Source organism: Chiloscyllium plagiosum, unplaced genomic scaffold (genome assembly GCF_037043375.1).
Source record: "Chiloscyllium plagiosum isolate Xiang-an unplaced genomic scaffold, Cpla_swu_hap1 HiC_scaffold_16, whole genome shotgun sequence".
NCBI classification, from domain to species: Eukaryota; Metazoa; Chordata; class Chondrichthyes; order Orectolobiformes; family Hemiscylliidae; genus Chiloscyllium; species Chiloscyllium plagiosum.
Genome location: NW_028270154.1, coordinates 2,382,123 through 2,454,211, shown reverse-complemented (window position 1 = coordinate 2,454,211; position 72,089 = coordinate 2,382,123).

Below are 72,089 nucleotides of genomic sequence, written 5' to 3'. Positions count from 1 at the left end.
CTTGTCCTGTAATAGTAGTGTTATTATATAATTGCACAAAACTCTACATAGGACAAACAGGAAGATAGCTAACGGTCCGCATCCATGAGCACCAACTAGCTATGAAACGACACGACCAGCTATCCTTAGTAGCCACACACTCAGATGACAAGCAACATGAGTTCGACTGGCACAACACTACTATTATAGGACAAGCCAAACTCTTGAAGTGTGAAATAACAGACATTACTATTTTATCAACAAGTCACCCTTTATTTTCACACAGAGAGTCCTTGACACTGATCCAGCTCCCTCAGAGCCAGATCTCAGAATGAGCAGAACCTCTGACACTCCTGTTTAAATCTGTCAGCCAGGGCTCCCTAACTGAGAAGCTCAGCAGGTCTGGCATGATTGGTGGAGAGAGAAACAGAGTTAACATTTCGGGTTCAGTGACCCTCCGTCAGAATGGATTACAGCTTGGAAAGTGTTGGTCATAGAGGCATAGAAATGTACAGCATGGAGACAGATCCTTTGGTCCAAACCGTCCATGCCGACCAGATATGCCGACCCAATTTGGTCCCACCTGCCAGCACCCGGCCCATATCCCTCCAAACCCTTCCTATTCATATACCCATTCCAATGCCTCTTAAATGCTGCAATTGTACCAGCCTCCACCACATCCTCTGGCAGCTCATTCCATTCATGTACCACCCTCTGTGTGAAAAGGTTGCCCATTTGACTATTTTATATCTTTCTCCTCTCCTAAACCTATGCCCTCTAGTTTTGGACTCCCTGACCCCAGGGAAAAGACTTTGCCTATTTACCCTATCTATGCCCCTCATAATTTTGTAAACCTCTATAAGGTCACCCCTCAGCCTCCGACGCTCCAATGAAAACAGCCCCAGTCTGTTCAGCCTCTCCCTATAGCTCAAATCCTCCAACCCTGGCAACATCCTTGTAAATCTTTTCTGAACCCTTTCAAGTTTCACAACATCTTTCCAATAGGAAGGAGACCAGAATTACACGCAATATTCCAACAGTGGCCTAACCAATGTCATGGACAGCTGCAACATGACCTCCCAACTCCTGTACTCAGTGCTCTGACCAATAAAGGAAAGCATACCAAACGCCTTCTTCACTATCCTATCTACCTGCAACTCCACTTTCAAGGAGATATGAACCTGCACTCCAAGGTCCCTAGGACCTTACTACTAAGTGTATAAGTCCTGCTAAGATTTGCTTTCCCCAAATGCAGCACCTCACATTTATCTGAATTAAACTCCATCTGCCACTTTCTGGATCAGTGGTGCTGGAAGAGCACAGCAATTCAGGCAGCATCCGAGCCTCGGATGCTGCCTGAATTGCTGTGCTCTTCCAGCACCACTGATGATTTTGCCTGTCCTCGGATGCTGCCTGAATTGCTGTGCTCTTCCAGCACCACTGATCCAGAATCTGGTTTCCAGCATCTGCAGTCATTGTTTTTACCTCCATCTGCCACTTCTCAGCCCATTGGCCCATCTGGTCAAGATCCTGTTGTAATCTGAGGTAACCTTCTTCGCTGTCCACTACACCTCCAATTTCGGTAATATCTGCAAACTTACTAACTGTACCTCTTACGCTCGCATCCAATTGGTAGACATGCTTTAGTAGCCACTGTGAATGGCTTACATTGGGTGTTGTCATTGATGAAGGTGACAGTGGCCGTGTCCATCCTGCACTCCACCATCTCGAGCTGTGTCTTGTCTTGTCAACTCAGTACTCTTACCCTGCCATCTCAGGTTTACATTTATCTCCTCTGTGATGATAATGTAAATGGTGTTTGCCACCATCAGACATAAAACTTTCAGGTGGCTTTGTAGTTACTGATTGTAATCTCAGCAATCGTGCAGTTATACTGAGAATTACCCAAAAGGAAATTGCTTTTTCATCAAAATACATTTGTATGTCTTGTCGTGACACATGGGGGTGAATAAATTTCTCCAAATGTATGCTTTCAGCATTTGTCCGAATTGCGCATTGATTCTGTTGTAGTGTCACATCAATTTATTACTTTCTGAACAATAATCTTCCAATTATTTTCTGAATTTAACTGAGATATGTGGTGTGATTGCATTTTACACTTGCAAAGGGATTTCAAATTTTGTATTTTCTCTTAAACTGTTCCAAACTATTTGTAATGCTTTTCTGTGGGTTGAGAGCAGATGTAGGAGACTCATTGGATAATTGCCAGGGCTCTGAAAGGCCTGACCCAGGGACAAGGTTGCCAGCATTATTTGGCAAAAGTCCAGGAGGATTGACCATACACCTGCCTCATCCCTCTCTGCCTCACCTTTGCTCTCACATGATCAATTACCTGAAGGGCCCACCCTGTAGTTTAGAGTCATTACAATGAAAACAATATCCTCCCAATTGGATTATTCTGGATTTTGTCAACATGCTTTCTTTCCAATGTTTTTATAGTTTAGAAATGAAAGTGTCAAAAGTAAGCAAAAAATTAAATACTTTTGCTGTCATAATGATTTTGAGGTCCCTTTGCAAAATTACCCAGCCTGATATTCAATTGGGGAGAAATTGGAGATATTATAGTCAATGCAATCTATTATCTATCCACCCAGATTGTGACCACAGAAGACTTCATTCAAAAGCTGTCACAGAATGCTTTTCTGTGAAAAATACTTCTCTCTTTGTGAAACTCAATGATATGTGATTTCTCATCCTATCTCAAAGTGAAAACCATGGCTATCTGCTGGCCTCACACATCCACACACATACCATTTTCCTCTTCACTCTTTGCCATTCCTTAGGAGTATTCTTAGGAGTCTCCATATTGGTTTCACTCATAGAGTCATAGAGATGTACAGCTCGGAAATAGACTCTTCGGTCCAACTCGTCCATGCTGACCAGATATCCCAAACCAATCTGGTCCACCTGCCTGCACCTGGCCCATATCCCTCCAAACCCTTCCTATTCATATACCCATCTAGATACCTTTTCAATGTTGCAATTGTACCAGCCTCCACCACTTCCTCTGGCAGCTCATTCCATACATACACCACCCTCTGTGAAAAGGTTGCCCCTCAGGTCTCTTTTATATCTTTCCCATCTCACCCTAAAGCTATGCCCTCTAGTTCTGGACTCCCCAACCCCAGGGAAAAGACTTTGCCTATTTATCCTATCCATGCCCCTCATGATTTTATAAATCTCTATCGGGTCACCCCTCAGCTTCCGACACTCCAGGGAAAACAGCACCAACCTATTCAACCTCTCTCGATAGCTCATGTCCTCCAAACCTGGCAACATCCTTGTAAATCTTTTCTGAACCCTTTCAAGTTTCACAACACCTTTCCGATAGGAAGGAGACCAGAATTGCACACAATATTCCAACAGTGGCCTAACCAGCATCCTGTACAGCCGCAACATGACCTCCCAACTCCTGTACTCAATATTCTGACCAATAAAGGAAAGCATACCAAACGCTTTCTTCACTATCCTATCTATCTGCGACTCTACTTTCAAGGAGCTATGAACCTGCACTCCAAGGTCTCTTTGTTCAGTAACACTCCCTCGGACTTTACCATAAAGTAAATAAGTCCTACTAAGAATAGCTTTCCCAAAATGCAGCACCTCGCATTTATCTGAATTAAACTCCATCTGCCACTTCTCAGCCCATTGGCCCTTCTGATCAAGATCCTGTTGTAATCTGAGGTAACCTTCTTCGCTGTCCACTACTTCTCCAATTTTGGTGTCATCTGCAAACTTACTAACTGTACCTCATATGTTCACATCCAAATCATTTATATAAATGACAAAAAGCAGTGGACCCAGCACCGATCTTGTGGTATTCCACTGGTCACAGGCCTCCAGTCTGAAAAACAACCCTCCACCACTACCTTTGATGGTGTAAACAACCCTAATCCTGATTGAGGTGTCTCCCAGGAGCCGGATCACCTTGAGCCTCCCAGCCTGCCTTGATCCCCTACAATTTGCCTACCAATGTAACAGGTCTACAGCGGATGACATGTTCCTTGTCCCACACTCATCCCTGCAACATTTGGACAACAAGGACTGCTAAATCAGAATCCAGTGTGGGAAAGTGTGAAGCTATACACTTTAGCTGAACAATTAGACACATAGACTGTTTTCTAAATGGGGAAAGGCTTTGGAAATTTGAAGCACAAATGGACTTGGGCATTTTAGTCTTTGATAGTGTTAACACACAGATTGAGTCGACAGTTCGGAAGGCAAATGCAATGTAATATTTAATTTCAAGAGGGCTTGAATAAAAGAGCAGGGTTATAGTGCTGAGGCAGTAGAAGGCTCTGGTCAGACTGCATTTGGAATACTGGAAATAGTTTTGGGCCCTTTAGCGAGAGAAATTGCTGTCCTTATCTGGTGTGGCCTACATGTGACTCCAGATCCATTCTTAACTGCTCTCTGGTCAATTAGGGATGGGCACTAAATGCAGACCAATGAATGAACAAAACAAAATTAGCTCATGTTAATCAGCTGCTTTTGTTTTCATAATCCCGAAGATCTCGATGTTATGTGCTTGACCTACTTTAGGCAAAGAACTGATGAAAAATGGATCAATGGTTTGTTTTGATTTGCCTCTCAAATTTTTACTTTTTGAATTGATGTATTAAATCTGAGGAACTGTCACTCGATCTGAAATGTTAACTTTGATTTCTCTCCACAGATGCTGCCAGACCTGCTGAGCTTTTCCAGCAATTTCCATTTTTGTCTCTGATTTACAATATCCACAGTTCTTTTGTCTTTTATTTTATAAAATCTTCATCAACAGTGGTTTATGGGAAGAGAATCTTGCAGCGTACTCACCCCCACGTGAGGCAACTTAGTTTTGTGCATTTCCTTTCATTATTTGTCCTCACACTCCTACCTCATCAGATACATTCCATAAAAAAAGCTTTCCTATCATCCTACGGTCTTCTGGAATCTAAGGAAAGCTGTGCTGACCTTGGAGATGGTCCAGAGGACATATGCAAAAATGATCCCAGAAATGAAGGGCTCATCATATGAGGAGCAGTTGAGGACTCTGGGTCTGTACTTGATGGGATTTAGAAGGATGAGGGGCAATCTGATTGAAACTTAGAGAATACTGAGAGATCTGGATTGAATGGACTTGGAGAAGATGTTTCCAATAGTAGGAGAAACCAGGACCAGAGAGCACAGCCTCAGAGTGAAGGGATGACTGTTTAGAGCTGTTTCTTTAGCCAGAGGGTGGTGAACTCATTACCATGCAGAATGTGGAGGACAAGTCATTGAGTATATTTTAGACAGAGATAGGTTCTTGATGAGTAAGAGAATCAAGGTTTTGAGGGAGAAGACAGGGGAATAGGGTTGGAAAATATGTCAGCCATGATTGAATGGTGGAAAGAGGTATTGGGCCAAATGGCCTAACTCTGCACTTATGAAACATAAGGTTTTATGGTCTTATTAAGACCTACCTGATGCCATTATAACAGGCTGAAATTTCCAAATATTTCACCAACAAGTTCCTGGTGTTCTGTTTTGTTACTAATGCTTGACAGTCTAATTTAAGAACGCCTAGATCACAACAGCCCATTGACGTTTACATCAGAAATCTGGTATGGACTAGACCTGGATTAAGGATTGTGCTTATCAGAATCACGAGGGGTGATGGTGTCCTTTGTTATCAGAATCTTGACGGGAGGAATAGCAGGAAAATGTGAAACTGGATATTACACCAGCCTCTGCTCCAGGAGAGTGGTACACAGGGGACACAGGAGTGAGCTGGATTCCATCTCCTTTTGCAGATTGAGAAAGTCTGCACCAGGATATCCAGTACCAATGCCTCTGAGCCCAGGAGAACTTACAATGGCCCACTGTGTGCCTGTCAGAGCAATCCATGCCTACGGGGGAAGTTGGACAGAGGAACCGCAAAGATTATGTCCAATCAGCAATTGACTGCTGAACCTGAAGGTGATTAATTTATGATCTTGAGGCAAGTTCTATTTGCTAATCAGTCTGTAAATTGTGTGTTAAATTCAGACATTCAAGCAACAGCATATTTTTAACACTGCATTTGTTTAAAGCCTGTCTCACTTACTCATCAAAATAATCCTCACAATGTCATTATTTGAAGAGGAGTATGCCCTGTCTTCCCACCGTCAAACACGACTTCACTAATTATTAGTTTAAACCTTAGAGGAATTTGCTATGTGCAAATTTGCTGCAATTACTTCAGAAACAGCTCATTGGCTGACACATGCACCAAAAGTACCTGCAGAGGTGATAAAGCACTGATCTCAAGTGTCTGCTGCGTTGGCAATTCCCCAGAAATTGACTTAATCAGTCGAAAAGAATCTGGAATTTCAAGCAGAAATGAAGACCATGCAGATTGAATTTCCACAATCATTTCTTTAAAACCATTGCACTGGAAGCTACAAAGACAGAACACTGAGTAAAGTCATCCCCATGGTTCAGTTTCTCTGCATTATGTCCATTTGATGGCATTAAACCAGACTGCGAAAACTTCAGCATTCTATTTATTGATGCAAAACCACTATTGAGGGTATTTTAAAAGCTTTTAAATATAAAGCATTATTCATTTCAAAGTAACTGGCTGCTGAACACTAACATAGTCATTGTTTTTTTCTATTTTTTAATTCATTTGTTTAAAGTCTGTTCACTCCCAAGTAATAGTCCATGTATAGTCTGGGTTAGAAATGTTTATTTTTGTGATAAAACAGTTTTCAGCTATATTCATAAAACAATGTCAGTTTGCGACTCTTAAATCAATATAAAGAAATTACTCTGAATCTAGACATACTTTGAAGAATAATTATTCTGTAAAGCATTGCTTTATTTCATTGGTTCAAGGAACCTTTTACGTTTGATGAAAGGCAATTGACTTTAATAAAGGGAACACAACCCCATTCTCTCATCAGAGTCAGAGAGATGACTGATGATGGTTAAAGCCGAGGGTAACCACAGGGGTGAGGTTAAGAAGAACAGTCTTTCAAGGTAACCTCAATCAGGCCAGGAATTGTGCCCATGCTGTTAGTATCACATTGCATCACAAACCAGCTGCCCAAGCTGAATGAGGTAACTAAACAAGGAGTAGGAAAATTGACGTTTCAGACATAAGACCTTCATCAGGATTAAGGGCTTTTGCCTGAAACATCGACTGTCCTACTCCTCGGACGCTGCCTGGCCTGCTGTGCTTTTCCAGCAACACTCTCTCAGCTCTGATCTCCAGCATCTGCAGTCCTCACTTTCTCCTACCTGAGGTAAGTAAACCCGATTTAATTAAGGGCAGAAACATGAAGGAAAAAGAAATCATGTTATGAAGCTAATGCAAGAGCAGCATCATTTTGGAACTAGGGTACTTACTGCACCCAAAGGAAAGTCTTATTTATCAATTAGCTCTTTCAATTCATCATTTTTACATGATTCAGTTTTTCTCTTTCTTCCTTTCCACTGATGTTGAACTTGAATATTTGGCCTTCAAAATTCCACTTCAACTTCTGGGTAAATTAGGAAATCAATCGAACCTTGCTGCAGCTGTGTGTTGGCTGTAATGGGTTACCACACGGTTATGCATCTCTGTGCCCCTACCTCCCATCAGCAAAGTGCAGCTGATGCTATGATCTGACCCTTACCACATAGCAACACTCTCTGAACTGCTCTGGCGGGAGGTAAACACATTAAATATTGGCCTCCATAAGGTTACAACAGGCAAGGATAATTAAAATAACACAATGTTTCCGACCTACTGAGGGAAAAACTGCAGAGAATGCTTTGTGCAGGAACTGCTCTCTGCAGACCTTACCTTCGCCTTAAGTGGCTAAACTCTTTTGACCTTTCTATTTCATTACTGTTAGCTCCCTAATGCCTTTCCTCTAACGATAACTGATGCAGTCACTTCAGCCGAGTGGTGCCCCTTGCAACTGGGCTCTCTCTTCTCTCAAAGGCTTTCCAGCCACTCACTCTGTCCGCCTCGGCTCGAGTGCAGATGGCCAAGGGTTTCAGTTCACTATCTGAGGCTGGGGTCAATGGGGGAGCCGTCATATGTTTGCTCAGATGTTGAGTGATGTTCTGTGTCCCTCGGCTCATTGCAATCTCCACTGGCTCCTGGCTGTTTTACACTGCACCTTGGCATCTGGAAATGAGAATTCAAACATGTACTGCATCTCAGCAGCTTCATCTATATAAAAAAATTGGAAAGAAAATTACTGAAACTTGTTTGAAATAACTGCTGATCTGAATTCATGCTGGACTTTCCACCTGGGGTAAAGACAATCTTTGCAAGAGCAGGGCTGTTGAGGTGAATTGGGACTGCTCTTTCAAAGAGTCATGTAGACGTTACAATGGGTAAAACGATCTTATAGATCGAGCTTAATCTGAGCAGGAGAGGGAGAGGGAGTGGGAGTGATTGGAGAGGGTGGAGGTAAAGTGAGGGACAGGAAGAGGATTTGTTGTTTCAGAACCCACTTCCGAGACTGAGTGAGTTTGTACCAGGAGCGACACAGACTGTAGCCTTTATTTTCATGGTTTGTAGTTTTATCAGAATACAGAGAAAGAGAGAGAGAGAGAGAAAGAGCAGGAGGGAAATCCGATTTGCTGAGCAATGGGTAAGGTTGAGAATTGTGTTCCCAGTTTACTGTGTATGGTCGATAAGGTTCATAATGGCAGGAGAACTCAACCCAGTGGAATGTGGGGAATCAGGGACATCTCCGGTCTCCATGGTGACCGTGGACACAGGAAGTATATTCAGCTGCAGCTCCTGATTGCTCACATGGAGCGACTGGAACTTTGGATGGGCTCACTATGGAGCATCCGTGAGGATAAGAATGTTGTGGATAGCACGGTTAGTGAGCTGGTCACACTGACAGAGAAACATTGGGAGACTGCCAGGAAATGGAGTAAGTGTGGTCAGGCAGTGCAGGAGACCCCTGTCGCTATTCCCCACTCAAACAGATAGACCGTGTTGGATAGTATAGGGGGGAATGGCCTCTCAGAGAAAGCAACAGCAGCCAGGTTAGTGGCACCAGCAGGGGAGGGAATAACCCGGGAGAGGATTATTGATTGGGACTCGATTGTAAAGGGGAACTGACAATCTGTGGCACCAAACAAGACTCTTGAATGAGATGTGGCCTCCCTGGTGCCAGGGTCAGGGATGTCTCAGAGAGGCTGCAGGGTATTCCAAAAGGGGAAGATAAACAGTCAGCAGTTATGGTACACGTTGGCACCAATGACATGGGTAAAAATGAAATGAGATGCTGTGATAGGAATTCAAAGAGTTAGAGAGTAGATTATAGAGGAAGATTATAAAGAATATAATCTCTGGATTAATTTTAGTGTCACAAGCTACTGAGTACAGGAAGAGGAAGATAGGTCAGATGAACAGGTGACTGAAGGGATGGTGTTGGCTTGGCAGAGGTGGATTTCGATTTTTGGATCATTGGGACAGTTTCCAGGTTCGGTGGGACCTGTCCAATCTGGATGGGTTGCCCCTGACCTGGAATGGGTCCAATATTCTTGCTGGGAAGTTTGCTCATGCTGCTGGGGAGATTTTAAACTGATTTCACAGGGGGATGGGGCACGGAGTAGGTGTAAAGTCAGGAGCAATATTCAATCAGATACAGAAGGAATACTAGGACAGACCAGTCAGCAGAGAACACGTGGCCAGGATAAGGCATGTGGGAGGATCAGAAATCTAAACTGTATTGATTTTAATGCAAGGAGCTCGACTGGTAAGGTTGATGAACACAGAGCATCGATCAGAATGTAGGAATGTGATATTGTTGCAGTCACTGAGACATGGTGAAGGAAGGACAGGACTGAGAGCTCAACATTCCAGGGAATAGATATTTCAGACGCAATGTGGGGGGAGGGGAAGTAAGAGAGATGGTGAAGTGAAGAAATCGGTGGAAGAGGCCACACCCTATAGCCAGTTTGAGACCAGGCGAAAGTAGATACTGCAGAAGCTGGAGATTAGATGAGAGTGGTGCTGGAAAAGCACAGCAGGTCAGGCAGCATCTGAGGAGCAGGAAAATCAGCGTTTCAGGCAAAAGCCCTTCATCAGTTTGTGACCAGTGCAAGGGAAGTCGCTTCAGTCCCAGAGGACACTCTCTCATCAGAGACACAAGCAGCTAGTAGTGAGTTTAATCTGACAGTCACCAGGCCCAGATGAGGGGTGAGTTGAGAAGGTAGAGCTTTCACAGTGACCTTTAGCTGATGCAGGAACTGTACTGTTGGCATCACTTTATATTGCAAGCCAGCTGTCCAGCCCACTAGGCTACTTGACCCCTTCTCGCAGGACTGTGATAATGACAAGATTTTGTCGGTGTTGTTCAATGGATGCACTTTGTGCATTAGATTGGGAAGACCACCCCTTCCCTTCCTCAAATGGTGCAATAAGGAAAAAGAGCACAAGGAGTAGGAACAGGTGGAGGCCATTCATCGAGCCTGCTCACCATTCAATACCATCATAGCTGACTGGGAACTTCAATCTGACTTTCCCACCACTCCCCTTGCCCCATTGTTTCCTGAGGAAACAAACATCTGCATATCCCATCCTCAGTGAGACTCGATGATAGAGCATCAACAGCCCTTTTCAACAGGATCTTTTTAAATTAACCTGAGCAGACCAGTGACACTCTTTGGTTCCTGTCTCTTCTGAACAAGCAACCTTTTTCTTCCCAATTTCCTGGAGTGGATTTTAAAATGCACTGTCTGCCTGACTCAGAGCATGGGCAGCACGGTGACTCAATGGTCAGCACTGCTGCCTCACAGTGCCAGGGACCTATGTTTGATTCCAGCCTCAGGCAAATGACTGGAGTTTAAACTACACTGTCTGCCTGACTCAGAGGGGGGAGGGTTGAGTATCCCTTCAGTACAGGTGCTTTTCTCATTGCCCACTTTGCAACAAAAGTTCTTTTAAGCAGACGCTGGTTTCTTGTAACAAAGGTCTTCTCACTTCAATGGTTCTTACAGGCTCACAATGAGATGAAAGTGGACAGTTTCAATTCAGTTTAGACTTTTAGAAAATATTACACGGACACTTCAAATTTCACATCATTTGGTGAAGTGTTAGCAATCTCATTCTGAGAAGCCTGAAGGATTTACTTGCAAGTCAGATTCACCAAGAGGAGCAAATAACTCTGTGCTGACTGACATAAGAAATACTGTCACAAAAACAGAAATTATTGGAAAAATTCAACTGATTTGATAGCACCTGTGATGAGAAAACAGAGTTAACATTTCAGGTCCAGTGACCCTTCCTCAGAACTGTAGTTAGTCGTTATGACAAGATGGTAGTCACAAGCTGCAGTTGGGAGGTTGGTGGGTGGAGGGGGGGTGGGTGTTGAGGGTGGGGTAAGGAGTAATCAATAGGTTCAGATGTAGACCAGAGAGAGAGAAAGACAGTTAAGGATGGATATTAGTGAGCCAAGGAGAAAGAAAAAGCTGAGAAAGGGGACTATAAGTAGGTGAGAATGGATTGGCTGTGCTGGAAACAGCCCATGTGGTGAGAGGAGTCGAGGGAGTGGGTGGGAGAGGAGAGGTTCCTGAGGGGGGTGGTAAAGGACATGGAAGAAGATGTTCATGTTGTCAAGTTATTGAGCTCAATGTTCAGTGATAGAGGCTTGAGGGTTCCCAAGTGGAAAATGAGGTGCTGTTCTTCCAGCTTGTGCTGAGCTTCACTGGAGCCCTGCAGTAAGCCTGAGACAGAGACGTTGGCCGTGGAGCAGGGTGCGGTGTTAAAGTGACAGGCAACTGGAAACTCCGGGTCTTTTTTTGTGAACGGAATGTAAATGTTCTACAAAGCCATTGCCCAGTCTGTGTTTGTTTCCCCAGTGTAGAGGAGACCATATTGTGAGCAGCGATTACAGTAGACTGAATTGAATCAAGTGTTGATAAATCGTTGCTTCACCTGAAAGGTAAGTCTGGACCCTTAGATACTGAGAAGGGAGGAAATAAATTGGTAAATAGGCAGGTGTTACACCTTCTGTGTTTGCAGAGGAAGATGCCATGAGGGCACAAGGAAGTGGTGGGAGTGAAAGAGGAGTGGACTAGGATGTCCCAGAGGGAATGGTCCCTGTGGAAGGCTGATGAGGGAGGGGAGGGGAGTATGTGTCTGATGGTGGCATTTTGCTGGAGTTGGAAGAAATGGAGGCTAATGAGCCACTGGACGTGGATACAAGTGTGGCCGGGGCACCCTATTGCTGTTGTAGGAGGGAAGAGAAGGGGTGAGGGCAGAAACATGGGAGATGTTTGATTTTTATTTGGTAAAGACATCAAGGAGAAAATGCAAGAAATGGGGCTTGAGATCCATATAGCCATCATGTGACTGAGTGGTTAATGAGGCCTGAGGTTCTGAAGAATCTGAAGGTAGCTCTCCCTAACATAAGATTCACACCCTTGACTGAGATTGCCCTGCACTGAATGTAACGTAGTCAAACATTTAAAAAAGTGTTGAGGAAGTGGAGAACCCAGAGCTTCAGAATCCTCAGGGAGTGGGACCCCTCTCCTCAGGGAGCAGATCAAGAGAGGGTGAGACTCAGGCTTGCACTGACCTTACAGGAGTGGGATTCAAGCTGTCAGAGACACATTGCCTTGGAGTGACTCAGTAATTGGACTGGGTGTGGCACAAAACCCATTGGAAAACTCAAAATTCATCCAGTTGTTGAGAAGCTACTGCTGGAGAAAGAGTTTAATCAGCTAATAATTTGAAAAACCATATCATTTATAAAGAAAGTGCTGACATGGATTTCAGGAAGGAACACAAGCAAACAAGGAAGAAAGCAAAATCAAGTCAAGATCAAACAAAATAATGAAATAAACTGAAGGAACATAAAGTTAATATGGTGGAGAAAGGTAAATGGTAAGTTTTCAGAGTCAGTTTATTTTAACTTTAAGGGTAACAAGTATTTTTCACAGTTACAGGATGGCAGGTCAGCCTGACCAAGTGGAGTATATATCCTGTGATCTGTGTCCCAGACATACACGTCCGGGGGAAGGGTCACTCACTGCAACAGCCTGAGCTTGGGGATTCAGACCTGGTACAGCAGCTGGAGTTACTGCTGTGTCACTGCAAGGCAGGTTAGTAACACACAGAGACACAGGGATGGATCACTAACTGGTCCGCTAAGAGATCCAAGTAAGGACTGGAGGAGTCCCTCAGTCTATCGTATTCCATTTTGGACACGGATGGATTACAGTTCCTCAAATTGTTCCTCAGGGAAGTAGGACTCCCAAGTCTCTCTATGCTCAGATATCTAAAGCCTTCCTCTGTTTAGAAAATAGTTTATGCCTCTATTCTTCCTACCAAAGTGTATGACATCACATTTTCCCACATTTTATTCAATCTGCTGCTTTGTTGCCCACTCCCCTAGCCTGTCCAAATCCTTCTGCAGCCTCCCTGCTTCCAAAACATAATTTGTCCCTCCAGATATCTTTGTGTCATCTGCAAATTTAACAATAATGTTCTCAGTTACTTTATCCAGATCATTAATGTATAACGTGATTAGTTGTGATCCCAACACAGACCCCTGTGGAACTCCACTAGTCACCAGCTGCAATTCTAAGAAAGGTCGTTTTATCCCCACTCTCGACCTCCTGCCAGTCAGCCAATCCTCTATCCATGCCAGTACCTTGCCCCTAACACCATGGGCTCTTACATTACTTTGCAGCCCCCTGTAAAACACCTTGTCAGAGGCCTTCTGGAAATCTAAATAGATCATGTCCACTCGGTCCCCTTTGTCTAAATTGCTTGTTACTTTCTCAAAGAATTCAAACAGATTTGTCAGTCATGACAAATTTACTTTACTGTGCACTTTCAACTGCATTGTAATCTCATCCTTAATAATAGAATCTATAATCTTTCCAATGACTGAGGTGAGGATAATCAGACTATAATTTCCTGTCTTCTGTCTCCCTCCCTTCTTAAATCAGGGTAACAGCCATTTACCAGCTCTACCTGATTTCAGCTACTCCTCAAAGATCATCATCACTATCTCTAAAATCTCCTCAGCTAATTCTTTCAGAACTCTGCGATGGAATCCATCTGGGCCAGGTGGTTTGTCCACCTTCAGACCTTCCAGCTTCCCCAGTATCTTCTCCTTAGTGGTGGTCACTGCACTCACCTTTGCCCCCTGATTATCTTGAAGTTCTGGTATGTTGCTACCATCTCCTACTATGAAATCTATTCAGTTCCTTTGTCATTTCTTTGTTCCCTCTAACAGTTTCTGCATCCTCATTTCCAGAATCCATCATCCACTTTTGCCACTCTCTTCACAAATCTCTGCAATTATCTTTTATATTATTAGCTGGCTTACCCTCATGTTTCATCTTCTCTCATTTATTGATGCTGTGAAACTTGAAAGGATTCAAAAAAGATTTCCAAGGATGTTTTCATGGTTGGAGGGTTTGAGCTACAGGGAGAGGCTGAACAGGCTGGTGCTCTTACCCTGGAGCGTTGGAGGCTGAGGGGTGACCTTATAGGTTTATAAAATCATGAGGGGCATGGATAGGATAAATAGACAAGGTCTTTTCCCTGGGGTGGGGTAGTCCAGAACGAGAGGGCATAGGTTTAGGGTGAGGGGAAAGATATAAAAATGGACCGAAGCGGTAACTTTTTCACGCAGAGGGTAGTACGTGTATGGAATGCGCTGCCAGGTGGCATGGTGGCTCAGTGGTTAGCACTGCTGCCTCTCAGTGCCAGAGATCCAGATTCAATTCCCGCCTCAGGCAACTGACTGTGTGGAGTTTGCTCATTCTCCCCATGTCTGCGTGGGTTTCCTCCGGGTGCTCTGGTTTCCTCCCACAGTCCAAGATGTGCAGGTCAGGTGAATTGGCCATGCTAAATTGCCCGTAGTGTTAGGTGAAGGGGTAAATGTAGGGGAATGGGCCTGGGTGGGTTGCTCTTCGGAGGGTTGGTGTGGACTTGTTGGGCCGAAGGGCCTGTTTCCACACTGTAAATAAAAAAAAAGGAAGTGCTGGAGGCTGGTACAATTACAGCATTTAAAAGGTCTCTGAATGAGTATATAAAAAGGAAGGGTTTAGAGGGATATGGGCCGGGTGCTGGCAAATGGGACTAGATTAGTTTTGGATATCTGGTCAGCATGGACGAGTTGGACCGAAGTGTCTGTTTCCGTGCGTACATCTCGATGACTTGTATAACCAGGGGATTGGAAAGTTCAGGGGACTGATTTTGATGTGGCTGGTCAATGAACTGTACACAAGTAAATAAAAAATACATAATAGGAGATTTAGAATCTTCTCAGTCAAAGGTACTGACTCCGAGCTGGCTAGCTGGCCACAGCTCATGTCGTGTGCCCACGTAAATAACGAGTGACTTGGTGACAGGATACTCACTTCTGTGTAGTTATTTCAATCATATTGAATGGTATGGTGGGCTTGATGGGATGAATGGTCTCCTTCAGTTTCTCTTCTCCTAAGAGCCCTGTTGTCTTCCTTGAAGGCTCTTTCCCTCCCACACACCCTGAGAAGATCCTGTCTGGGAACTGATCCATGGAGTATTGTCAGAGAAACATTACCATCCTCACAGCTTCAATTACCATGGGCTTTCCCTTCAGCTCTTCTCAAGAGAATGCTGAGCCATGTAAAGAATAAAGCTTTGAATTAAATCAAGTGCAGGCAGCATGATGACTTTTACTGGCACCATCTTTTTGTTTCCAGACTTTTTCAAGTTAAATTTAAATCATCAATCTGTGAGATCACATTCTCTCAACTATTAGTCCAGTCTCTTCACTTCCAGTCCAATTACATAACTATTATCTGACTGTATTCAGTACTGATTGGTGCTAAATTGACAAAATTACTCAGGATGATGAGTGCAGGGGATGAATTATTAATTGCATTGGCAAATTAGATGATAATCTTCTGTAGTCAACTTGAGGGCAGTTGTCAGGGCCGTATGACACTAATTAATCAGCACGAGAGGAACAGGAGCTCTTCCTCCTAATACTAGCAGCTCAGGCTGCGATAAAACAGCAAATTGTGGCTGCTACTAACGTGAAGACAAACCAGAAAGTGCTGGAGTAACTCAGCAAATTCGGGAACATTTGTTAAAATCACTTATCAAGTCATTTCTGTCTCAGGCCTGCTGAAGTGCTCCGGCAAAGCTCAGCACAAGCAGCTGGAACCAAACCTAGGTGCCCGACAGCCTTCAGAACTCAATATTCAGTTTAGAATTTCAATATGTCCTCCATATTGTTACCCACGTCCACACCACTGGGTCCTGCATCGTATGGGTTGGTCCTAGCATTGCCAACCCATTTTCAGTTCTTATTAACACCCTGCTCAGCGTTTATCTCCCTCTCAGCTTATCATCAGCAGTCTCTATGTTTACACCCCCATTTTTTCTTTTTCCCCCTCAACACCATCTCCATGTGTTCTATTCATTACTTCCCCTACCCTACTCTTCATCATTAGCATAAGTACCACCTTTAATCAACCACAAAACCAGAAATTGCTGGGAAATCTCAGCAAGTCAGGCAGCATCTGTGGAAAGAAATCAAAGTTAATGTTTCAGGTTCAGTGACCCCTTTCTCAGAACCCAGTTACATTAACTCTGATTCTCTCCACAGATGCTGCCAGACCTGCTGAGCTTTTCCAGCAATTTCTGTTTTTGTTTCTGATTTACAGCATCCACAATTCTTCCAGTGTTTACAATTTTCGATCAGCTGCATTCCGATCTAGTGAAGTATCATTGAATTTGAAACATTAAATTTTCTCAACACATGCTGTCAGACCTGCTGAGTTTCTCCAGCATTTTTCTGTTTTTGCTTTCACCCAACCTTTGGAAGTTTTCGACAAATGCTGTTGTCCATCACCTCGATGAACACAAAGTTCACCAGAAAAACAAAACGGTGATGGTGGTTGATAAAATTTCAAGCCGCTGAGGGTTTAATGGAACAGGTAAATAGTGCAGTGAGGAAGGCATATGGCGTACTGGCTTTTATTGGTAGAGGAATTGAGTTCCGGAGTCCTGAGGTCATGATGCAGTTGTATAAGACTCTGGTGCGGCCGCATCTGGAATATTGTGTGCAGTTTTGGTCGCCATACTATAGGAAGGATGTGGAGGCACTGGAACGGGTGCAGAGGAGGTTTACCAGGATGTTGCCTGGTATGGAAGGAAGATCGTATGAGGAAAGACTGAGACACTTGGGGCTGTTTTCATTAGAGAAAAGAAGGTTTAGGGGTGACTTGATTGAGGTGTACAAGATGATTAGGGGGTTAGATAGGGTTGACAGTGTGAACCTTTTCCCGCGTATGGAGTCGGGTATTACAAGGGGGCATAGCTTTAAATTAAGGGGGGGTAGATATAGGACTGAAGTTAGGGGTAGGTTCTTCACTCAGCGAGTCGTAAGTTCATGGAATGCCCTGCCAGTAGCAGTGGTGGACTCTCCCTCTTTATGGGCATTTAAGCGGGCATTGGATAGCTATATGGAGGATAGTGGGTTAGTATAGGTTAGGTGGGCTTGGATCGGCGCAACATCGAGGGCCAAAGGGCCTGTACTGCGCTGTATTCTTCTATGTTCTATGTTCTATGTGGAGTGAATGCTGCTGGTCCAGCCATATCCACAGCGACAGGAAAACAGAGTTAAGTTTTTGAGCCTTGTCTTCAGAACTGTTTCCAATTTTAGTGTCCCATATGTCCCACCAACCCTCAATAAAACAAAATAATCATCATCCGAGTCAATCCCAGTCAGTCTGTATTTCAATCTGTATTCAATCTGAATTTGTCCATTTGTTGTGAATGACAAGAAGCACATCACCATTTACTAAAGCGGGAAGCCCCATCCCCTCAAAGCCCCCTCCTGCTCCATTTTATTGTCCCTGTGAATATTAGATAATGCACTTCTTATGACATTCCAATAAAGCAGCATAGCTCCACTTCCAGGCTGCTTCTGTACAGTGAAACAAAACAAATGAAACCACAGAAATAGCAACAAATATGAGTAAACCAGCTGCATCTAAAGGGTGATACCTTCGGTCAGAATAACATGCTTTGACACTACAGTTGTCTAAATCTGTATCACTTCCTTGGGAGATATTACAAAAACAAACAAGTCACAGACAGAAGAAATTGAAGATTGACATTCTTCTGGGGTCTCAATGCGAATGCAACATTTTCTTTTATTCAAACGTAAACATCTCAAATGGAATTTAAACTGGTGGTAAAGGGCTGAAGTCAAAACTAGATTCAAGTGATCCCATGGTAGGAGAAAGGGACAAAGAAAGACTTACCTGAATCAAATGTTTTTCACATCACTGTCCCAAAGCCCTCCCCAATCAATGACGTTTCTTTTAAATCTATTTCAGTGTTGTAAACAGTCCCAGCAGGTTGGAATTTAGTAAATATAAGAACATGATCCAAGAAGAGAGACAAAGAGAAAGAACACAAGGAACAGTAGCCAGTCAGTCTAACACTAGACATCAGCGAGGACTGGAATCTATTATTAAGTCAATGTGGCCATATGCAAAGGAAACAATGTATGAGAAATTGTTTAGGGTTTTTTTAGAGGATGTAACTATTTCAACAGATAAAAAGGGAGACAGTAAAAAAGTATTGAGGAAGGTACCACTGGAAAGGTTAATGTGTAAAATAAGGGCTCATGGGTTTGGGAATGATATCAAAACATGGATGGAGAATTTGTTAACAGTCAGCAGATGGAGAGCAGGGACATGTGGAGCATTTTAAAGACAGCAAGTTGTAACTGGACCAATACTGGGGGCCTCAACTATTTACAATTGATGATAATGATTTAATAATGGCGTCAGGTTTGCTGGCAATGCAAAGCGAGGTGATAATGTAAGCTGGGAGTACACAAAAAAGCTACAAAGAGACAAAACAATTAAATGAATGAATGAGAAGGTAGCAGATGGAGCATAGTGTCAAACTGTGAGGTTATGCATACTCAGAAAATGAGAATAGGAAAAATAGAAAATGTATTTTTCTGAGTTATAGTGTCATTGATTCATAGACTAATACAGCATGGAAACAGGCCGTTTGGCCCAACTGGTCCATGCTGATGAATTGTAAAAGGCAATGGGTCCAGCGGTGTTAATTTTGGGGACTTTGTTAAGCTCCACTCAATCTGATGCTGTCGTACAGTCTTGGGTAAGGAACCAGGAATCCATCTTGAGATTCCATTGGGCTCAATCATATCATCAATGGCTCCAGATAGTCTCAGTCTCAGTCTCAGTCTCAGTCTCAGTCTCAGTCTCAGTAAAGATGTTTAATTAGCCAACGTAACTTGTACTCACCGCCATCATACATTAAACTAATCTTGTTCAGACAAATCCCTCTACTTGTAAAGGAGAAAGTGAGGACTGCAGATGCTGGAGATCAGAGCTGAAAATGTATTGCTGGAAAAGCGCAGCAGGTCAGGCAGCATCCAAGGAACAGGAGAATCGACATTTCGGGCATAAGCCCTTCTTCCTGATTCTCCTGTTCCTTGGATGCTGCCTGACCTGCTGCGCTTTTCCAGCAACACATTTTCACCCCTACTTATAAAGCCTTATTAGTGACTCATGTACCATTAACCATGTAAGTGGTCAGACCTAGTAAAGAAAGGATGATTGGTGGCAGCATTAATCCCGTTCATTAGCTGTTAGTAGTTGGTTTGCCAGTTCACTGAAAGATGCAAAACGTTATGTGTTGATATTCAGTGAGAGTTGTGCAGAGGGATGAGGAACACAGGAAGTTAGTATGAAAACAATTAGACAGTCAACAAAATTTCTGTACAAAACAAAAACATTGCATTGCAATTGTATGGGGCTTTGGTGAGACCAGACTTGGACTATTGTATGCAGCTTTGGTCTCCATATATAAAGAAGGTCATAGTGATGTCAGAGGCAATACAGTAAAAATTCATAGGATTTGTTCTGGGAATGTTAGAGTTTTCCTAAAATGAAACACTGCCTAAATTTGGCACATCCTCTCTGGAGTTTAGAAGAATAAAATATGATCTTTTGGGAATGCACAATGTTCTTTAGCAGTTTCACAGGACATATATCAAAAGATTGTTTAATATAGCTGGGAGCATTTCCAACATAGAGACATAGTCTTAGAATAAAAGGACAATCACTTAAGACTGAGATGAAGTGTACTAATTCTGAGGTATTGTGAGTGCATGGAATTTTTTATTGATGAGAGTTATGAATGGTCCATCATTGAACAAAATCAAAGCTGAAAGATATATTTTTAGATCAGAGATCAGAATCCCTACAGTGTGGAAGCAGAATATTTATCCAATCAAGTCCACACTGCTCATCCAAAGAGCATCCCAACCTGACTCAATCCCTTTACCTTATCCCTGTAACCCTGCATTTCCTGTGACTAACTCAGCTAGCCTGCATATCCCTAGAAAATTTATCATGGCCAATCCACCCGAACCTGCACATCTTTGGACTGTGAGAGGAAACCAGAGCACTCAGAGGAAACCCACACAGACACCGGGTCACTGTGCAAACTGCACACAGACAGTTGCCCAGGGCTGGGATTAAACCCGGGTCCCCAATATTGTGCTAACCACTGAGCCTCTGAGTCACCCTTCATTGTCACACACCTCTGGAGCAGATGGGATTTAAACTCAGGTCTCCTGGAGCAGAAATATGGACATTACTTGTGCATTACAATTGTTCCGAAAATATCAACACCTCGAGGGTGGGTGAAATAGGAAGACTCTGATCTCCGAGAGAATTGGAGTATATTGGGGAGTGGGTAGTAAGAGGAGTTTCATCGAATTAAATGTGAAGCTGTTGAACTGGGATGCAGAGCCAGTACAATCCACTCCTGGTCTGGTTTCTTATTTATACATACAGTGTAGGAAATGGGGAAACAAAACTGCAAACAGCAAACTCCCATAGCCAGCAATATGACAATGTCCAGGTCATCTGTTTCTGCGCTATTGACTGAAGGATAAATATTGAGCACGAAAAGAGATGTTTGCTGACTGCCCCATTTATATTGTCCAAAAAATGACAGAAGATTGATAAAGCAGATTATTTGGTCATCATTGTATTTCTGTTTCTGGTATCTGGTTGTGTGTAAATTATTTTCTCCATTACAACCATAATGACAGGAAGGTGCATTGTTGTATTCTGAGGTGATTCAAGGAAACAGAAAAATGCAGCTGATTTCTTTGTTTCTCATTTCTGTCTCCGCTGTGTGGGCTGGCGGGATGCTCACATTGTAACATTCTTTCTGCAGGAGTTTCTTTGAGGGAGGTTCAAAGCTAGCTCTTCAAAAATGGAAATTTAATGTCTCTTAGAAATGAGAAAAAATTGGTCATAGCATTTAACAACCTGAAGTGTCATCGACTTTTCAATGAGTTGTTGAGAAATCCCTGGCATCTGTCTTGACTGTTTCTACTGCTTGATAATCTTTCTATTCGACTTGAGTTAATTCTGGACATTAGAGTATAACTGTTTTTTTTTCACTTTTTGTCTAGTAGCTTATCCAGTAAACCTTGTAGTTTATTTTATTTACTCAAAGTTGTGGAATCTTGTGGCTTTAATGTTTGAGTAAGTACCTGAGATTTCAAAATTTTTTTTGTTAGCAAAATAAAAGTTACTGTCCTTAAACAGATTGTAATAATCCTGAATAGAGTGGTCAGGAAGAAGACATTTTCATGAGTCAGAAAGACTAGGACTCAAGGGCACAGCCTCAGAGTAAAGAGATGGTCCTTTAGAACTGAGATGAGGAATTTCTCCAGCCAGAGGTTGGTAACTCTGTGGAACTCATTGTCACAGAGGGCTGGGGAGGCCAAGGCATTGAGTGTATTTAAGACAGTGTTAGATAAGCCTTTGATTAATAATGGGATCAAGAAATAAGGGAGAAAGGAGGCGAAAGTTGAGAAGCATATCAGCCATGATCGAATTCGGAAGTAGACTCGATTGGAAAATTTCTATTTCTATTCCAGTAAATTGAGTTTGGGAATTCATTTGGGATGATAACAAACAGAGTAGTAAGGATAACCTCTGTGCCTTTTTCCCTGAAACCACCACGAGTCGTGTACCATCAGATTGTGTAACCAACAGTTGATCTTTGTCATAATTAGAATGAGGTCAGCCAAGTTGACTTTATAGAGTAGGAGTGCCCTGATTGGGGTGTTAATCTGGCCAATCAGGGAGCCCCAGCTGACAAATAAGAACAGGAGTGTCAGAGGTTCTGTTCACTTTGAGAGTTGGCTCTGAGAGAGATGGATTCTCCAAGAGTAAATAAAGGGTGACTTGGTGATGGGATACCGGCCTCTGTGGAATGATTGCAATCTTCAATAAGATCCTGATTCAAGTTAAACTTTGAGAGCTGGATGGTGTGACGTATTTTAGGATAAGGAGAGGCAGATTTCAAACAGAGATGAGAAGGAATTACTTTTCTTAAAGGATTGTGAATCTGTGGAATACACTCCCCCAGAGTGAGCTGGGTGCAGAATAAATTTGAGGAGGAGATTTTAAATTAAAGGGTTATGGGAAGTGAGTGGAAGGTGGAGTTGAGGCCAAGATGAGATCAGCCATGATCTTATTAACTGGTGAAGCAGGCTCAAGGGGCTGAATGACCTCCTCCTGCTTCTAGTTATTATGTTGTTACACTCACACAGAAACAGAAATTGCTGGAAAATCTCAGAAGGTCTGGCAACATCTGTGGTCAGAAATCAGAGTTAACATTTCGGGGCAGTGACCCTTTTTCAGAGCCCTTATATTTTTGTATTTTCATATCTTATTTAAAAGTTAGCATTTCTGACAGCGCAGCACTCCCTCAACATTGTGTCAGTAAAATATCAGCCTGAATTATGGATCTTAATGCATTTTTCTTCAAGAAGAGTTATATGACTCATCCTTACTCTAACAAGTTTTTTCAACGCACACTAATTGATGTCTCTAATGCAGCAAAAAGATCTCCTTTGCAGGAACACAATTTGGCACTGAGCCACATAAATAACACCTGAGGACAGGTGAAAAAAGATTTTAGCTAGAAAGAGAATCTTGAAAGGGGAATGAGAATTTGACGGCTAGAAAGGTTAAAGGAGCTTTGGGCTGAGGTACCCAGAAGGTTCACACATCATTAATGGAGCAATGAAAATCAGAGGTGTGAATAATTCACAAGTGTCAAGACTGCACAAATCTTGTAACGGGTTAGAGTGATTGGGAGACTCAAACATAAGATGGGCACTTTAAAACTGGAGGAGTATCTAAACAGGAACTGATGTCATAGAGTCATACAGTCACAGAGATATACAGCACAGAAACAGACCCTTCAGTCCAACCCGTCCATGCTGACCAGATATCCCAACTCAATCTAGTCCCACCTGTGAGCACACGGCCCGTATCCCTCCAAACCCTTCCTATTCATATCCCCATCCAGATGCTTTTTAAATGCTGCAATTGTACCAGATACCACCACTTCCTCTGACAGCTCATTCCATATACGTACCACCCTCTGTGTGAAAACGTTGCCCCTCAGGTCTCTTTTATATCTTTCCCCTCTCACCCTAAACTTATGACCTCTAGTTCTGGACTCCCCCACCCCAGGGAATAGACTATTTATCCTATCCATGCCCCTCATGATTTTATAAACCTCTATAAGGTCATTGCTCAGCCTCAGACGCTCCAGGGAAAACAGCCCCAGCCTATTCAACCTCTCCCTGTTGCTCAAATCCTCCAACCCTGGCAACATCCTTGTAAATCTTTTCTGAACCCTTTCAAGTTTCACAACATCCTTCCCATAGGAAGGAGATCAGAATTGCATAAAATATTCCAACAGTGGCCTAACCAATGTCCTGTACAGCCGCAACATGACCTCCCAACTCTTATACTCAATACTCTGACCAATAAAGGAAAGTATGCCAAATGCTTTCTTCACTATCCTATCTACCTGCGACTCCACTTTCAAGGAGCTATGAACCTGCACTCCAAAGTCCCTCTGTTCAGCAACGCTCCCTAGGACCTTACCATTAAGTCTGTAAGTCCTGCTAAGATTTGCTTTCCTAAAATACAGCACCTCATATTTATCGAAACTAAACTCCATCTGTCACGTCTCAGCCCATTGGCCTATCTGATCAACTCCAGTTGTAATCTGAGGTAACATTCTTCGCTGTCCACTACACCTCCAATTTTGGTGCCACCTGCAAACTTACTAACTATACCTCTTATGCTGACATCCAAATCATTTATGTAAATGATGAAATGTAGTGGACTCAGCACAGATCCTTGTGGCACTCCACTGGTTACAGGCCCCCATCTGAAAAACATTCCTCCACCACCACCCCCTGTCTTCTACCTTTGAGCCACTTCTATATCCAAATGGCTAGTTCTCCTTATATTCCATGAGATCTAACCTTGCTAACCAGTCTTCCTTGGGGAACCTTGTCGAACGCCTTACTGTAGATCACATCCACCGCTCTACCCTCATCAATCCTTTTTGTTACTTCTTCAAAAAACTCAATCAAGGTTGTGAGACATGATTTCCCATGCATAAAGCCATGTTGATTATTCATAATCAGTCCTTACCTTTCCAAATGCATGTACATCCTGTCCCTCAGGATTCCCTCCAACAACTTGCCCACCACTGACATCAGGCTCACTGATCTATAGTTCCCTGGCTTGTCCTTACTACCTTTGTTAAACAGTGGCACCATGATAGCCAACCTCCAGTCTTCTGGCACCTCACCCGTGACTATCGATGATACAAATATCTCAGTAAGAGGCCCTGCAGTCACTTCCCTGGCTTCCCACAGAGTTCTAGGGTACACCTGATCAAGTCCTGGGGATTTATCCACTTTTATGCGTTTCAAGACATCCAGCACTTCCTCCTCTGTAATATGGACATTTGCAAGGTGTCACCATCTATTTCCCTACATTCTATACCTTCCATTACCTTTTCCACACTAAACACTGATGCAAAATACTCATTTAGTATCTCCCCCATCTCCTGCGGCTCCACGCAAAGGTTGCCTTGCTGATCTTTGAGGGGCTTGAACATATTTGTAAAAGTTCTTTGTATTCTCCGTAACTCTATTCGGCAAAGCTATCTCATGTCCCCTTTTTGCCCTCCTGATTTTTCTCTTAAGTATACACATACTGCCTTTATAATCTTCTAAGGATTCACTCGATCTATCCTGTCTATACCTGACAGTTCCTTCTTTTTCTTAACCAAACCCTCAATTTCTTTAGTCATCCAGCATTCCCTATACCTACCAGCCTTCCCTTTCACCCTGACAGGAATATGCATTCTCTGGATTCTCGTTATCTCATTTCTGAAGGCTTCCCATTTCCAGTCGTCCCTTTACCTGCGAACATCTGACCCCAATCAGCTTTTGAAAGTTCTTGCCTAATACCGTCAAAATCGGCCTTTCTCCAATTTAGAAATTCAATTTTTAGATCTGGTCTATCCTTTTCCATCACTATTTTAAATCTAATAGAATTATGGTCGCTGGCCCCAAAGTGCTCCCCCACTGACACCTCAGTCATCTGCCCTGCCTTATTTCCCAATAGTAGGTCAAGTTTTGCATTTTCTCTGGTATGTCCATCTACATACTGAATCAGAAAATTGTCTTGTACACACTTAACAAATTCCTCTCCATCTAAACCCTTAACACTATGGTAATCCCTGTCATTTTTGGAAAGTTAAAATCCTCTACCATAACTACCCTATTATCCTTACAGATAGCTGAGATGTCCTTACAAGTTTGTTTCTCAATTTCCCTCTGACTATTGGTGGGTCTATAATACAATCCCAATAAGGGGATCATCCCTTTCTTATTTCTCAGTTCCACCCAAATAATTTCCCTGGATGTATTTCCAGGAATATCCTCCCTCAGCACAGCTGTAATGCTATCCCTTATCAAAATTACCACTCCCCCTCCTCTCTTGCCTCCCTTTCTATCCTTCCTGTAGCATTTGTGTCTTGGAACATTCAGCTGCCAGTCTTGCCCATCCCTGAGCCATGTTTCCGTAATTGCTATGATATCCCAGTCCCATGTTCCTAACCATGCCCTGAGTTCTTCTGCCTTCCCTGTTAGGCCCCTTGCATTGAAATAGATGCAGTTTAATTTATTAGTCTTACCTTGTTCTCTGCTTTGTCCCTGCCTGTTTGACTCGCTTCTGTCCTCAACTTACCAGCCTCAGATTGATCTCTTTCCTCACTATCTCCTTGGTCGCCTGCCCCCCATCTTACTAGTTTAAATCCTGTTGTTGTGGTTCTGTTCACCGAGCTGGGAATTTGTGTTGCAGACGTTTCGTCCCCTGTCTAGGTGACATCCTCAGTGACACTCAGGATGTCACCTAGACAGGGGACGAAACGTCTGCAGCACAAATTCCCAGCTCGGTGAACAGAACCACAACAATGAGCACCCGAGCTACAAATCTTCTCACAAACTTTGAGTTTAAATCCTCCTGAGCAGCTCTAGCAAATCTCCCTGCCAGTATATTAGTCCCCTTCCAATTTAGGTGCAATCCATTCTTCTTGTACAGGTCACTTCTAAACCAAAAGAGCTTCCAATGATCCAAAAATGTGAATCCTTCTCCCATAAACCAGCTCCTCAGCCATGCATTCATCTGCTCTATCCTCCTATTCCTGCCCTCACTAGCTCATTGCACCGGGAGTAATCCAGATATTACTACTCTCGAGGACATCCTTTTTAAATTCCTGCCTAACTCTCTGTAATCTCCCTTCAGAATCTCAAACCTTTCCCTTCCTATGCCATTGGTTCCAATGTGTACAATCACCTCTTGCTGACCCCTGTCCCCCTTGAGAACATTCTGCACCCTCTCTGAGACATCCTTGATCCTGGCACCAGGGAAGCAACACACCATTCTGCTTTTTCACTGCTGGCCACAGAAACGTCTGTCTGTATCTTGGACTAGAGAGTGCCCTAACACAATTGATCTCTTAGAATCCAACGTACCCCTCGTTGCATTAGAGCCAGTCTCAATACCAGAAATTTGGCTGTTCATGCTACGTTCCCCTGAGAATCCACCACCCCCTACATTTTCCAAAACAGCATACTTGTTTGAAATGGGGATAGCTACAGAAGACTCTGATACTAGCTGCCTACCTCTCTCACCATTCCTGGAGTTCACTCATCTATGTGACTGTATCTGAGACTTTTCCCCTTCCTATAACTGCCATCCATCACTACCCCATGCATTTGTAAATTCTTCATTACCTCTAACTGTCTCTCCAACCATTCCATTCAATCTGATAAGATTCACGACCAACAGCATTTATTGCAGATATAATCCTCAGTAACCCATAAACTCTCTTTAAACTCCCACATCTGACAAGAAGAGCATATCACTCTACTCAGGGCCATTTTTGTTCCTTCACAATCTACAGACACAGAAAATAACGCCGTCTTATTCCTCTGCAAAACACTGCTCCAGGTTAAATAAATACTTATGGCTTATATTTTAAATTCAATCAAGAGACATATCTCAATAAAACATATAATCAAGAAAGAACCCACACTATTCACTACAGCAGACTTACTGTACGGCCACGTTTAAAATATCCACTTATCTGTTTCCGTGCTGTGACCTCTCCCAAACAGATTCTTCCAAGCTTAGTTGTTTGAAATTCCAAGAATTTCACTATTTGTTAATTTTCCCAGACGCACTCTGATGTCCAGTGATACATGAATTCAAAAAACAAAGACAGTAAATGTGCAGGTTCACTGCTCTGTCAATTAGCAATGTGGTTTCTTTCTCTCTCTCTCTGTCTCTCCTGCACTGACCTGACAATGTGTTCCCTTTGTATGTTCCTCTCCCTTTTAAAAGCACTGTTCTTTTGACTTTTGTTTTCTCCAAAATTCCAAAACAATGCAACAGCATATAAAACAGTAATTGCTGCTTCTGGAATTCAAGGAAATCGCGTCAAACACCTAAAATACCTCAAAAAGGAGCACCTGTTACAGCCAAAAATTTTTCCTATCCTCCATCTTGAATTACCCATAATTCTTCATGTCTGAACACAGATGTTGGTAAACCAAACATAGAGTGAACTGGGGTAGGGGCAGCAATCATTGATGAAACTTTATTGCTGGAACAGCACAGCAGGTCAGACAGCATCTAGGGAAAAGGAGATTCGACGTTTCGGGCACATGCCCTTCCTCAGGAATGAGCAGAGAGTGTTCAGCAGGAGAAGATAAAAGGTAGGGAGGAGGGACTTGGAGGAGGGGCGTTGGAAATGTGATAGGTGGAAAGAGGTCAAGGTGAGGGTGATAGGTCGGAGTAGGGTGGAGGCGGAGAGGTCAAGAAGAAGACTGCAGGTCAGGAAGGCGGTGCCGGGCTGGAGGGATCCGGCTGAGACAGGGTGGGGGGAGGGGGGATGAAGAAACTGGTGAAGTCCAAGTTCATCCCCTGTGGTTGGAGGGTTCCCAGTCGGAAGATAAGACGCTCCTCCTCCGACCGTCGCGTTGTTGTGGTTTGGCGGTGGATGAGTCCAATGACCTGCATATCCTCGGTGGAGTGGGAGGGGGAGTTGAAATGCTGTGCTACAGGTTGGTTGGGTTGGTTCGTCCGGGTGGCCCAGAGGTGCTCTCTGAATCGCTCTGCAAGTAGGCGGCCTGTCTCCCCAATATAGAGGAGGCCACACCGGCTGCAGCGGATGCAGTAGATAATGTGGGTGGAGGTGCAGGTGAATCTGTGGAGGATATGGAAGTTTCCTTTGGGGCCTTGGAGGGAGGTGAGGGGGGAGGTGTGGGCGCAAGTGTTGCACCTCCTGCGGTTGCAAGGGAAGGTGCCGGGAGTGGAGGTTGGGTTGGTGGAGGGTATGGATCTGACAAGGGAGTCGCGGAGGGAGTGGTCTCTACGGAAAGCTGATAGGGGAGGGGAGGGAAATATATCCTTGGTGCTGGGGTCTGTTTGGAGGTGGCGGAAGTGACGGCGGATGATGCGTTGTACATGGAGATTGGTGGGGTGGTAGGTGAGGACCAGTGGGGTTCTGTCCTGGTGGCGGTTGGAGGGGCGGGGCTCAAGGGCGGAGGAGCGGGAAGTGGAGGAGATGCGGTGGAGGGCATCGTCGATCACGTCGGGGGGGAAATTGCGGTCCTTGAAGAAGGAGGCCATCTGTGTTGTGCGTATTTTGAACTGGTCCTCCTGGGAGCAGATGCGGCGGAGACGAAGGAATTGGGAGAATGGGATGGCGTTTTTACAGGGGGCGGGGTGGGAGGAGGTGTAGTCCAGGTAGCTGCCCGAAACGTCGAATCTCCTTTTCCCTAGATGCTGTCTGACCTGCTGTGCTGTTCCAGCAATAAAGTTTCAGCTTTGATCTCCAGCGTCTGCAGACCTCACTTTCTCCTCGCAGCAATCATTGAGGTGAGTTCAAGTTATAGAGAATATATAGAATGTGGAGTGATGCGCGGGATATGAGGAGAGCATTCAATATGTATATTCAATGCACTGAATATTCAAAGACACTGAATGATATCACAGACAATGACATATCCCTCCCAGATAGTCTCAACGCCTTCTATACTCACTTTGAGCAGAATTTCGGCGGAGTGGTAACACCGATTCTGACAGGTTCTGACGAACCTATCCCAACAGTCACTGCATCAGAGGTCAGAGGTCAGATCAGTTTTCCTTCGTGTGAATCCAAGGAAAGCGATGGGACTGGACAGAGTACCAGGCAGTGCACTCCGAGCATGCGCAGATCAACTGGCAGAGGTCTTCTCGGACATCTTCAACATGTCCCTGCAGCAGGCCACTGTCCCTGCCTGTTCCAAGAGGGCCCACATCATCCCTGTGCCTGAGAAGGCTCATGCAGCATGTCTCAATGACTATCACCCAGTGGGCCTAACTTCAGTGGTCATGAAGTGCGTTGAAAGGCTGGTCATGGCATTAATCAACTCCAGCCTCCCACTACACTCTGACCCACTCTAATTTGCTTATCAGACCAACAGATCCACGTCAGATGCCATATCACTTGCCCTTCACTCCTCCCTAGAGCATCTTGACATCAAGAATAGCTATGTAAGAATCCTACTCATTGACTACAGTTCAGCCTTCAACACTATTATCCCCTCGAGACTGATTACTAAACTTAGTGATCTTGGACTAAGCTCCACTCTCTGCAACTGGATCCTCAATTTCCTGACCCACAGGCCACAATCAGTGAAGATTGGGACAATATTTCATCATCGCTAACACTCAATGTTTGTGAAGGTTTGTAGCTCAGGTTGAGGTTTAGGGTGTAGATTTGCTCGCTGAGCTGTAAATTTGATATCCAGACGTTTCATTACCTGGCTAGGTAACATCACCTAGCTTCACTTGGCTTCACTTGGAGGTCACCACTAATGATGTTACCTAGCCAGGTAATGAAACGTCTGGATATCAAACCTACAGCTCAGCGAGCAAACCTACACCCTAAACTAACACTCAATACTGGAGCCCTCCAGGGGTGTGTACTCAGCCTCCTACTTTACTCACTTTATATCTATGACTGCCTAGTTCTCAATGCTGGCAAAACCAAGGAACTCATTATTGACTTGCAGTGGGATGTTACTCATGCCCCCCTACGTATTAACAGCACATGGAGAGTGTTAAGCTCCTGGGAGTGGTCATCCACAACAAGCTTTCTAGGACTCTTCACTCTGGACGCATTGGTTACAAAGGCCCAACAATGTCACTTCTTCCTCAGGCAGCTGAGGAAATTTGCCATGACGGTGAATACCCTTGCCAACTTTTATAAATGTGCTATTGAGTGCATTCTGTCTGGATGTATCACTACCTGGTATGGCAACTGTACCATTCAAGATCGGAGACAGTTACAGAGTGGTGAACTCGGCCTGGACAATCACAAAGGCCAACCTCCCATCTATAGAATCCATCTACCAGGCCCGCTGTCAAGGAAAAAGTGAGGACTGCGGATGCTGGAGATCAGAGCTGAAAATGTGTTGCTGGAAAAGTGCAGCAGGTCAGGCAGCATCCAAGGAGCAGGAGAATCGACGTTTCGGGCATAAGCCCTTCTTCAGGAATGAAGAATTCCTGAAGAAGGGCTTATGCCCGAAATGTCAATTCTCCTGCTCCTTGGATGCTGCCTGACCTGCTGCCCTTTTCCAGCAACACATTTTCAGCTCTGCTGTCAAGGAAAGGCTGCCATCATTCCCAAAGATCCATCCCACCCTGGCAATGTTTTTCTACAGCCACTACCATCAGGGAGAAGGTACAGAAGCCTGAACAAACAGACCAGCCAGTTTTGAAACAGTTTCTACCCTACTGTTGTTAGAATACTGAATGGACAAACGCTTAGCATTTGCCTGTAACTGTGTTTTTGTTTTTGCTGCTGAAAATGTGTTGCTGGAAAAACACAGCAGGTCAGGCAGCATCCAAGGAGCAGGAGAATCGACATTTTGGGCATGAGCCTTCTTCAGGAATGAGGAGAGTGTGCCAAGCAGGCTAAGATAAAAGGTAGGGAGGAGGGACTTGGGGGAGGGGCACTGGAAATGTGATAGGTAGAAGGAGGTTAAGGTGAGGGTGATAGGCTGGAGTGGGGGTGGGGGAGGAGAGGTCAGGAAGAAGATTGCAGGTTAGGAAGGCAGTGCTGAGTTCGAGGGATTTGACTGAGACAAGGTGGGGGGAGGGGAAATGAGGAAACTGGAGAAATCTGAGTTCATCCCTTGTGGTTGGAGGGTTCCCAGGCGGAAGATGAGGTGCTCTTCCTCCAGCCGTCATGTTGCTATGGTCTGGCGATGGAGGAGTCCAAGGACATGCATGTCCTTGATGGAGTGGGAGGGGGAGTTGAAGTGTTGAGCCACGGGGTGGTTGGGTTGGTTGGTCCAGGTGTCCCAGAGGTGTTCTCTGAAATGTTCCGCAAGTAGGCGGCCTGTCTCCCCAATATAGAGGAGGCCACAGCGGGTGCAGCGGATGCAGTAAATGATGTGTGTGGAGGTGCAGGTGAATTTGTGGCGGATATGGAAGGATCCCTTGGGGCCTTGGAGGGAGGTGAGGGGGGAGGTGTGGGCGCAAGTTTTGCATTTCTTGCGGTTGCAGAGGAAGGTGCCAGGAGTGGAGGTTGGGTTGGTGGGGGGTGTGGACCTGAGGAGGGAGTCACGGAGGGAGTGGCCTTTTCGGAACGCTGATAGGGGAGGGGAGGGAAATATATCCCTGGTGGTGGGGTCCGTTTGGAGGTGGCGGAAATGACGACGGATGATACGATGTATCTGGAGGTTGGTGGGGTGGTAGGTGAGGACCAGTGGGGTTCTGTCCTGGTGGCGATTGGAGGGGCGGGGCTCAAGGGCGGAGGTGCGGGAAGTAGAGGAGATGCGGTGGAGAGCATCGTCGATCATGTGTGAGGGGAAATTGTGGTCTTTGAAGAAGGAGGCCATCTGGGTTGTACGGTATTGGAACTGGTCCTCCTGGGAGCAGATGCGGCGGAGATGAAGGAATTGGGAATATGGGATGGCGTTTTTACAGGGGGCAGGGTGGGAGGAGGTGTAGTCTAGGTAGCTGTGGGAGTTGGTCGGTTTATAATAAATGTCCGTGTTGATTCGGTCGCCCGAGATAGAAATAGAGAGGTCTAGGAAGGGGAGGGAGGAGTCTGAGACGGTCCAGGTAAATTTGAGGTTGGGATGGAATGTGTTGGTAAAGTGGATGAACTGTTCAACCTCCTCGTGGGAGCACGAGGTAGTGCCAATACAATCATCGATGTAGCGGAGGAAAAGGTGGGGGATGGTGCCAGTGTAGCTGCGGAAGATGGACTGTTCCACATATCCTACGAAGAGGCAGGCATAGCTGTTTACCTATTACTTACTTATCTATGCTACATAACTCTGTGATCTGCTTGAATCGCTCACAAAGCAATGCTTTTCACTGTGCCTTGGTACATATGACTTTAAATTCAATTCAATTGAACTCAGCATTGGGATCGTGACATCTGGAGGCGAAGGTTGTGGCACAGAAGAGCTGAGAGAAGATGGGTAATGTTACAGAGCTGGAAGTAGGATGATCTTGGTGACAGACCAGTAGGGTGTAGGGCTCATTACAGCATCAAATAGGGCACTGAAATGTCTGAAACAATTCCACAAAAGGGTCTTTCTAATCATAAACTGAAGTTAATTAGAACATAGAACATAGAGCATAGAACAATACAGCACAGAACAGGCCCTTCGGCCCACGATGTTGTGCCGAACATTTGTCCTAGCTTAAGCACCCATCCATGTACCTATCCAATTGCCGCTTAAAGGTCGCCAATGATTCTGACTCTACCACTCCCACAGGCAGCGCATTCCATGCCCCCACCACTCTCTGGGTAAAGAACCTACCCCTGACATCCCCCCATACCTTCCACCCTTCACCTTAAATTTATGTCCCCTTGTAACACTCTGTTGTACCCGGGGAAAAAGTTTCTGACTGTCTACTCTATCTATTCCTCTGATCATCTTATAAACCTCTATCAAGTCACCCCTCATCCTTCGCCGTTCCAACGAGAAAAGGCTAGCACTCTCAACCTATCCTCGTACGACCTATTCTCCATTCCAGGCAACATCCTGGTAAATCTTCTCTGCATCCTCTCCAAAGCTTCCACATCTTTCCTAAAATGAAGCGACCAGAACTGCACACAGTACTCCAAATGTGGCCTAACCAAAGTCCTGTACAGTTGCAACATCACTTCGTGACTCTTGAATTCAATCCCTCTGATAATGAACGCTAATACACCATAGGCCTTCTTACAAGCTCTATCCACCTGAGTGGCAACTTTCAAAGATCTATGAACATAGACCCCAAGATCCCTCTGTTCCTCCACCTCACTAAGAACCCTACCGTTAACCCTGTATTCCGCATTCTTATTTGTCTTTCCAAAATGGACAACCTCACACTTGGCAGGGTTGAACTCCATCTGCCACTCCTCAGCCCAGCTCTGCATCATATCCAAGTCCCTTTGCAGCCGACAAGAGCCCTCCTCACTATCCACAACTCCACCAATCTTCGTATCATCTGCAAATTTACTGACCCACCCTTCGACTCCCTCATCCAAGTCATTAATAAAAATTACAAACAGAAATTATTTCCTTAACCTTAAGTGTATTGTTTCTTTTGGCTTTTCCTGCAAAGTATTGCTTTTTAATTAATCACATATCTCCTGTTTTTACTTTTTGTGCTTTCAGAGCCAGTGATGAGAGCTTGGTTCAAAACAGACTGGTTGGGATAAGATGACATCAAAAAATGCCTTCAGTCTTCAGCTTCTGTGAATGTTTTTTATGGTACATTAACACCGCATACAGCTCTACATGCACATCTGAGAGGCCCCAGGCTCAGAGCTTATCTCTAGGTTGTTAAGAGACTGTTATCTATAAGCATTACGGCACGGGATAAACCCCTCTGCTAATTTAAACCCACCGCACAGAGAAGCTCACTCCAGGCCGTAATCTGTTAAATTTCAAGAGGCAAAGAACTATCCCAGAAGTCACTATGGAAAGTAAAAATTTAACAATTTTATTCTTTAAATCCAACATTAAAACAACAGCTATTTACAACTTCTTTCTCGCAAACTTATCTTTTACCTTCCACTCTACAATACTGGTCTGATTAAAAAGACAATTAAACAAAAAAAAATCATGTTTCAAAACCAATCAGCCTTGTTGATTCTCCTTTGTAGACTTTCCTCTGTAGATTTTTCATTGGGTCGATTTCGATGTTCTGCTGTACAAATTTCTTATAGGGTATCTTTCAGAGAGCTCATCAGCTAGCAGGCTATATTTGTTTGTTTCCTTGGCAGTTCTCCCTCCTAATGTTCAAAATGTCCACTTTTATATCCCAAAACATTGGCTCATTTCATTGGTTTTGATGTTGTCAAAATACTAATTTCCAATTTGATTTTATTTTTGTATCTTGAGGCATAATTTAAATTTATTGGCCAAATGTGAATTTGCTTTTTTATCATGGCAACTCTGCTGCACTGTTGGTTTCACAGTCAAGTGATACATTTTAACTTCTTTCAGTACGCTCTGTGCCTCTCTAAGTCCGTGCCAGCTTCCAGTCTCTCTAAAAGTTACAGTACACATCTACACCTTCATAACAATATGTGCTCATCTTGTCGAATCTAGTTGACTCCTCCCACACTGTGCTATTTATACCCCATGGAAAGTAGCTCCATGACATCATTGTAATGTTGTTCCAGGGTTCGAGACCCTTTCCACATGAAGACATTGAGGTTTAGACAAGAACTAGAGAGAGGGCTGGAGTCAGTAACCAGGAAGAAGAATTGCTTCAGTCTTCCAAAATATTTAACATGAGGAAATTCCTGCCCATCCAAAACTGAATGTTGGACAAGCTCTCTGATAATGGAACAGCTGTGGGGGAGTCAACTGAGGTTGTGGTGAGGTAGAACGAGAAATGGTTAGCCCATAGGTGGAACCTAATGCTCTGTTTCCAAATGTCTTAGAGCAGCAGCAAGTTAACTAGGACTAGAGTTGATTAGCAGGAGGCGGGATGGGTAAAATGGCAGTGGGACAGATCCTTGGGGCCCACAAGTTTTAACTTTTCCTGACTGGATAGAAAGGTCTTTGAGAGTGTGATTTTCCTGTTCTGACAGGAAAGTTGGACAACAGGGGAGAGGTATTGGGCAGGATGGTCTGGCCAATGAGGTCAAAGGCTGCAGACATTAGAATTAGAATTAGGTTTATTGTCATGTGTACTCAAGTACAGGAGTACAGTGAAAAGTTTACAATGTTGCCCCTCATAGAACATAGAACATAGAACATAGAAGAATACAGCGCAGTACAGGCCCTTGGGCCCTCGATGTTGCGCCGATCCAAGCCCACCTAAACTACACTAACCCACTATCCTCCATATACCTATCCAATGCCCTCTTAAATGCCCATAAAGAGGGAGAGTCCACCACTGTTACTGGCAGGGCATTCCATGAACTAACGACTCGCTGAGTGAAGAACCTACCCCTAACATCAGTCCTATATCTACCCCCCCTTAATTTAAAGCTATGCCCCCTTGTAATACCCGACTCAATACGCGGGAAAAGGTTCATACTGTCGACCCTATCTAACCCCCTAATCATCTTGTACACCTCAATCAAGTCACCCCTAAACCTTCTTTTCTCTAGTGAAAACAGCCCCAAGTGCCTCAGTCTTTCCTCATACGATTTTCCTTCCATACCAGGCAACATCCTGGTAAACCTCCTCTGCACCCGTTCCAATGCCTCCACATCCTTCCTATAGTATGGCGACCAAAACTGCACACAATATTCCAGATGCGGCCGTACCAGAGTCTTATACAACTGCATCATGACCTCAGGACTCCGGAACTCAATTCCTCTACCAATAAAAGCCAGTACGCCATATGCCTTCCTCACCGCACTATTTACCTGGGTGAATAGCATACTTTAGCTTACAAATGTTAGATACCAAATAGAAACATAAAGAAGACAAATGTTATATTCCAATGATTCCTCATATAAGTTAGAAAATAAGACAGAAAGTTAAAAGGCTAAACATTGCAGTCAGATAAACAGGTTGCAGATAAATATTACTCTGCAATAGACCAATGCAGGGAGCTTCCCCACTGGGTCTGACTGGGCTCTCAAGCCAACTGACCATCTGCACTGGGCCCTCGCCCCAATAGCCATCCTCGCTCTGTTCCACCCCTCAGTCCATAAGACCATAAGACATAGGAGTGGAAGTAAGGCCATTCGGCCCATCGAGTCCACTCTGCCATTCAATCATGGCTGATGCGCATTTCAGCTCCACTTACCAGCGTTCTCCCCGTAGCCCTTAATTCCTCGAGACAACAAGAATCTATCAATCTCAGCCTTGAAGACATTTAGCGTCCCGGCTTCCACTGCACTCCGTGGCAATGAATTCCACAGGCCCACCACTCTCTGGCTGAAGAAATGTCTCCGCATTTCTGTTCTGAAATGACCCCCTCTAATTCTAAGGCTGTGTCCACTGGTCCTAGTCTCCTCGTTTAACTGAAACAATTTCCTCGCATCTCCCTTTTCCAAGCCATGTATTATTTTGTACGTCTCTATTAAGTCTCCCCTTAATCTTCTAAACTCCAACGAATACAATCCCAGTATCCTCAGCCGTTCTTCATATGTTAGACCTGTCATTCCAGGGATCATCCGTGTGAATCTCCGCTGGACACGTTCCAGTGCCAGTATGTCCTTCCTGAGGTGTGGGGACCAAAACTGGACACAGTACTCCAAATGGGGCCTAACCAGAGCTTTATAAAGTCTTAGTAGTACATCTCTGCTTTTATATTCCAACCCTCTTGAGATAAGAGACAACATTGCATTCGCTTTCTTAATCACGGACTCAACCTGCATGTTTACCTTTAGAGAATCCTCGACTAGCACTCCCAGATCCCTTTGTGCTTTGGCTTTATTAATTTTCTCACCATTTAGAAAGTAAGTCACTCCACTCCATATCTCCAGCCCACCAAGGAAGACAAAGAGGGAATGTTTCTCCTTGCCACAGTCACATTGGATGTCCTTAATGCCTTGGATAAGGATGTATTAAGTGCTGTGACAGACGTGAAACCTGATGGGAATGGTTCAAAATGCGGGAAAGATGGGTTATTGGTGTGGCAGCAACATGTTCAAGGTCGTTCGAGGGGGTGGAATGATGGAGATGAGAAATGGTAAGGTCCTAGGGAGTGTTGCTGAGCAAAGAGACCTTGGAGTGCAGGTTCATAGCTCCTTGAAAGTGGAGTCGCAGGTAGATAGGATAGTGAAGAAGGCATTTGGTATGCTTTCCTTTATTGGTCAGAGTATTGAGTACAGGAGTTGGGAGGTCATGTTGCGGCTGTACAGGACATTGGTTAGGCCACTGTTGGAATATTGTGTGCAATTCTGGTCTCCTTTCTATTGGAAAGATGTTGTGAAACTTGAAAGGGTTCAGAAAAGATTTACAAGAATGTTGCCAGGTTTGGAGGATTTGAGCTACAGGGAGAAGTTGAACAGGCTGGGGCTGTTTTCCCTGGAACATCGGAGGCTGCAGGGTGACCTTTTAGAGGTTTACAAAATTATGAGGGGCATGGATAGGATAAATAGACAAAGAGATTTCTCTGGGGTGGGGGAGTCCAGAACCAGAGGGCATAGTTTAGGGTGAGAGGGGAAAGATATAAAAGAGACTTAAGGGCAACCTTTTCACAGAGGGTTGTACGTGCATGAAATGAGCTGCCAGAGGAAATGGTGGAGGCTGGTACAATTGCAACATTTAAGAGACATTTGGATGGGTATATGAATAGGAAGGGTTTGGAGGGATATGGGCCAGGTGCTGGCAGGTGGGACTAGATTGGATTGGGATATCTGGTCGGCATGGACGGGTTGGACCGAAGAGTCTGTTTCCATGCTGTACATCTCTATGTCTCTAATGCACGAACCAAATTAAACAAAAATGTTTTCAAAGATATCTCATTAAAACCAATCAATGTACATAAGGTATACTAAATTGGATCACTTAAATTCTCTGCAGTCAGCCAGCACTATAGCTTCTAGAACATGTGAATATGAGAACACAAGATAGTTTCTGTATCTAGTAATGCCAAAGTTATGTTATTTATGTAAACACTGGGATAACTGCACCTTCAATTCAGGAGAATTTGGTATGCATAAAGATGTCAGATCTTAAAGTTCCAAGGAAATTAGAAGGAACCATCAAAGAATATAGATATATAATTTTCACTGCTGATAGTCTAACTTTAGCATGATGTTCAATATTTAGATACATCGAGGCAATTTTCTTTGTAAGTCGGCATGCATGTAAGATGTGATATTAGGTAAGCTCCTACAGCAGGTTTCAAAGTAACGCTCTCATTATTTTAGGATTAGGAAATAACCACAGGGATGCTATACAGGGCTGGGGTATTCACGAGTCTTATCTCCACCAGTAAAATATTCAACCGTGGTACAAGTCCACTTTGAATCAACTGCTGTCATATCTGAGAGAATTAAAGTTCCTGAACACAGTCCATCCAGCTTATTTTATTTTCTCTCAATCTTTCAATTGTTCATTTTCTGAAAGATGTTTTCAGAATGAGAAGCTTTGAATCAGGAAACGTTGGCCAAAGAAATTTGCCATATCATGCCTGTTGCTCAGCAGCCAACACACTCAGAATGGATTAGAATGCTGGTTATATGCAGTGAAATACTGTTATTCATTGCTGGAAAGGGGGTGCAAAGAGCTTCAATAGTTACACTTGACATAATTTGGATAAATACTTGACTGGAGAAATGTGCAGAGCTATGGGGAGAAAGCAGGCAATTAGGTCAAGTGAGGTAACATTTTCCAAAACCTGCAAGACACAATAATATTTTGCTTTGCTGCTTGGTTTTCAAAGATTCTTTCCTCTAATTTATTGATTTCTAAGCTGGGTGCTGATCATGTCACTTCCTCATTACTTAGTTCATCCTTTCTCAGGATCCTCAGTGTATATTGCAGAACTCACATATCTTGCACAACTCCGGATTTTGCACAGACAGCTAGCTTTACTAAACCAGTACAGCCCCTGGATTTCTTTGCTGATCTCTAATCTTGTTCAACTGAAAGAAAAAGAAAGTTAAATTCATTTGTGAGATGTGGGTGTCACTGGCTGGTCCAACATTTAGTGCCCGTCTCGAGTTGCCCTTGAGAAGGTGATAGGAGCTATCTTCTTGAATTGCTTCAGTCCATGTGCAGTGGGTCAACCCAGAATACACTTGGGGAGGGAATTTCTTCACACTGGCACACGTCCATGCTGATCCAGTAATAATTCAAAGCTTTATCTAAGTATCAAAGTTCCCAGGAATCTCCCAGCTCCAGATCCATTGTATAACTACACCTCATATGCCTGGAATTTCTTCCTGAATTCTTCCTGCTCAAGGCCAGTGGGCATATATTACCTCCTCAGTTAGGAGGCACAGCTCAGACGTTTTGTTCAACACCACACAAACGCCAAGCAATGACCATGTCAAATAAGAGAGAATCTAGAAATCATATTTTGATATCCAATAGCTTTGCTATCACTGAATCCTATACTATAAGCACCATGATGGTTACTATTGACCAGAAACTCAACTGGACTAGCAGAACAAATGCAGTGGATACAAGACCTGGCCAGAGGCTCGATTCTTGCATTGATTAACTCACCTCCTAAGTCCCCAAAGCCTGTCCACCATCTACAAGGCACAAGTTAGGAGTGTGATGGAATACTCCCCACTTGCCAGGATGGGTGCAGCCCCAACAACACACAAGATGCTTAACACTATCAGGGACAAAGCAGCCTGCTTGATTGGTGCTACATCTACAAGCATCTACTCTCTCCACCAATGGTGCTCAGTAGCAGCCGTGTGTACCATCTACAAGTTGCCCTGCAGAAATTCACCAAAGATCCTCAGACAGCACCTTCCAAACCCATGACCACTTCCATCTAGAAGGACAAGGGCAGGAGATACACGGGAATGTCACCATCTCCATGTTCCCCTCCAAGCCACTCACCATCCTGACTCAGAAATATATCGCCATTCCTTCACTGTTGCTGGATCAAAATCCTGGAATTCCATCCTTAATGGCATTGTGGGTTAATCTTCAACACAAGGGCTGCAGCAGTTCAAGAAGGCAGCTCACCACCGCCTTCTCAAGAGGCAACTAGAGACAGGCAATAAATACTGGGAGACAGTGAGGTCTACATATGCTGGAGATCAGAGTCGAGAGTGTGGTGCTGGAGAAGCACAGCAGGTCAGGTAGCATCTGAGGAGCAGGAGAATTGACATTCTGGCAAAAGCCCTTCATCAGGAATGAACTTCCTGTTGAAGGTCTTTTGCCCAAAACATGGATTCTCCTGCTCCTCGGATGCTGCCTCAATAAATGCTGGGCCCAGCCTGGGACACCAACATCCTGTGAATTAATAAAAAATCTTTTGAGTAGGTCTTGAGCCAATCTGGTGCAGCCCAGGGAATGTTTCTGCACATAGTTGGTACTGACTGACAAAACCAGTTGATGGAGTTTCCCCATTCAGATAAGGCCTTGAAGAGTGGTCCCTGGGTTCAAATCTATGAACATCAGAGTGATCCATTTTAGAGTTAGCATTTGTATGAGGTAAGTGGAGGGAAACAGACAAATAAAAATAAACAGATTGTTGAGCAAATTTCCTTATGGATTAAATTTGTTATTTAAAGAATATTAGGGCATTTATACGATTATTCTTTTTCATCTTTCACACATCAAAATTTTATAGGCCCTTATTTTCAGGTACAAATCCAATTTATAAGCTTCACCAGAATTACTTAGTGACAGAACCAATACTGGATGTTTACAAGGAAATGTATTGGCCTTTACAAATTAGCTGTTAAAATGGTTAAATATTTATAGTCTAAAGTCCAGCACGTTTAATACTTTTTGTTGCTAGTTTTTATCAAAGAAACTGCCGATTCCATGGAATGACTCATTTGCTAATGACTCGGCCATGTTTCATCCACAATGTGTCTGATTAAATATCTTTCGCTGAGGTTGTGCAGGGAACACACAAATGAAGCTCAATGTTTCAGGACTCAGGTGGAGAAACATTTACATCAGAATGCACTCCATCGTTTCTGAGCTGTCACAGTTTTGTTTCTCTAAACAGGAGATGCCAAGATCTAAACCCTCACACTCTGGCTTTTGCACTGCAACTTCATGAAAATGGTGTCGTTTAGTTCCTGTGTGTTTTTGTTATTTTATTAGACATGGAAAAGACATAGAAACATAGAAGCAGGTAGAGGCCATTCAGCCCTTCAAGCTTGCTCTGCCCTTCATCATGAACATGGCTGATTATTCAACTCAGTAGTCTAATCCTACTTTCTCCCCATAACCTGTGATCCGATATCCCAAGATATCAAGCTGCATTTTGAATACACTCAATGTTTTGGCATCAACTTCTTCCTGTTGTAATGAATTTCACAGGCTCACCAAACTTTGGTTAAGAAATACCTCCTCATCTCCATCCTGAATTGTCCATCCCGAATCCTCAGCTTGTGATCCCTGGTCAGGATACACCCACCATCAGGAACATCTTCACTGCATCTACCCTGTCTAGACATGTTGGAATTTCATAAGTCTTTGTGAGATCCCCCAGCTTGTCTGAAGATGGTGACATTCCATGTCCTTACGTGGTCTCAAGCCTGTTACAGTCAAGCATTTAAAATGTAGTCAGTAGTACCACGGAGGAAATGCAACCCAGAGAGCAGACAGAAAGCCCATGAACAGATCATCTGTCTTCACGATGTCAGTTTGATAACATTTGTTAGGAGAAAGTGAGGGCTGCAGATGCTGGAGATCAGAGCTGAAAATGTGTTGCTGGAAAAGCGCAGCAGGTCAGGCAGCATCCAAGGAGCAGGAGAATCGACGTTTCGGGCATAAGCCCTTCTTCAGGAATGAGGAGAGTGTGCCCAGCAGGCTAAGATAAAAGGTAGGGAGGAGGGACTTGGGGGAGGGGCGTTGGAAATGCGATAAGTGGAAGGAGGTTAAGGTGAGGGTGATAGGCCGGAGTGGGGGTGGGGGAGGAGAGGTCAGGAAGAAGATTGCAGGTTAGGAAGGTGGTGCTGAGTTCGAGGGTTGGGACTGAGACAAGGTGGGGGGGAGGGGAAACGAGGAAACTAGAGAAATCTGAGTTCATCCCTTGTGGTTGGAGGGTTCCTAGGCGAAAGATGAGGCGCTTTTCCTCCAACGGTCGTGTTGCTATGGTCTGGCGATGGAGGAGTCCAAGGACCTGCATGTCCTTGATGGAGTGGGAGGGGGAGTTAAAGTGTTGGGCTACGGAGTGGTTGGGTTGGTTGGTGCGGGTGTCCCAGAGGTGTTCTCTAAAACATTCCGCAAGTAGGCGGCCTGTCTCCCCAATATAGAGGAGGCCACATCGGGTGCAGCGGATGCAATAAATGATGTGTGTGGAGGTGCAGGTGAATTTGTGGCGGATATGGAAGGATCCCTTGGGGCCTTGGAGGGAAATAAGGGGGGAGGTGTGGGCGCAAGTTTTGCATTTCTTGCGGTTGCAGAGGAAGGTGCCGGGAGTGGAGGTTGGGTTGGTGGGGGGTGTGGACCTGACGAGGGAGTCACGGAGGGTATGGTCTTTTCAGAATGCTGATAGGGGAGGGGAGGGAAATATATCCCTGGTGGTGGGGTCCGTTTGGAGGTGGCGGAAATGACGACGGATGATACGATGTATATGGAGGTTGGTGGGGTGGTAGGTGAGGACCAGTGGGGTTCTGTCCTGGTGGCGATTGGAGGGGCGGGGCTTAAGGGCGGAGGAGCGGGAAGTGGAGGAGATGCGGTGGAGAGCATCGTCGATCACGTCTGGGGGGAAATTGCGGTCTTTGAAGAAGGAGGCCATCTGGGTTGTATGGTATTGGAACTGGTCCTCCTGGGAGCAGATGCGGCGGAGATGAAGGAATTGGGAATATGGGATGGCGTTTTTACAGGGGGCAGGGTGGGAGGAGGTGTAGTCTAGGTAGCTGTGGGAGTTGGTCGGTTTATAGTAAATGTCCGTGTTGATTCGGTCACCCGAGATAGAAATGGAGAGGTCTAGGAAGGGGAGGGAGGAGTCTGAGACGGTCCAGGTAAATTTGAGGTGGAAGGTGTTGGTAAAGTGGATGAACTGTTCAACCTCCTCGTGGGAGCACGAGGCAGCGCCGATACAGTCATCGATGTAGTGGAGGAAAAGGTGGGGGATGGTGCCAGTGTAGCTGCAGAAGATGGACTGTTCCACATATCCTACGAAGAGGCAGGCATAGCTGGGGCCCATGCGGGTGCCCATGGCTACTCCTTTCGTTTGGAGGAAGTGGGAGGATTTGAAAGAGAAGTTGTTCAGGGTGAGGACCAGTTCAGTCAGTCGAAGGAGGGTGTCAGTGGAAGGGTACTGGTTGGTACGGCGGGAAAGGAAGAAGCGGAGGGCTTTGAGTCCTTCGTGATGGGGGATGGAGGTGTACAGGGACTGGATGTCCATGGTGAAGATAAGGCTTTGGGGACCAGGGAAGCGAAAATCATGGAGGAGGTGGAGGGCGTGGGTGGTGTCCCGAACGTAGGTGGTGAGTTCTTGGACTAAGGGGGACAGCACCGTGTCATGGTATGCAGAGATGAGTTCGGTGGGGCAGGAGCAGGCGGAGACAATGGGTCAGCCGGGGCAGTCAGGTTTGTGGATTTTGGGCAGGAGGTAGAAGCGGGAGGTGCGGGGTTGTGGGACTATGAGGTTGGAGGCGGTGGATGGGAGATCCCCTGAGGTGATGAGGTTATGGATGGTCTGGGAGATGATGGTTTGGTGGTGGGGGGTGGGGTCATGGTCAAGGGGACAGTAGGAGGAGGTATCTGCGAGCTGGCGTTTGGCCTCAGCGGTGTAAAGGTGGGTGTGCCAAACTACTACCGCGCCTCCCTTGTCTGCCAGTTTGACGGTGAGGTTGGGGTTGGAGCGGAGGGAGTGGAGGGCTGCACGCTCCGAGGGTGAGAGGGGTGGACAGGTTGAGGCGGTTAATGTTGCGGTGGCAGTTGGCTATGAAGAGATCGAGGGCGGATAAGAGGCCAGCATGGGGTGTCCAGGTGGATGGGGTGTGTTGGAGGCGGGAGAAGGGGTCGTCAGAGGGTGGGCGAGAGTCTTGGTTGAAGAAGTAGGCGCGGAGGCGAAGGCGGCGGAAGAATTGTTCGATGTCATGCCGCGTGTTGAACCTGTTAATCCGGGAGCGTAGGGGGATGAAGGTGAGGCCTCTGCCGAGGACTGATCTTTCATCCTCAGAGAGGGGTAGGTCTGGAGGGATGGTGAAAACACGGCAGGGCTTGGAGCGAAGACCTGGTGTGGGGCTAGAGCTGGGAGCCAGGACCCCAAGAAGAACTCACCAGTTTTTCAAAATTGAGTCATATGATCTTTAATATCAAAAAAGACACAGACTGTTCTGGAGATGAAGTACATTTAACCTCATCCAACAAAACAAGAAACTGCACAGGAGCATGACCAAATACAATTTGTACCAAGGCACTTAAGGAGTTAATGGATAAGGTGATAGAAACCCTGCGATAAGAAGCATGTTTTAATGAGGGTTGTCAATGCAGATCGATGCAGCTAAATGTGAGATGATGCACTTTGGGAAGAATAACAGGAAGGCAGAGTACTGGGTCAGTGGAAAGATTCTTGGTAGTGTGGATGTGCAGAGGGATCTTGGAGTCCATGTACATAGATCCCTGAAAGTTGCCACCCAGGTGGATAGTGCTGTTAAGAAGGCATACCGTGTGTTAGGTTTCATTGGTAGAGGGATTGAGTTCTGGAGCTTCAATATCATGCTGCCACTATACAAAATGCTGGTGCGGCCACACTTGGAATATTGTGTACAGTTCTGGTCACCATATTTCGGGAAGGATTTGGAAGCATTGGAAAAGGTGCAGAGGAGATTTACCAGGATGTTGCCTGGTCTGGAGAGAAGGTCTTATGAGGAAAGGCTGAGAGACTTGGGCCTGTTCTCATTGGAATGAAGAACGCTAAGGGGGGATTTGATAGAGACATACAAGATGATCAGCTGATTAGATAGGGTAGACAGTGAAAGTCTTTTTCCAAGGATGATGACGTCAGTTTGTTCGAGGGGGCATAACTACAAATTGAGGGGTGATAGATTTAAGACAGATGTCAGAGGCAGGTTCTTTACTCAGAGAGTGGTAAGGGTGTGGAATGCCCTACCTGCCAATGTAGTCAACTCATTAGGGAGATTTAACCAATCATTAGATAAGCACATAGACAATAGACAATAGACAATAGGTGCAGGACTAGGCCATTCAGCCCTTCAAGCCTGCACCGCCATTCAATATGATCATGGCTGATCATTCCTAATCAGTATCCTGTTCCTGCCTTATCTCCGTAACCCTTGATTCCACTATCTTTGAGAGCTCTATCCAACTCTTTCTTAAATGAATCCAGAGAGTGGGCCTCCACTGCCCTCTGGGGCAGAGCATTCCACACAGCCACCACTCTCTGGGTGAAGAAGTTTCTCCTCATCTCTGTACTAAATAGTCTACCCCGTATTTTTAAGCTGTGTCCTCTGGTTCAGCACTCACCCATCAGCAGAAACATGTTTCCTACTGCCAGAGTGTCCAATCCTTTCATAATCTTATACGTCTCAATCAGATTCCCTCTCAGTCTTCGAAACTCAAGGGTATACAAGCCCAGTCGCTTCAGTCTTTCAGTGTAAGGTAATCCTGCCATTCCAGGAATTGACTTCGTGAACCTACGCTGCACTCCCTCAATAGCCAGAATGTCTTTTCTCAAATTTGGAGACCAGAACTACACACAGTACTCCAGGTGTGGTCTCACCAGGGCCCTGTACAGCTGCAGAAGAACCTCTTTGCTTCTATACTCAATCCCTCTTGTTATGAAGGCCAGCATGCTATTAGCCTTCTTCACTACCTGCTGTACCTGCATGCTTACCTTCATTGACTGGTGTACAAGAACACCCAGATCTCTCTGTACTGCCCCTTTACATAAATTGATTCCATTGAGGTAGTAGTCTGCCTTCCTGTTCTTGCCACCAAAGTGGATAACCATACATTTATCCACATTAAACTGCATCTGCCATGCATCTGCCCACTCACTTAACTTGTCCAGGTCACCCTGTAATCTCCTAACATCCTCATCAAATTTCACCCTGCCACCCAGCTTTGTATGATCAGCAAATTTGCTAATGTTATTGCTGATACCATCTTCTATATCATTAACATATATTGTAAAAAGCCGCGGTCCCAGCACGGATCCCTGCGGTACCCACCTGGTCACTGCCTACCATTCCGAAATGGAGCCGTTTATCACTACCCTTTGTTTCCTATTAGCCAACCAATTTTCAATCCAATCTAGTACTTTGCCCCCAATACCATGCGCCCTAATTTTACTCACTAACCTCCTGTGTGGGACTTTATCAAAAGCTTTCTGAAAGTCCAGGTACACTACATCTACTGGATCTCCCTCGTCCAACTTCAGAGTTACATCCTCAAAAAATTCAAGAAGATTAGTCAAGCATGATTTCCCCTTCATAAATCCATTTCGAATCTCTATCCACACTGACTCTACATCTCCTGACTCTAGGTCCCCCCGCGCAAGGGACTGAATATCCTCCCTTACCAACAAGGCCACCCCACCCCCTCTGCCCGTCAGTCTGTCCTTACGATAACACGTGTATCCTTGAATATTCATTTCCCAGGCCCTGTCCACTTGAAGCCATGTCTCAGTTATCCCCACAACATCGTATCTGCCAATTTCCAAAAGAGCCTCAAGCTCATCCATCTTATGTCTAATGCTTCATGCATTCATGTATAGTATTTTTAATTTGTTACTGCTCTCACCCTTCCCATCAACCCTTATTTCACTCAACCTTACAGCATGATGCCTTTCCGAGTTTTCTGCCTCATTAATACCGTTGTCTTTCTTGACTTCCCTTGTTCTAACTTTCCCTTCAATTTCCTTTTTAAACATCCAGCTTGTCCCCTCCCCCCGCTACTTAGTTTAAACGCAGCTGTGTTGCAGTAGAAAACCTGCCTGCCAGAATACTGGTCCCTAACCTATTAAGGTGCAAACCGTCTCTCTTGTAGAATTTATGCTTATCACAAAACATACCCCAGTGATCCAAGAACTTAAACCTTTGCTTCCCGCACCAGTTCCCCAACCACACGTTCAAGTCCATTATCTCCCTGTTTCTGGCCTCACCAGCCCGAGGAACTGGAATCAAACCGGAGATAACCACCCTGGAGGTCCTGCCTTTCAGCCTTCTTCCTAGTTCTCCGAAGTCTCGCTGTAGTATGTTCCTCCTCTTCTTCCCGACATCATTTGTGCCGACATGTACCACCACCTCTGGCTCTTCACCCTCATCCTTGAGGATTTCCTGCACTCTGTCCGCGATGTCTTTCACTCTAGCACCAGGAAAGCAACACACCATCCTTAAATCCCGTCTGCTGCCACAAATACCCCAGTCAGTTCCTCTCACGATGGAGTCCCCTATTACCACGGCTCTGTGCGATGTCCGACTCTTCCGCTCTGCCTCTGCGGCAACTTTTGATTGACAAACTTGGCCGCCTTGCGAACTGGCAGTGTCATCAGTCTCTGTTTCCAAAAGCTTCAACTTGTTCCTGACAGGTACTTCTCCCGGGGTCTCTTGCACCTGTCTCCTCTCTGCCTTCCTCATCGTCTACTCTCTTCTGGCATGATTGCTGTCATAACCTCGCTGAAGGTCTTGTCCAGAAAGATCTCGTTCTCTCGGATGAGCCTAATATGCTCGGCCAATTGCTGAATGTGCACACACTTTCCACACATATACGAGCCAGACACACCAGAGTCGTTGACCTCCCACATCAAGCACGTAGCGCACTGAACCAGCTGGGCAGTCATGTCTTCACCCTCTTCAACTGTGGCATAATCACTTCACTCAACCTCCTTGTCAAAGATTCCTGAGCTGAAGCCTCACTCTTCGATCTAAACTTCCTTAGACCCTCTTTTTGTGGCACGTCTGTGGACTCTTAATTAAGGTTAGAGAAGGAGGGAGGGAGGGAGAACCTACTTTGTAGGACCTGGGGTTTAGAACACACCCACTCTAATAGCAATCACTTATCTTCCCAACCGGCTTTGCGCTCCGTCTGAACTTCCGCCCAGCTCCCGCCGCTCTCTGCTGCGAAAAAAGCACATGGATGATTTTGGGATATAGTAGGGGGACGAGCTGAGAATAGTTCACAGGTTGGCTCAACATCAAGGGCCGAAGGGCCTGTAGTGCGCTGTATTGTTCTATGTTCTATGTCAATGGACAAAGAAGGCTTGAGAGGCAGTGAGGGGTGGAGAAGGAATTCTACTGCTCAGAGAGCCAGCAGGTTAAGATATCACATTTGAGAGGAGAGTGAGGTTCAACTCTAATTGGAAGAGAGCACTGTTCATAAAAGATCTGGAAATCATTAGCAGTGAACAAAATGGTGATCCTTTGGTACATTCATTCACTGGATGTGGCTGTCCCAGGTAAAGTAGGGAGTTATTCCCCACAATATGCTATTGCGGCCACTTTTTCTTGCGCGGCTTGTCCATTTGAGCTTGTGGTCAAGAGTAAATCAAAAAATGCTATTGTAGGGAATTCAATTATGGTAATTGCATGGAATATCAAAGGGTGGTGGCTCAATTCTCTCCAGTTGGAGGTGGCCATTGCCTGTCACTTTTGTGCTGTGAATGTGACTTGCCCCAGGCCTGTTATTATCCAGATCGTACTGCATTTGGACATTGTTTGCTTCAGCATCTGAGGAGTCTTGAATGGTGATGAACATTGTACAATTATCAGCAAAAATCTCCATTTCTGATCTTATGATGGATGCAAGGTCACTGATGAGGCAGGTAAAAACGGTTGGGCCTAGGACATTATGCTGAGGAACCCCTGCAGGGATGTCCTGGAGCTGAGATGACTGACCTCCAACAACCCCAACCATCTTCCTCTGTGCCAGATATGTCTCCAACCAGTGGAGAGTTTGCCCCCCAATGCCTATAGATTCCAGTTTTGCTCCTTGATGCCACACTAGGTTGAATGCGGCCTACTTGTCAAGGGCTGTCACTCTCCCCTCCCCTCTGGAGTTCAGCTCTTTTGTCCATGTTTGAACCAAGGCTGTAATGAGGTCAGGAGCTGATTGGCCCTGGCAGGATCCAAACTGGGCGTAGGTACCAATCCTGAATGCTCGCAAGACCCATACCCCTTTGCACTATCCAATACCTTCAGCCACTTCTTGATATCATGTGGAATGAATCAAATTAGCTTCCAACCAGGATCTTTGATTCTGAAGATCATAAGAGAAGATTCTGAAGATCATAAGAGATTCTGAAGATCATACCACCGTGGGCAGCACGGTGGTACAGTGGTTAGCACTGCTGCCTCGCAGCTTCAGAGACCCGGGTTCAATTCCCGCCTCAGGCGACTGACTGTGTGGAGTTTGCACGTTCTCCCCGTGTCTGCGTGGGTTTCCTCCGGGTGCTCCGGTTTCCTCCCACAGTCCAAAGATGTGCAGGCCAGGTGAATTGGCCATGCTAAATTGCCCGTAGTGTTAGGTAAGGGGTAAATGTAGGGGTATGGGTGGGTTGCGCTTCGGCGGGTCGGTGTGGACTTGTTGGGCCGAAGGGCCTGTTTCCACACTGTAAGTAATCTAATCTAAAGAGAACATGGAAAGTGGAAAATTATTGTTAACGCTTCTGCCTTATCTTTTGCACGATGTGCTGGTGTCTTCCATCATTGAAAATGGGGATATTTGTGAAGCCTGTTCCTCCAGTAAATTGATGAATTGTCCAACACCATTCACAACTAAGACACAAACAGTCTGTTTAATGATGAAGGGAAATGATCATGCATAGACACCTACAATTCAGAACCAGCGGTTCTCCAAACAAATCTCTTAGATTTAGCTCCTTTAAATTGGTTTATGATCATGAGATTAGTAGTCAAACAAAATTGGACAAATTCTTGAATGAGAAAGATGAATCCTCAATGTTGGATCATGTGATGTTTTTAGAAAGACTCTCAAAAACATGTAGAGAGCAGAGGAATGTTTACATTTTCACAAGTGAAATTGAAAGAGCAAACCGATAAGTATTCAGAGTGTTTGAGGTGGAAGATGAAATATTGGTGTTATTATCTTTACAAGCTGAGTATTTGAAAGTGAAGTTCAGTCATCCATGCAAAGTAGTGAGGTGGGTTTGTAAAGTGACTCAACTGAGTAATAGTTCTGGTCATAGGAAGAAAATTGGGCATGTCACATAGATATGCTGAAAGGATATCATCAAAAGGGCATTTTTTTTCAGTTAAGCAATGGTTGTGTGCTCACCCTTAGCTTAGGTTTTAATTTCGTATTTAATTGAATTAAAAGTTACCACGATAGGATTTGAATACATGTTGCTGAAGTATCAGTCTGGCTTTCGGGGTTTACCAACTGGTGATGCTAAAGCCTTCTGCTGATGGAGGAATTGAAACTGATTGGCATACTGCGAAATCCTACAAACAGCCATGGGACTTTGGTCACGCAATGTCAATGGCACACTGTTCAGGCTCCTGCAAGAGCTAATGTTTTTGTTGATCAGGAACCTCAGTGGGGAATGGTGTTTGAACACAACTTTCTCCGTCACAGGGAAGAGTGCTGGCACTGAAGCACTGCTGACAATTGAAAGGAAGTTTCTCGAAATACAATTTTGATGAAAGCTCCATGCCAAAACAATGACTTGTCTGTTTTCCTTTCAGAAGCAGAAAGGCCTGCTGTGTGGTACCTGTCATTTCTGTAGTTTGTTTCTAATTACCTTTGATAACTGCACAAAAACTGTGTGACTGGAATTCAGAGTCTGTCAGTGCAGCTTTCTCTTTAGCTCCTTGAAAAAATGATTGATAATTGCTTTATTGTAACAACTTTCAAGTCACAGATGTGATGCTGTTACTTGGAGCTGAGGGAGATTACTTCCTTCTACATGTATAACAAAGTAATGTTGATTATGTTTGTCTCTCCCACAGCACTGGTTCATTATTAATACTGTCAGGTCTTTGTCTGCATGCACTCTGTTTATGTAGCATTAGAAACAGAAAACAGTTTTGTTTTTAAACATTTGTTTTTGCTTGAGGACACATGTGTTGCATTCTTTATATTCTATTGATATGTTTCCTGTCGCACATGAGTCCATATCCAAACACACGCCGAATAAATGTGAGGGCAAGACTTAAACAATTAATGGTAGGGCCTTGGGTAGTATTGTAGAAAAGAGAGACTTAGGGGTTTAGGTACATATTTTTTTGAAATTTGCATCACAGATTGACAGGGTGGTTAAGAAAGTGTTTAGCATGCTTGCCTTCATTTCCCAGACCTTTCAGTATAAGAGTTGGGATGTCATACTGAGGTTGTATAGGACGTTGGTGAGGTCTTGTTTAATCTATTGGTTTGGTTGTTTTGCTTTGGGAGAATATTATTAAAGTGGAGAGGGTTCAGAAAAGATTTATCAGGACGTTGCTGAGATTGGAGAGTTTGAGCTAGAAAGATAGGCTGGGACTTTTTTCACTGGTGTGTAGGAGGTTGAGAGGTGACCTTATAGAGGTTTATAAAGTCATGGGGGGCATAAATAAAGTCAATAGCAAGGGTATTTTACCTAGGGTGGAGGAGTTCAAGATTTGGGGGAATACTTTTAAAGAGAGAGGAGAAAGATTTAAAAAGGATGTGAGGGGCAATTCTTTTACACAGAGAGTTGTTCGCAAATGGAATGAACTGCCAGAGGAAGTGGTGGATGTGGGTAGAGTTATAAGAGTTAAAAGACGTTTGGATAAGTACATGAATAGGAAAGGTTTGGAGGGACATGGGCCAGTGGCAGGCAGGTGGGACTTGCTTGGTTTAGGAACATGGTTGGACTGGTTTAGGTTGGGAACATGGTTGGCTTGGGCAGGTTGGACTGAATGCTCTGTTTCCATGCTGTATTTCTTTATGACTCTACTATTCCAGGCCCTTTCTTGTGTTCTCTGACCTATGTTGTCTCTCAACCCAGCAACACCTTGATTTAATAAATTCCTATGTCTGTTTTCAAATTAATTCTTTGTATCAACCCCCCCTATCTCTGTAATTGTCAGATAGCTAACTGTTCTCCAGAATCTGCATGTCCAACCCTGGCTTCTCTTAAACCCTGAGGTTTCAATGCTTCAATGACCACTAGCCTACAGCAAAACCTCGGAATTCGTAATAAAAACTGAAAGAACTGCGGATGCTGTAAATCGGAAACAAAAACAGAAATTGCTGGAAAAGCTCAGCAGTTCTGGCAGCATCTGTGCAGAGAAATCAAAGTTAACATTTTGAATCCAGTGACCCTTCTTCAGATCTGTTTTTATTGAGGGTCACTGCTCTGTTTTCTCTCCACAGATGCTGCCAGATCTGCTGAGCTTTTCCATCACTTTGTGTTTTTATTCCTGAAATTCGAATGTCCTCCCACAATCCAATCTGCCATCCTTACTCAGGCTGGTGTAAATTTGTCACTGGGCCAGGAGGACATGGGGCTCACTCACCCATTCAGTGAGGTGGCCCATTATACTCCCATTATACTCCCGAACTCCCATACTCCCGTACTCCTATACTCCCATTATACTCCCATTATACTCCCATTATACTCCCGTACTCCCATATTCCTATACTCCCATTATACTCCCGTACTCCCATATTCCTATACTCCCATTATACTCCCATTATACTCCCGTACTCCCATATTCCTATACTCCCATTATACTCCCATTATACTCCCGTTATACTCCCATTATACTCCCGTACTCCCATACTTCTATACTCCCATTATACTCCCGTACTCCTATACTCCCATTATACTCCTGTACTCCCATACTCCTATACTCCCATTATACTCCCATTATACTCCCATTATACTCCCATTATACTCCCGTACTCCCATACTCCTATACTCCCATTATACTCCCATTATACTCCCATTATACTCCCATTATACTCCCGTACTCCCATACTCCTATACTCCCATTATACTCCCATTATACTCCCGTACTCCCATATTCCTATACTCCCATTATACTCCCATTATACTCCCGTTATACTCCCATTATACTCCCGTACTCCCATACTTCTATACTCCCATTATACTCCCGTACTCCCATACTTCTATACTCCCATTATACTCCTATACTCCCATTATACTCCCACACTGCGGTACTCCTGTATTCCCGTACTCCCATACTCCCACACTGCCGTACTCCCAAACTCCTATACTCCCATACTCCTATACTTCTATACTCCTATACTCCCATACTCTCATATTCCTGTACTCCTATACTTCTATACTCCCTACTCCCACACTCCCACACTGCAGTACTCCCATACTCCTATACTCCCATACCTCCGACTGAGAATTTCTTATTCAATACTGATCAAGGATTGAACCTGTTTAAACTAATCCGGAGATTATAATCTTAGTAGCCTTCCTCTTTAATCTACTCGTTAACTGTTATTTGAGAGTCTCATTTACTGCTTCAGGTGGGTGGCACAATGGCTCAGTGGTTAGCACTGCCACCTCACAGTGCCAGGGACCTGGGTTCAATTCCTGCCTTGGGTGACTGGTTGGGTGGATTTTGTATGTTCTCGCTGTGCCTGTGTGGGTTTCCTCTGGGTGCTCCATTTCCTCCCACAGTCCAAAGATGTGCAAGCTAGGTGAATTGGCCATGCTAAATTGACAATAGTGTCAGGGGCAAATGTTAGGGAATGTGAGTCTGGGTGGATTTTTTTTGTGGACTTGTTGGGCCAAAGGGCCTATTCCCATTCTGTAGGGAATCGAATTGAATCGAATCAAATCTAATCTAATCTAATCAGAAGCCCCTGTCAGTTCCTTACAATTAAGTTCCCAGTCACTAAAACTCTCCCAGTCTATTCCCTCCCCTGTTGTACAACAGATCCAACTGTGGTGCCACTAACCTGATTGGTGCTGCTTTCTCTGAGAGGCCATTCCCCCCTATACTATCCAACACGGTCTATCTGTTTGAGTGGGGAATAGCGACAGGGGTCTCCTGCACTGCCTGACCACACTTAATCCATTTCCTGGCAGTCTCCCAATGTTTCTCTGTCAGTGTGACCAGCTCACTAACCGTGCTGTCCACAATATTCTCATCCTCACGGATGCTCCATAGTGAGCCCACCCACAGCTCCAGCCGCTCCACGTGAGCAATCAGGAGCTGCAGCTGAATATACTTCCTGTGTCCACGGTCACCATGGAGACCGGAGATGTCCCTGGTTCCCCACATTCCACTGGGCTGAGTTCTCCTGCCATTATGAACGTTATCGACCATACACAGTAAACTGGGAACACAATTCTCAATCTTACCCATTGCTCAGCAAATCTGATTTCTCTCCCTCTATTTCTCTATTCCAAACAAGCTCCAAATTTCAAAAAAATTAGGACTCCCTGTATTACTCTCTCAGTCTCTGTCCTGAATCTGAAGCTGCCAATCCTCCTGCCCTGCATTGTGATTAAACTCTGACATTACTTCAGGAAATCCACCTCCAGATTCAGTGACAGATCCACCCATTCCAGTCCCTCTCGCTTCCCATCTCCAACTGAGCTTCACCTTCTCCCTCTCCCTCTCTCACTCCTACAGAATTGCCGCTTTCAACTTGAATACTTGATGCCTATTGAAATAGATATTTTTTAATTGCAGGAATGCTACTTCAGAATTCTTCAATGTTTGCAATTTTCCCAATGTTCTGAAATTGCTTCTCTCGCTTGAGGGATCTAAACCATTCATTCGACATTACTTACCTTTCCCTTGCAGTTATCACAAATGTCTGATTGGGTGTTTTCCTTCAGTCCAAAATTGTAATCAATAATCTTCCCATATAATAACAGATTGAGTTTTTGGCAGTTCCATGCTCTGTAGATTGATCTCCTGACACACAGCTGTACATTGCTACTGATCTATGTAACAAAACACTCTGTAACATTAAAGCTCAAACTTCATTTGACCATTTCATCTTTACACTACCTTCTCAAAAAGGGGAAAATGTGTTTGACTCCATCTTCAGTGAATATCGACACTAAGTGGGCATTCTTTGTCAAATCAAATACTTCCTTGGAATCAGAATATTCCTCTATGATATTGCTTCCTCCTTCTAAATTTACTTTGAGTTGTCTCATGGCCAACTCATGTTTTCTAATTTCCTTATCTCTTTGAAGTTCAAGTTTTTCTACGTCCATCTCCTTTCCTGTTTCAAGGTTTCTTGGTTGTTCTCTTTCCCAAATTCAAGTCTTTTCAAGGCTGCCGGTGAGCCTGACGTCAGTGTTGGGGAAGTAGTTGGAGGGGATGCTGATGGACAGGATGTACATTAATTTGGAAAAGTAAGGACTGATGAGGGATTGTCAACATGGCTTTGTATGTGGGAAATCATGTCTCACAGTCTTGGTGGGGTTTTTTGAAGAAGTAACAAAGAGAATTGATGATAGCAGAGGTGCACGTTGTCTATATGGACTTCAGTATGGCATTCCACATGGGAGACTGATTAGCAAAATCAGATCACGTGGAATACAGGGAGAACTATCCATTTAAATCCAGAACTGGCTCAAAGGTACAAGACAGAGAGTGGTGGTGGAAGCTTGTTTTTCAGACTGGAGGCCTGTGACCAGTGGAGTGCCACGAGGATCGCTAGTGGATTCATTACTTTTCAACATTTATATAAATGATTTGGATGTGAACACAGGAGGTATAGTTAGTATCTTCGAGGGGAAAGTGAGGACTGCAGATGCTGGAGATCAGAGCTGAAAATGTGTTGCTGGAAAAGCGCAGCAGATCAGGCAGCATCCAAGGAGCAGGAGAATCGACGTTTCGGGCCTAAGCCCTTCTTCAGGAAATGTCGATTCTCCTGCTCCTTGGATGCTTCCTGACCTGCTGCGCTTTTCCAGCAACACATTTTCAGGTATAGTTAGTAAGTTTGCAGATGACACCAAAATTGGAGGTGTAGTGGACAGAGAAGAAGGTTACCTCAGATTACAATGGGACCTTGATCAGATGGGCCAATGGGTGAGGTGTGGCAGATTGAGTTTAATTTAGATAAAGGTGAGGTGCAGCATTTTGGAAAGGCAAATCAGGGCAGGTCGCATACACTGAATGGTAAGGTGCTGTGGAATGTTACTGAACAAAGAAACCTTGTGGGCGGCACGGTGGCACAGTGGTTAGCACTGCTGCCTCACAGTGCCAGAGACCCGGGTTCAATTCCCGCCTCAGGCGACTGACTGTGTGGAGTTTGCACGTTCTCCCTGTGTCTGCGTGGGTCTCCTCCGGGTGCTCTGGTTTCCTCCTACAGTCCAAAGATGTGCAGGTTAGGTGAATTGGCCATGCTAAATTGCCCGTAATGTTAGGTAAGGGGTAAATGTAGGGGTAAATGTAGGGGTTGCGCTTCGGCGGGTCGGTGTGGACTTGTTTGGCCGAAGGGCCTGTTTCCACACTGTAATGTAATGTAATGTAATGTAATGGAGGTTCAGAGTTCCTTGAAAATAGAGTCACAGGTAGACAGGATAGTGAAGAAAGTGTTTGGTATGCTTTCCTGTATTGTTCAGAACATTAAGTAAAGAAGTTGGGAGGTCATGTTGCAACTGTACAGGGCATTGGTTAGGCCACTTCCGGAATACTACATTCAATTCAGGACTCCCTGTTATACGATGTTGTGAAGCTTGAAAGGGTTCAGAAAAGAATTACAAGGATGTTGCCAGAGTTAGAGCATTTGAGGTACAGAAAGAGGCTGAATAGGCTGGGGCTGTTTTCCCTGGAACGTCGGAGGCTGAGGGGTGACCTTGTAGAGGTTTATAAAATCATGAGGGGCATGGATAGGATAAATAGGCAAAGGCACCCTGGGGTGGGGGAGTCCAGAACCAGAGGGAATAGGTATAGGGTGAGAGGGCAAAGATATAAAAGAGACCTAAGGAGCAACTTCTTAGGTTTGTGTATGGAATGAACTGATAGAGGAAGTGGAGAAGTGTATAATTACAACATTTAAAAGGCATCTGGATGGGTATATGAATACAAAGGGTTGAGAGGGATATGGGCGAAATGCTGGAAAATGGGACTAGATTTATTTGGGATATCTGATCGGCATGGACGGATTGGACCAAAGGGTCTGTTTCCGTGCTGTACATCTCCATGACTCTATGACTGCATCTTAACTAAATCCAATTGTGACATCCAAATTTCTGCGTTCCATTTGTCCTAACCTCAATGTTGTAATCATTTGACACATCTCATCTTAATGAGATCTTGCTTTTACTGCAGCCTTCAACCAATCTCCGAACTTTCTCAGTTTGGATTTGTCAAAGATTTCACATCGTTCCCTGTTACTTGTTTCACTCCATAAGGAATCTCATCAGGAATGGTACAGTTGTCCAAGAGTCAGTGAGCTAGCAGCAATCATTTATTAACAAAGCACCTGGTGACATTTATGATGGAATAGCTCAAGTTCTTGTGGTAGAATGGTAGTGTCCATACCTCTGAGCCAGGAGGCCTGAGTTCATGATCTACCAGCTCCAGAGGTACATTTCTGAACTTGTTGATTTGAAATATCTCTAAAAACTTCATCTCACCGAGGGACAGTGATCCATTAACATTTGATTGGGTGAACCCAGTGAAGAATATCAGAATGTGTCACAGACTAGTGAAGGTCAAGATCAGAGTCAAGGGTGACATTCCTCTTGCCAAAGGTCTACAAAGATCTGTCTTGTAAATCTTCCAATTCCAAACACAAACGCTCCTGGCCATCTGACTTTGTGAAATCAGAGGCTGAGGGACAGGTGGATAGTGACCAACAAATAAATACTGTCATGTCCCTGAAGGCAGAACTCTGAACTACATGGGAAAAGAAAACTTGGAGGGGAGACATTCTACAGTGTAACTGTTCAAACGCGTTAGGTTCTGTAAAGAAAGGAGGACTGCTGGCATCAGGCAGTGTTTGTTTCCACAAACAAATGATACTTGTGTCCTAAATGGCAGCAGTCAACTTTTCTTAAAAAGAAACATGAACAAATTCTTGGCAGCAGCATCGAACATAATCGAAAACGCATCAATATTTTAATTGGTTTGGCATTTTGCCGCAGCCTGCTTTGGAAAGTCAGCACAAAAATGGTATTCTGTAATATTGGCTATAAAGATCTCTAAATATGTCATTAGTGAGTGATTGGATACATTTTTAAGATGTCACCCATGAGATATATTAGGCTGTGAGTTCACAGGCCTAACAGCTGTACTGTCAGTTTCAGCAAAATCAATGGAAGTGAATATTGGTTGGTTCCTATAGGAATTGTTGAGTCTACAAAGCCAGCTTTACTTCTGGGCTGCAAGTTAAAATTCAAGGCCCACCCCGATGCTCCTCTTACACAAGTCGGAATTACAAAGTTTCTTGAGAAGAATTCGATGCAAAAGTAACTGAAAACAAAAAACTGCTGCAGATCACAGTGGATCAGGCAGAATCCATGGAGAGAGAGCAAGCCCTGATGAAGAGCCATCTAGACTCAAAACGTTAGCTTGCTCTCTCTCCATGGATGCTGCCCAACTCACTGTGATCTCCAACATTTTTGTGTACAGTTCAGATTCCAGAATCTGCTATAATTCACTCCTCCTTTGCAAAAGTAATGTATCCACACAGTGCACTTTCACCAATGAGGACTGACATTCCCTATTGCAATCGTTATGGCAGCCCCCCCGACCAATCAGAATCAACCTGCCAGAAATTACACAACCAGCCCATCTAATACCTCACAGTTCCTGCAGGTTCTCCATGCTGACCACGTCCAGTCCATCACGTCCAGTTCATCAGCTACATCTGTTCATGCTGCATACTTAGGTGCATGTGACTACAATAAATCAAATCAGGTTGTTGCTCCTTTCCAAAGTTTAACTTCTTGGAGCGCTGTCCCAGTCAGTGCAAGATGAGAAGCTTCAATGTGTTGTCTCTTTTCAGCGACCTTTCAGTTCAGTGTGAATGGCGAACCATTTATTCATAGGAGAGAGGTATTGCCAACAACACTGGTGTTTTATTATCTATATAGTTTTGCCCATGAGAAGGTGTTGGTTAGCAGTCTTCTGGAACTGCTACAGTGGATATAATATTGTTAATGGATTAACAAGGCTATGGGTCAAGTGCCGGAAAGTGGGATTAGTGTAGATAGGTTAGCACAGACCAACTGGGATAGTGGACCACTTCTGTGCTGCATCACTCTATCATTCTATGATTATCTGGTAGTAGTTTATATAAAACTGACAGACTTGCTCTGCCATTTCAGAGAGGAATCAAGTATCAGCCACAGTGGTGAGTTTGAAATTACAGTCAACCAGGCCAAGTAGGGACAATCAATTTCCTTCCTCAAAAGTTATGATGAATAATAACATAGTCACTAATACTGAGACTATTTTTTAGCTTATCCCTCTGGTCTCCTTCCTATTGGGAAGATATTGTGAAACTTGAAATGGTTCAGAAAAGATTTACAAGGACGTTGCCAGGGTTGGAGGATTTGAACTATAGGGAGAGGCTGAACAGGCTGGAGCTGTTTCTGGAGCATCAGAGGTTGAGGGGTGATTTTTAAAGAGGTTTATAAAATTATGAGGGGCATGTATAGGAGAAATAGACAAAGTCTTTTCCCTGGGGTCAGGGAGTCCAGAACTAGAGGGCATAGGTTTAGGGTGAGAGGGGAAAAACATAAAAGAGACCTAAGGGGCAACTTTTTCACACAGAAGGTGGTACGTGTATGGAATGAGCTGCCAGAGGAAGTAATGGAGTTTGGTACAATTGCAACATTTAAGAGGCATTTGGATGGGTATATGAATAGGAAGGGTTTGGAGGGATATGGGCCAGGTGCTGGCAGGTGGGACTAGATTGGGTTGGGATATCTGGTCGGCATGGACGGGTTGGACTGTAGTGTCTGTTTCCGTGCTGTACATCTCTATGACTCTATGACCTGTGTTCAGAGGTTGGTTAGTTGGTTACACCGTTAGATTCACTGCCACAGGAGTGGGAATTTCCAGGATAGCATCTTATTTATTATTGGCAAAGAAATACTTGCAGAATTAATATATCCAGTCTCTCTGTGGACAACAAGAAGATGTAGAAAAAATCTAGAAAGCTGCCAAAAACCAGTTCAACATAGAAATTAACTTCTGAATGAACAGATTCATCCTCATGTCAGACAGAGAGAAACCCTTAGGGTAGGTGAGGACACTGTCATGTGATGGTCCAACAAAGGACATAAGTGTGATATCTATCAAAGAAAGTATCTAAGGGAGACTGGCACAGACCAGTTGTCCAGCAGCAGATAGGTAACCAGAATGCACAGATCTTGATCACAATCGATGAGATTCAAATCATACTCACTACAATGGAGCAGGCCAGCAGTAACATCATCAAATAGCCATAAATATGAAATGGCTACACCCAGAGCAATCTGACATGATGGTCAGTTTTGAGGTTCATGTAATATCATATCTCCAGGATGGCACAATTGCATTCAGCAATCCTCCAAGGATAGCACATTCTGGAGAAGTTTCAAGTGGAACTGAACAAAAGGAAGGAGGGACGACAATCCCCAACATAATGATACTCAGAGGGCCGTGTGAAGGAAATTTGTGAGCAGGTAATTGTCTAACTAGTCAAAGACACAGGCAATTCTTCTTCCAGGACAGAGAAAATGAATGATCAGCAAAGCAGTCAGACAGATATGGAGCACTTAATGAGACAGAGAGTGTGAGTGAGAAATCCAGTTATAAATACCTGAACATCTCCAAAGGCTTCTAAGGTATGCAGAATATAGAAAGTCAATACTGATTAGGTTGCTACATTGCAAAGGGACATAACTGAGCTCAAACTAATGTATAACGCAGCAATCATACAGAAGATGTTGAAGAAGAATATTCCAATGATATGACTGTGTTATGATGCTGAGTGTTAGCAACCAGCATCATGGAAACCAAATTATTAATCAGCAACAAACAAGAAGAAAACTCCTCTGCAGATAGGTAGAAGATCATCACTTCAGGACAGATTGTCAAACTTGTCCGTTGCCCATATCTTTTCCTGATGGTCTGGGAGCCAATGTTAGCATCATCTCATCAGGTACAAATACCTCATTGGAGGCAAAAGCCCACCACTAAATCTTCAGTAGATCATGAGGGAAGATCAGATGAGATTAAATCCTTATCTTGAAAGGATGAACACCAATTCATCAGAACAATGAAATAATTTAGCAATGAACCATAAATTGAAGTGGTTTTTCAGTCGTATCTGAACATGATAAGTGAACTATGTCCTTCAGGGAAGGGAATCTGCTGTCCTTACTTGATCTGACCTACATGTGACTTCACCCCCACAGCTGATTGCTTCCTTCCTTCCCTCTGGTACACCTTGGTAAAACATTCAGATGGAAGGCTATTGGGGCTGGGCAACAAATGGCAGCTTTGCCAGTAACAGCCAGAACCCACAAATGAATATTTCATCCATTTCTTTTGAATGTATAACAGAATAATTTAAAGATAATATAGAAACCAAAAAGAGTGGTGCTGGAAAAGCACAGCAGTTCAGGCAGCATTCGAGGAGCAGGGAAATCGACGTTTCGGGCAAAAGCCCTTCATCAGGAATAGAAAGGAATCAAGGGTGATAGGTAAAGTTAGGGAAGTGTTGAGAATTCTCAGATCAGTCATGATCTCATTAAATGTGGAGCAGGTTAGAATGGGTTGAAGAATGGGTTGAAGGACCTATATTCTACTCCTATGAATTATGGTCTGAAACTTAGAGAAGACTAAATGGGCAGATGTTGCTGAGCCCTGTAATGTTTGTAAGTTACGTCCTGTCAAGACTTTGAGGAGAGGAAAAGAATCAAGGAAACAAGTTTATGGAACAGAGTCATTGGGTCAACAAACTATTCAATCATCCCTGTATCGTTCCTTTGAAAACAAGTCAGACTGATGGGAAAATGTCTCTATTCTATCCACTCCTTGCAATTTGCAAGGTGAAATGATTTTCAATTTCATTCAATTTGCTGTGGCTTGAACAACCAGACAGAACATAGCTGCTGCTGTCAAACTTTGTAACTAAGTTTGTGACTTTCTTTTGAAAACCTGTAAGTGGAGTTGGTGTGACAGGTGAGTATGTTATCCAGGCTGATACGGGCGAGGGCTTCTGATGTGGCAGTAATAACTGAGGCAAACATGACTTGTGCAAAACAGAGAAATGCTTGACCTCATGATGTCAACTTCCATCATCTCAATCAAACCTAAACTTCACCAAACTTTGAATCATTCAGAATCATTGTCAGTCTCGATGTTTTCTAAATTTTGTTAGATGTGCTGAGTATCCATTGAAAACTGAATGAATATGCATTATCTTATGAATAGAGAATTGTGTACTCCCTCCCCACCTCAACCAAATTATGGTAATAGTGCTCATTAGCATAATTAACCACATGGTGAATACATTAGCTTTCACCTTTCAACCTTATTAACACTGCATTGTAATATTCAGCAATTATTTCTTCCAAAGTACATCTGAGGGATTAAGCTGCTTACTGGGTTGGTTTCTATATTAGGAGAAAGTGAGGACTGCAGATGCTGGAGATCAGAGTCGAGAGTGTGGTGCTGGAAAAGCGCAGCAGGTCAGGCAGCATCTGAGGAGCAGGAGAATCAACGTTGAACTTATGCCCAAAGTGTCAACTCTCCTGCTCCTCAGATGCTTCCTGACCTGCTGCGCTTTTCCAGCACCACACTCTCGACTCTGATCTCCAGCATCTGCAGTCCTCACTTTCTCCTAATATAGAAACCAACTCAGTAAGCAGCTTAATCCCTCAGATGTACTTTGGAAGAAATAATTGCTGCACCACTCTGATCTAAACCCTTGATTCCTTTACTTATTAAAAATCTATCTCAGCCTTGAATATACTCAATAGTCCAATGTCAACAGTCCTATGCAGGAAAGAATCTGTTACTCCCAAGATAGCCTGATCTGTCGAGGTATCCTCTCCACGATGCCAGACCACAATGTGGACATCTTGATATCCCTGTCCTCTCCTCAGCTTTGCCAGTATGGAGGTGAGTTGCAGACTTTCTGTTGCTCCCATTGTGACAAGACACTTGAATTGAGAGAATTGAGAAGTAGAAATGACTGGGGCCAGCTGGGGATGAGGTAGGGAATGGGATATACATTGGGGCAGTGTACAAGCTGAGTGCAGGCAAACTGGCTGTATTGTTTCATTTGGATCAGTCTAGCGTACTCTCAATCAAATGCCAAAGAGATAGGGACATGAAGCACAAACAACCCTGAGTGCTAGCATTTGTATGCAGTCAGAAGTTCATAGGGTCAAGTGCTGATTCTGAGGATTGAATATAAAATGCTGGCTGACACTGCAGCGCAGTGCTGAGGGGGTTCTGCATGGTTATCTTTCAGCTGTGATGTTAGCTGGAGACCCTGCCAGTCCCATCAGGTGCCTATCGGAGATTCTATGACACCATTAAAGTGACATCACTAAAAAACAGGTTTCCATGTCTGAGTATATCGCTCTGTCTGAAGACTCAATTAGTACGTTGCACAGACAAGGAAAGAGTCCAAGCCACTTCAATTCTTCCTGTTTTTGAAAAATGCGCACTAATTATTGGGATGTGGGCGTCCCTGGCTCAGCCAGCTTTTACTTTCCATCCCTTATGGTTAACCACGTGCTGTGGGTCTGGAGTAGGCTAAACCAGGTAAAGTTGGCAGATTTCCTTCGGAAAAGGACGTTAATGAACCAAGTGGGTTTTTACAACAATTGACACTGATTACATGGTCAGCAACTGGCTAGCTAGTTCATTCCAGATTTTTATTGGATTCACTTGCCCTTTTGGGATTTGAACCCATGACCCCAAAACATTAGCCTGGGATGTTAGATTACTAGTTTCGTGACATTGTGACTAGGCCGTTGCCTTCCCTATATATCACTGCCCAGCTCTGGGGGGGGATGTTTAACAAATTCTTGATGGAAATAGAGAGCCAATGACAAAAAAAGGACAAATGCATCAACTAAAGGATATCCTTAGTTACAACAAGTAAATAAAGCCTTCAGCTAAGCAACTGACACAGGGGCAATGGAGGATGGTGGGTAAATGGAGTTGAATCAATGGAACAGCCATGAATGTGGTGGATGACAGAACAGACTCGAGGAGGCGAATGGCCTCCTACTGTTCCCATGTTGTTCCAAGAAATACCAAGAAGGGGAAATCTATGAGAAATACCAAGAAGGGGAAATCTATGAGAAATACCAAAGAATCAGAATGCAAGATCATAACAAAGTTATTGTTATTACAGCTGTGACGGGAATGTGCTGATTACCAAGCCCCAATACCCCACCAGTAGGTGTACATTTGTTGATTCAATTATCAAAATGACCAAATACTTCTATTTGTTACCATTATAAAGTAAAAGAAATATCACAAAGCTTCTGTAACTGAATAAAAATAAGCTATTTATTATGAGCAAAGATTATTCCCAAAATCTGTGAGAAAGAATGATTAATTTATAAATTATGATCTGGAATTGAAACTATGTCCCCTTAATTCCACACTCCAGTGCAACAAAACAAGTCTCCGCTGAGATGTTGGCTTATTTTAAAAACACTAAAGGGAACAAACCCCTCCATTAGACCAAAGACTTGGGAACGGAGGATAAAATGTGATGATGTCTTACTGTCATTGAATTTCTTGTTGATAAAACTAAATGACTGAAAGCTGTAGAGTGTTGATAAACGTACAGTTTGGATTCCAATCGATTTGAATTTGAGTCATTAAGATTTGTCACGGACTGTGACCTTAGGGTCTAAAAGGTAGGCAGAAAAACTGGTATCTGGAGCTCCCAGAGATGACTTTGAAGAAACAGAACTTTGAGAGACAGAGAGAGAGAGAATTCTTGAGATGTTGTCTTTACTTCCTCAGAGAGGGTTACTATGAGCATAGGTTTGGAGTGCTCTCAAAGTCAGGATTTTTAAAAAGATAATTAGGGTAGTAAATCTATTCCCTTATCTCCTTTAACTTTGCTTAGCTGACTCTTCCAAGTCACTTGATTTACAATAAGACAGCAGACGGCTTAGAGTACGTCAAATTATTGGTTTCAAGAAATCACACCTTTTCAAACCACAGAATGTCCAAATAGTATAAGACCTTATAATATTTCCCAGACAGTCTCTAAATAAAAAAAAATGTATTCTCAACATTATCTCAACTGATTATGTGCTCCAGCTTTGATTAATTTTTATCCTGGCTAAATGCAGAACAGTTGTGGAGCCTTGCCCTCTGATTGGCCCAATAGGATTGTCTATCTGGAGTGTTAACTATATCCAGTGGGAGCTGATGTACCACTGAGTCCAGGAGTTGGTGCCAAGAATTACATGTTGCTCCCAAGAATTCACGAACAATCCTGCGGAGATTAAAACAAATCATTGGCAGGAAGACAAAAAAAAAACTGTGGGAGGATCTAAAAAGATTGGCCCAGTAGACAAGAACAAGTCACACAGTGGCTTAGTGGTTAGCACTGCTGCCTCACAGCATCAAGGATTGGGGTTTGATTCCAGCCTCAGTTTGGAAGAGTATCAAGGCAGTAGGAGAATACTTCAGAGGGAAATCAGGAGGGCAAAAAGTGGACATGAAATAGCTTTGGCAAATAGAATTAAGGAGACTCCACAGGGTTTTTACAAATACATGAAGAACAAAAGGGTTACTAGGGAGAGAATAGGGCACCTCAAAGATCAGCAAGGCGGCCTTTGTGTGGAGCCGCAGAAAATGGGAGAGATACTAAATGAGTATTTTGCATCAGTATTTACTGTGGAAAAGAATATGTAAGATGTAGAATGTAGGGAAATAGATGGTGACACCTTGCAAAATGTCCATATTACAGAGGAGGAAGTGCTGGATGTCTGGAAAAGCATAGAGGTGGATAGGATAAATAGGCAAAGTATTTTCCCTGGGGTGGGTGAGTCCAGAACTAGAGGGCATAGGTTTACAGTGAGAGGGGAAGGATATAAAAGAGAGCTAAGGGCAACATTTTCACACAGAGAGTGGTGTGTGTATGGAATGAGCTGCCAGAGGATGTGGTGGAGGCTGGTACAATTGCAACATTTAAAAAGCATTTGGATGGGTATATGAATAAGAAGGGTTTGGAGGGATATGGGCAGGTGGGACTAGATTGAGTTGGGATATCTGGTTGGCATGGACGTGTTGTACTGAAAGGTCTGTTTCCATGCTGAACATCTCTACGACTCTATGACTCTATAATTCGACAGATTCATTTCCATCTGAGAGAAGAAAATTGTCCTCATCTCTGTCTGAAATATGCAACCCCCTGACCTGAGATTCTAGCTTCCAGTCCTGAGCTCTCATACAAAGAAAAACAAACTTTCCATATCTACCCTGTCGAGATTTTGTATGTTCCAATAAGGTTGCCACTCATTCATCAATATTCCAACAGGTACAGGCCCAGTCAATTCACCCATTCCTCAAAAACCAATCCCTCCAAGCCCAGTATCAGCTGAGTGAAGCTTCTCTGGCCTACCTCAATGTCAGTAGATCTTTCTCTCGTTTTCCAGCTGATGTCTGACTCATGCCTTGTACAGGTTTAGCAAAACCTGCTTATTTTATAAATAATGAGCAAATGACCACGAACCACCTTGCAGATAAATTTAAGCTCTGTAAGCAAATTCTCCAACAGGTACACATGCTGACATACCAGGAATTCATCTTAAAAACAATCATAGAGCAAAGAACATAGAACATTACAGCACAGTACAGACCCTTTGGCTCTCAATGTGAAAGCAATCTGAAGCCCATCTAACCTACACTATTCCATTCTTGTCCATATGTCTATCCAATAACCATTTAAATACCCATAAAGTTGGTGAGTCTACTACTGTTGCAGGCAATGTGTTCCATGCCCTGACTACTCTGAGTAAAGAAACTACCTCTTACATCTGTCCTATATCTATCACCCCTCAGCTTAAACCTATGTCCCCTCGTGCTAGCCATTGCCATCTGCGGGAAAAGACTCTCATTGTCCACCCTACCTAACCCTTCAAATTTTCTGATGGCATCCATGTGCCATGACAAGTTTATCATGTGTGTTGTCTGACTGGAGTCTATAGACTGTGATATAGTAGCTATTTCTTGCACTTTGTTGACATGATTTTGTGTCATGGGCAGAACTTTTGTGGCGTCTTTGAAATTGTCCCCAGCAGTTTCTTTGCACATGCTGCTGTATAAGAATTGGCTTATACATTGGTATCTCTGAGCAATTGGACATCCTAAACATTTTAGCCCAATATTTGATGTAGATGTCGCTTGTGTATTGTAGCTAGACATTGCTTTGATAGCTGAGACAAGTCACACTTCCCACAAAATCCAGATGTTCTCCTGAACAGCTGTGAAAATTGATCTAGAGTAACAATCTGCTGATGAGACATAATTATTCAAACTGTGTCATCCTTCATGGAAAACATCAATGGTACATTATTTCTGTTTGGTTAGAGTGTTCTCCGAAAGGATTTGATAGGTATTGAAGCAATGATGAGTTACATATGTCATTCAGCGTTGATGCAATTATATTCCACACTTTCATCAAGAGACCACATGTGAATTTTTATTTGATTAATTTACAAAACGTAGGTGTCATTGACTTGGCCAGCAATTATTACCCAGAGGGCAATTAAGAATCAACCACATTGCTGTGGGTCTGGAGTCACATTTACGCCAGACCAGATGACAATGGCAATCTCCTTCCTCTTGACACCAAAATTGGAGGTGTACTGGACAGCAAAGAAGGTTACCTCAGATTACAAAGGGATCTTGATCAGATAGGACAATGGGCTGAGAAGTGACAGATGGAGTTTAATTTAGATAAATGTGAGGTGCTGCATTTTGGGAAAGCAAATCTTAGCAGGATTTATACACTTAATGGTAATATCCTAGGGAGTGTTGCTGAACAAAGAGACCTTGGAGTGCAGGTTCTCAGCTCCTTGAAAGTGAAGTCGCAGGTAGATAGGATAGGGAAGAAGGCGTTTGGTATGCTTTCCTATATTGGACAGAGCATTGGATATAGGAGTTGGGAGGTTATGTTGCAACTGTACAGGACGTTGGTTCAGCCACTTTTGGAATATTGCATGCGATTCTGGTCTCCTTTTTATCAGAAGGATGTTGTGAAACTTGAAAGGATTCAGAAAAGATTTGCAAGGATATTGCCAGGGTTGGAGGGTTTGAGCTACAGGGGGAGGCTGAATAGGCTGGGGCTGTTTTCCCTGGAGCATCGGAGGCTGAAGGGTGACCTTATAGAGGTTTACAAAATCATAAGGGGCATGGATAGGATAAATAGACAAAGTCTTTTCCCTGGGGTGGGGGAGTCCAGTACTAAGGGTACAGGTTTAGGGTGAGAGGAGAAAGATATAAAAGAGACCTAAGAGTTTTCATGCAGAAGATGGTACGTGTATGGAATGAGCTGCCAGAGAATGTGGTGGAGGCTGGTACAATTGTAACATTTAAAAGGCATCTGGATGGGTATATAACTAGGAAAGGTTTGGAAGGATATGGGCAGGGTGCTGGCAGGTGAGACTAGATTGGGTTGCGATATCTGGCTGGCATGGACGAGTTGGAACGAAGAGTCTGTTTCCATGCTGTACATCTCTATGACTGTATGACAGGTTTACCACTGTCAATTCTTACATGGTCACTGTTAGACTCTTAATTCCAGATCTTTTCTGAATTCAAATGCCATCACAGCTCTCTGGATTAATAATCTAGCAATAATGCCACTAGGCCATCACCTGTTCTCAATGTGCAAAGGACATTGATTCACTACCTCAGCTGTTCCATTTAAATTCAATTAATTAGAAGCTCTGGAAAGAAAATTATTTGGAGATGCCGGTGTTGGACTGAGGGTGCAAAGTTAAAAATTACACAACACCAGATTATAGTCCAACAGGTTTATTTGGAAGCATGAGCTTTCGGAGCGCTGCTCCTTCATCAGGTGGTGTGGAGTATAAGATCTTAGGACACCTACGATCTTATACTCCACATCACCTGATGAAGGAGTAGTGCTCCGAAAGCTAGTGTCCCAAATAAACCTGTTGGACTATAACCTGGTGTTGTGTAATTTTTATTTCCAGAACTAAGAGCCAGTTTTGGGAATGGTGCAATGAAGTTATGCCATATAACCTTACTTTGTTCACTAATATCCTTTTGGGATGAAATCTACCATCCTCACCTGGCCTGGCCAACATGTGACTCCAGACCCACAGTGATGTGGTTGATCTTAATTGTTGCTCAGATCAAGAAAAATACGGATTGACAAAAAATGCTGACCTTACAGGTAACACCGACATCCTTTGGATTAGCAAAATCCAAAATCCAGTTTGCATCATACAATAGTGTGTGACTGAGCCGGGAGCATGCTGTCTCTGTAGACTCAGTCCAGCGATCCACAGTATGTACTCCATGTTGATACATTAGTGCCATGCCGAGGGCAGGCTGCCCTGGGGGAGTTGTCACCTTCCATACATGTCATCAAACCAATGATGCAGCTGCCCTCGGGGTTAGATGTAAATTGTTAATTAACATCTTACCTTATCATTCAGATCCCTTTGTATTTCCGTCAAGTTAAACCCCCATGTGGTTCCTTCCACAAATACAGCAACTTCGACAAACTGAAGACCTCTTTTATTTCTGTGGAACTGAGTGATCAATCACAATCCTGATCCAATTCTTATACGTGATTTGGAGATGCCGGTGTTGGACTGGGGTGTATAATGTTAAAAATCACACAACACCAGGTTATAGTCCAACAGGTTTAATTGGAAGCACACTAGCTTTCGGAGCGTCGCTCCTTCATCAGGTGGTAGTGGAGGGCTCAATCCTAACACAGAATTTATAGCAAGAATTTACAGTGTGATGTAACTGAAATTATACATTGAAAAATTGATTGCCTGTTAAGCCTTTCATCTTTTAGAATACAGTGATAGTTTCACTTCTTTCATGTGTAAATCACAAAACCCACCTTTTTTTAAAAAGTTGCATTCTCGGGTTAGCTGTTAACAATGGTGATAGCTAGACAATATGTTGTCTGGAGGCAACACGGTGGCCAACACCTTCAACATATTGTCTAGCTATCACCATTTTTCAATATATAATTTCAGTTACATCACACTGTAAATTCTTGCTATAAATTCTGTGTTAGGATTGAGCCCTCCAGCGTCGCTCCGGAAGCTAGTGTGTCCAATTAAACCTGTTGGACTATAACCTGGTGTTGTGTGGTTTTTAACTTTGTACAACTCTTATACAACCACTTAATTACTGCCTCATTGTCAGTCAATTTTTAAACTCACTCAAAACCTTGCTGTCGATCTTGCACCTTCTGCCCTGTGTGCTAATTGCTCATGTAGTGTAATGTAAACCCCTTGCTGCTGTTTAAGTAGATTGCCAGAGGCCAGTGTGAATGTTACTTTTCCCTAAGCCCCAGAAAACTGGTCAAGTCAGAACTCCTTCCCATGGACCAGTTTGAATCCCACTCGTCTGTTCAGTTGTTTCACTCTTCCCATCTCTCAGACTGGGTCCCAAACATTGCCCAAAACTGTCCTGGGAAGCTGTAGTCAGTGTTCCCCTGTCAATGTCAATTTATTCATTTAAAAACTAGTGTAGGTTAGCTCCACCTATTTCCTTCATCATAGCTTTTGTTTTCAATGATTCCCTAAATGTGGTGCTAAAGATGTTAGAACATTTTCTTCATTTTTTTTCATGGTGATAGCTAAAAAATGCTGTAGTTGGATAAAGTCCATAACATCTATTGAATTCACTAAATTACTTCACATCACTTTGCTGACCTTTAACCTTTACTACTCAGATAGACAAGACTGACAATATCATAGGAACACCCTTACCATTGAGTTTCCATTTATCTAATGTTTTTCTAACTTGGATCTGTGCGACTGTTCCTTCACCGTTGTGCGGTAAAGCTCCTGAAATTTCCTTCCTCACACTGTGACAGTGGATCAATTATCAGAAGATCTGAAGTGTATTGAGGAGGAGGAGCATGACCACTGTTGCAGATATTATTGGTTCTGAAGGTGTTAATGTCCATCTTTCTTTGGCTCCACCCATTCCACAATGTCACACACATTCTGTGGGTGAAATCAGAAATCCTGCTCTAGCTTTTGGAGAGAGCAGACAAATCCGCAGCAGCTCACAAAGATCCTAGTCATTACACAGACGAATGTGTTTGCACCGATTACTCTCATGCAACACACCATCTTGTTATCTAAGGACAGTGAGTCTTCTGTAGATACTGTAATAATGGTGCATCCTCCACTCTATTCGCTCGATAGATGACAGATAAAATAAAGAAAATAGAGGATTGGTAGCAAAGAGCTGAATAAGCCTTCACCGGCATCACATCCTGATAGAGGTGGGAAAAATCTCTAGTTGTCAGGAGTGGTCACCTGATTAGAATAAATTGAGGATGAGTAATAAATTGCCAGCATCATCCAAAACCAAAAACAGATTAGAACAAAAGTGTTGAGGAACTCCAAATAATTACACATTATTGAACAAATTTCTTCGGGTTTGCATGTGAACTGTAAACAGTCGTAATGTGACCAAGTGA